At 39.4% G+C, this 72,089-nt stretch overlaps 1 pseudogene; it reads right to left on the bottom strand.

Moving 5' to 3' along the window:
* Window positions 1–14,346: 14,346 nt before the first annotated feature.
* On the bottom strand, window positions 14,347–26,273 carry LOC121781490 (annotated as a pseudogene).
* Between the last annotated feature and the right edge of the window lie 45,816 nt (window positions 26,274–72,089).

Here is a 72,089-nt window from a genome sequence, read left to right as displayed (position 1 = left end):
ATTGGAAGAGCCCATATCCAAAACCTTCCATAGATCCCTGACTGGGCCCAATATGTAACTATTATAAATAGGAGAATAAAGGAGACAGAAAACACAATTTTTTATGAAAATTTTCGCCCACTCTAATTATTAAGAGGGGGACGATTTTTCCATTGAATTTCTCCTTTGTGAGATCTTCAGCTCCTCCTCCGTGAGAAAGTTCTGTCTTCTTTATTCGAGTCCTAGTGTTTCGATAAGACCAGCCCACACTGATTTCGGAATACAGTTCGGGACACCAGTCAGAAGATCCATGGTCTAGTAATGAAGATCATTGTGGAGAAGGCGCGAGCAATCGACGATTCTTTGGAGAATCAAATCGGTAACTCTAAACCGTATAATTCATGTTTAGGATTTATATTCTATGAGCATGAATTATTTGCGTTCTAGCATGCAATTCTGTGTTAACATGTGAATTGATTAATCCCGTAATCGGTCAAATAGATCCTACGTCTGATTTATTTGTTTGTACAATTCTTCCTCTGTGCAAGGGGCTCCAAAACCCCAACAATTGGTATCAGAGCCAATTTTTGGCTCTGATTATGTGGATTAATTTCATGTTATGTGAATTGCTTGATTGCATATTGTTCTTCGTTACATGTTTTATTTAAATATTAGTGCGAATGAACGAATCCTTCACGACGAGGGAAAGGGCTGTGTGGAGAATTAATTCTCACCATGTACGTAATCAATTCCTGGCTACGTGAATGATGGAATACAATTTGTGTTTGCATTCATGATAATGGTAATGATTACATATAAGAAATCTTTCGTAAGAGAGTATGGAGTTGGTAGCGTGATTTGTGGAATTCGCGGCTTGGGGAAGCAGCGCCCTTGCGAACCTTCGCGAGCTGGGCAGGCTGCTGCAGCGGATTTCGGGCAGCATCAGATCAACCAACAGAGGCGATTCCCGTTCGCCTTCGGGCAAGATATCAAGCAGCCCAAGCTCTCGAGCTGGGCACCTTGCGTAACGCAGCACAGCAACCCCGACGCGGCAGTAACGCAGTGGCAGAAGCTCCGGAGGAGCGACGTTGACGTAGCAGCGTCGGAGACGTCAGGCTCGCCGAGCTCGCGAGACGAGTGGGGAACGTGCGAGCGGTCTTGCCCAGCTGCAGAGACGACGTTGCTGTCACAGAAACGACGCAGCAGCAGGAGCGGCGGACTGACAGCAAAGACGCAGAACAGCGGCGTCAACTCGAGTGGGAGCCCGTGGGGATTCCCGGACTCGTGACGCGGCAGCAGCGGCTGCGGTAAAGCAGCTGCAAGGGCACGCCGGCGGTTACACGGGCAGCGCAGCAGCGATGGTTTGGGACGAGCAGCAGCGGCTGCAGGCTCAGTGGGAGTGCAGCGGCGCTGAATTTGGGGTTTCCCTATGTGCGACGCTCGCGCGGGTGGGACCCGCGTGACGTCGCATCGCCTCGTTTCTTGATTTCGCTTTCCAAATTGATTAGTATTTCCAAATCCTTGGATTCAATTTTGGAAATAATTCAAGATAAATATGGAAATAAGATTTGAATATATCTTTTGAAGATTTTATATATTATATGAGATTTGATTATGAATCAAATCCTGGATTAATTAGATACTTTCCTTATTTAATGGATTTATATGAATTTTATTCCTAGATTAATTCTAGCTATATTTGGAAAATAATTATCTAATATTTATCTATATCTTATGGATTTATATGGATTTAATCCTAGATGAATCCTAGATGGATTTAGATAATGACAATATTATTTTATTTTTATCCTATGAATTTATATGAATTTATTCATTGATAAATTCTAGATGGATTTGGATAGTGATAATATAATATTTTATTCTTATCTTATAGACTTATATGGATTTGTTCCTAGATAAATCTTAGATAGATTTGAATAATTATAATATAATATTATCTAATTCTATGGATTTATATGGATTTACTCCAAGAATAAATTCTAGATGGATTATGATTAATATTAATATCAATTTATTTTATCCTATAGATTTGAATAGACAAATCTTAGATGGATTAAAATAAGCGTTAATCCAAGTTATCCTTATCTTTTGGATTTATATCCTAGATAGATTAGGATAAAGATAATATATAAGAAAATCCGTATTTAATTGGATTTAGATAAACTTATTTATCTAAGAAATCCTAAGTTATGTATGATATATTCTAGATATCTATTCTAAACAGAATTAAGATTTGTATAAATCTTGGTTGGTTGGATTTTATTTATCGTATGGATTATGATGGAATCGTTTCTATCTAGTAATATCCTAGAACGATTTAAATAATGGTAATCCTAGATCAACGCTATCTTGAATTGTAGGATTTGATTTTATCAAAATAAAATCTAGAATGATCCTAAATGGATTTAGATAGTTAACACTATCTTGATAAATCCTAAATGAATTAGGATAATTAATATCCAAGATAAACATTAAATAATTGTCATTAATTATCCAGCGTGTTTAAATGCCATGCATTAAATGGAATTATCTGTTTATTTGGTGTTTATCTATTTTAAGTGGATTATCTGTCTTATCTGCTTATGTGATAATTATGCAAAAACCATATAAAATATCTAAGCGATAATTACAACAAGTGCCTTGTATATGGTCTCCATCAATTGGTCTGCAATTTATGAAGCTTTTTTTCTAATATTATAGCCACCTGCTCTGTGGGGACAATAATCCTAAGAAATAGCGAGTTCATGAGGGCGGATTTCTCGAAGATAAATAGTATGAACTAGAATGTGGTTTCCAATATTATCGCCACCTGCTCTGTGGGGACAATAATCCTACGAAACTGCGAGATTCAGAAGTTCACACAGAATTTATGAGATAGTTTGATCTTGTTAGCAGCACATGAGCATTGTTATGGGAGTGTGTTGTAGAAATGAGACTCTGTAATGCTAAATTCGGTGGTCTTGCTTAGGCAACATTAGGAGGCCATGCCACTCTGTGGTCTCTGGACTATTCGTCGGTGTTGTGACCAGTAAAATTGTAAGATTTTAATGCGTATTGACTTCCTCTGGAGGGTACAAAATTTTAATTTTACAGTTGCAAGATACATAATTGTTTTGTGGTTATTTGCGATTATGTATTGAGCATAAGTATGTGATAATAAATTTATTTGCCAAATCTTCATTATGTCATTCATATTTTGTCTGCGATCTTAATGGAATAAACTCGAATGCCAAAATTATGTGGACTGAAAATGTAAATGGATAAGATTCTCATCGCTAAAACTGGGAGTTTATACTCAATAATTCATGTCCACCCTTTCCTCGACATAATTCTACGAAGATTGTTCGAGAATGCTTTTTGCATGTACTTGACAAGTTCTTTGAGGAATAAGGTCAGGCTATTTTCTTTTAAGTAGCACGACAAGTCTTGGTTAGTGACGATGAAAGTTGGATATCAATAGAATCTGTCAAGATGATTCTATTGGAATATCCTAGAGGGACATAATGTTTTGAGGAATCTTTTGATCACTCAAATAGTTTTCTGACTCAAGTCATCGCCTAAAGTAATAAGAAATGACTACAAGAAGGTTTAACTGAAAAGTAGAAAACCTTCAGAATATTAGTCGTTATATTACTGTTAGAGGAAAGTAACATGATAGATGACGAATTCATGAAGGCTGTTTTTTTTTCTAAGTCCTAGTTTATTTGAAAAAAAGACTAGATATGGAAATGGAAGAGCCTGAATTGTCATCAAAGTTTGTCTAAAGCGAGTGAAGATGCTTTGTAAGTTGGATTGACCTCTTTTATAGAAGGACAATGACTTACAAGACAATGCAACTTCTAAGTAAGAGATCTTGATCCAGTTAGGAATTTGTTGCAGTGGGAGCTTTTAATGCTCAACTATTGTTTTATGGTTGATGTTTAAGGCATCATAGTATTGAAACAATATAGATGCAACAAGATTGAGTAATAAACAACACATCGACTTCTTAAACAATGAATGATAAAGTGTTTATGGCTTTTAGTCTTAAGGCCAAGAAAATACTTAGTTATTGTTCAAACTGATCTAGACTATCAAGTTTTTAACAATTTGTTTGTTAAATAGCTTGAAAGTCAAGAATGTCTATCTGATGCACTATGAGTTAGAATTCTATGATTCAGAAAACTTATACAAGTGCGACATAGAAAGACTAGCAAGTCTTAATGGTTTACACCATAAGAAGACGAGCAATGGGTTATGATCAGTAGTGGGAGTCTAATCTCCATTAACGAATCCAAGCATTCTTTCAAAGAATGGGATAGTTATGTAAGAAGGAATCAAAGTCTTTCTAAGACAAGTTTGATCAAGTGATGAGTTGTACTCATGAAAATCTTATCATTAATGGGATAAACGTTAGATACAACGAGATACACCTTAAAGAAACTACCATCATCAGTACCTTCTACAAAACACGAGTTGTGGACTAGAGCGACTCTAGTCTAGCACATCTCAAGGTGTAATGTTGTTCCAACGCATGTTGGAGAGGTATCTAAGTAATTGGAGTTGAGTATTGATCAGGCATGTTTTAAGGTTGTCCCAAATGATGTAAGATTATAAGTTCTGTAATCTTCAAAGATAGAACTCTTGTATGAAGATCAAGAGAGGAACTAAAAGCCTAACAGCGTGATAACTCTCAGGACAAAGAGAGATATCGAATTTTCCACATTACCAAGGAGTCATACCATTGGAAACTTTTGCACTAATAAAATCGACTTCAACACCTAAGATTGTAAGAACCATGTCGTAGTGGGAGCGTTCCTAGGAACATAACAAGTTCATGGGTCGAAGAGTGTCGAAAGACTCGATCTTAGATTAACCTGAACATAATCCCTTTAACTACAATGTATAATTGGTTCATTTGGATATTCATCCTTGGAAAGGTGATAGATTCCAAACTACAATCTTAGATAGACAACATTACAAGACTTGCAATACTACCTACATGTTGTGTCAGTCAGTGGGAGCTAGTACATTTGCAAGTGTAAATGTGGATCTCAAATGGCTAGACAATGACAATGGGCTATGCCCAAAGAGAAATATCATCTTCTCGCTGTCATTGTGCCAAGATTTGTTCGATCCTATTGTCTATCAGCACTTACATAATTAGAATGTATGTATCATGATTGTTAAGACATCTTTCTATTAATAGAAGTCTTGAAGAAATCATCTACATTGAACATCCTAATAGGTATGTAATAGAGGGCAAGAAACACATGATTAGAAGCTTATGAAGACCTTTGTGGTCTTAGGCAAGCATCTAAATCAGAGATAAGTGTTTTGTCGAGATTGTCAAATGTTTGGAATTTGACATGTGCTCTTTAAGTGTGTAGTAAGCACAAGGAAGTTGAAAGTGCATTAAATATGGTATTATTGGTACTCTACGATGATGAAATCTACAAAAGTTGCAAACAACTAAGATTGACATCTAGCGTAGGAAACTGGTTGTCTACCCAGTTTAAGATAAAGGATTATAGAGAAACTAATTACATTCTAAGCATCTAAAGTCTTTAAGATTGCTAGAAAGAATATTGAGATTCTCTTAGGAATCCTATATCTACACATAGCTTGGAACATTTTAGCATTAGAATTTCCATGCAAAGGTTTCTACCTTTCAAGATGGAATTGTCTTGTCTCTAATCAAGTGTCGTTTGACGCTTAGTGAGAACAAGAATTATGAGACTAGTTTTGCAGATAGATGTCTCATGTATGCTATGATGTGAACTAAGTTTGATATTAGTTGTGCTTTTGCATAGCAAGTATATATCATATTAACCATGGCAAAGGACTTTGATTGAGGTAATGAATATATCATAGTACTTGAGAAAGACTAATCGCTATATTCTAGTTTACCAGTCATTCATGTAATGTCCTTAGGGTTACACTGACTAAGTCTTATGACTAATCAGTGATCGAGTAAGTCATCCTCAGTTTATGTGTTTACATTAGGAGTATACTCCTAGTAGCTTTGATCGTAAGTTTGAGTATACCTATGAGTATTTTTACTCTAGCAAAGACTAACTCAAGAGGAACACGAAATCATAAGCTAAACAATCACATAGAGAGATGAAATTAATTAAAGATCAAGTACGCAGCAAAGACATAGTGACACAAAAGATATTATCAGAGAACAACCAAGCAGATTTTTCACAGAAAAATGCCTTTGTGGCAACATGTTTCAAACATGATGTGAAATAAATGGTAGTTCGATATATCTAGCTCCAATACCTTCTGTGTGTATAAGTGGGAGTTTTTGGCAGTGGGTATACTCGAAAGCATGTTTTGAGTATAAGTGGGAGATTGTTAGGTTTAGTATACTGAAAAGCATGTTTCGAGCGAGAGTTCGCACGAATAGAACGTTGCATGTATACGTAAAAACTCTACAATCCACTTTTAACCCGATTCAGTATTATTCGAGCAGTTTGCACGAATAGAATCAGTATATTATTACATTGTGTTTACTTTTGCGTGTATAAGATGTTTTATAAACATTTAAATGCATAAGAAGTAAACAAAGCCTAAGTCTTTTGCTTAGTAGACTGGTTGTGGGCGTCGTCCACTTTAAAGTAACTACAGTCGGTTCTATGCAATGCTTTGCAAAAGAAAAAGAAGAATTTCACAACCTAGATAGGCTTTGGCTACCTATCGTGAAAGGTTGCAATGTCATTCCGATTATTTCCAAGCCTTATTGAAATAAGATGACGTTGGTGTGGTATAGCACTGAATGGATCTAACAGCAAGACGTGTCTTTATGCTATCTACTGAAAGACGGTGTCTTGATAAATATTTAGTTCTTAATCAATGTACGTTAGCATTGAGTATACGATATTGAGTATCTACTACTTTGACTTACCAAAGGTGCGGGTTTTTCGTCACCCAACGATCCAGGTATATGGGGTAATGGTGATCATTATCTAATGGTGCTAGGATTGCTATTATGTTGAATCGTGCACGAGGTGAGTCTCGTTTGATAATGTCCTCAAGAGGAGCTTGAACAAGGTTTTATTATTCGGAAACTGGCCATTTGGAGTTTTATTACTCTATGAATAATAAATAAGTGTTTTTGCTAAGTCTACTCTTGGAATTAATAAGATGTTAATTAATTAAGTCAATAGCAGACTTTAATTAATTAATGGACATTTATATCTTAAGCGTGAGAAATAAATAATAAATAAAATGGAAACCCGGATTACTTATAATTTCGGATTTGGATGGGGAGTTCAATATTACGTCTGTAGTGGCTGCTCGTAATATTCCAATATAAGCTTGTATTAAATTGTGGGTTCACTTTAATTAGTAAAAGGCTAATTGGGGGAGCCCATATCCAAAACCTTCCATATATCCCTGACTGGGCCCAATATGTAACTATTGTAAATAGGAGAATAAAGGAGACAAAAAACACAATTTTTTATGAAAATTTTCGCCCACTCTAATTATTAAGAGGGGGACGATTTTTCCATTGAATTTCTCCTCCGTGAGATCTTCAACTCTTCCTCCGTGAGAAAGTTCTATCTTATTTATTCGAGTCCTAGTGTTTCGATAAGATCAGCCCACACTGATTTCGGAATACAGTTCGGGACACCAGTCAGAAGATCCGTGGTCTAGTAATGAAGATCATCGTGGAGAAGGCGCGAGCAATCGACGATTCTTTGGAGAATCAAATCGGTAACTCTAAACCGTAGAATTCATGTTTAGGATTTATATTCTATGAGCATGAATTATTTGCGTTCTAGCATGCAATTCTGTGTTAACATGTGAATTGATTAATCCTGTAATCGGTCAAATAGATCCTACGTCTGATTTATTTGTTTGTACAAGTTTTCCGCTGTGCAAGGGGCTCCAAAACCCCAACACGATTACGATGAGACCTTCTCCCCGGTGGCCATGATCAAATTGATCCGGATACTTCTGTCTGTAGTAGCTTACATGGATTGGGATGTATGGCAGATAGACGTTTAGACTGCGTTCTTAAACAGTAGTCTTGAGGAGACCATCCACATGGAACAACCCGAAGGATACGCCGTGAAGGGCAAGGAGCACATGGTTTGGAAGCTTAAGAAGGCCATTTATGGTCTCAAGCAAGCATCTAGATCATGGAACCAGTGTTTCGATCAGACTGTCTATAAGTTTGGATTCGAAGAGTGCCCAAATGAAAGCTGCGTGTTTAAGAAGGTTGAAAAGAGAAATATTGTGTTCTTAGTTTTATATGTAGATTACATTCTTCTAATTGGAAATAATAAAAAGATGTTGTCATCAGTACGAACTTGGTTGTTAAACCAGTTCGAGATGAAGGATATGGGAGACGCGGGACACATTCTCGGCATCAAGGTTCTTCGAAATCGTGAAAAGAGAATGTTGTGCTTATCTCAAGAACCTTACATAGACACTGTACTTAGTCTCTTTAGCATGCAAGATGCCAAGAAATGTTTCTTACCTTTTAGACATGGCATCCATCTATCTCAAGAGATGTGTCCTAAGACGCCGTCTGAGATAGAAGAGATGAGAAGGATACCATATGCTTCGGCAGTTGGTAGTCTCATGTATGCTATGCTTTGTACAAGGCATGATATTTGCTTTGCTGTTGGCATGGTGGCAAGATATCAGTCGAATCCGGGCCAAGGACATTGGACTGCCGTAAAGAACATACTCAAGTACCTTAAACGGACTAAGGACTATGCTCTAGTTTACAATGCAGCCGAGCTATATCCTTTGGGATATACTGACTCAGATTTTCAAGCAGATCAGGACTCGAGAAAATCTACTTGTGCATATTTGTTCACCTTAGGAGATGGAGCCGTAATTTGGAAGAGTGTGAAGCAGAAATGCATCGCAGACTCTACCATGGAAACAGGATATGTGGCCGCTTCGGAGGCTGCAGAGGAGGCAGTATGGCTAAAGAACTTCCTTATGGACTTAGGTGTGGTTACGAATATGCCCAAGAATATCACCATTTATTGTGACAATTCTGGTGCTGTGGAAAACTAGAAAGAACCACGGGCTCACAAAGCGAGCAAACACATAGAGATGAAGTATCATATCATTAGAGATATAGTGCAGAGAGGAGATATACAAGTGGTCAAGATTGCGTCAGAGAACAACCTGGCAAATCCTTTTACAAAGGCATTGGCGGTGAAACCGTTTGAGCGCCATGTTGAAGGGATGTGAGTTCGACTCGTTCAAGACCTCAACTAGCTTTCAGTATAAGTGGGAGAATTAGACGTAGTGCACATTTATTGTGTATACTCGAAAGCCGTTTTGAGTATAAGTGAGAGATTATTAGAGTTTGTATACTAGAAATCATCTTTCGAGTGATTGAATACTGTAAAACTCTTTATTTTATTTCCCAATGGATGAAACAGATTATTTTTGTTATAATGTTGTTATGTTTTATATTTAATGGGTGTTTATTGCATGTTTAAATGTATAAGTAACTTAACAAAGTCTAAGTCTTTGTTTTAGTAGACCGGTTGTGGGCGTCGTCCACTTTAAGGTAACACGGTCAGTTCTGAACAAAGAAAAAATAAGAATTTCACAACCTATATAGGCATAGACTACCTATCGTGAAAGGTTGCAATGTCAGTCCGCATATTTCTAAGCCTTACTGAAATAAGATGACATTGGTGTGGTAGAGCACTGAATTGGATCTAATAGCGAGACAAGTCTTTATGCTATCTACTGAAAGACGAGGTCTTGATAAATTATTTATTTCTTAATCAATGTACGTTAGCATTGAGCATACGATATTGATTATGCACTACTTTGACTTACCAAATGGTGCGGGTTTTTCGCAACCCAATAATCCTGCTATATTGGGTAGTGGTGATTAATATCTAGCGGTGCTACGATTGCTATTATATTGAATCGTGCGCGAGGTGAGTCTCGTTTGATAACGTCCTCAAGAGGAGCTCGAAACAAGGCTTTATTAATCGGAACCTAGCTAGTTGGAGTTTGATTACTCTATAAATAATAAATAAGCATTTCTTGCTAAGTCCACTCTTGGAATTAATAAGATGTTAGTTAATTAAGTTCATAGCAGACACTAATTAATTAAATGACGTTTCTATCTTAAGCGCGGGAAATGAATGACAAACAAATGGAAATCCGGATTACTTATAATTTTGGATTTGGATGGGCAGTGCAATATTACTTTGTAGTGGCTGCTCGTTATATTCCAATATAAGCTTGTATTAAATTGTGGGTTCAATTTAATTAGTACAAAACTAATTGAGGGAGGTCATATCCAAAACTTTCCATAGATCCCTGAATGGGCCAAATATGTGACTTAATATAAATAGGAGAATAAATGAGACAGAAAATACCCTTAATTTTATTATTAAAATTTCATCCCCCTCCCCACATAGAAGAGGATGAAAATTTCTCCTCAGCTCTCCTCCGTGAGATAGAATATCAATCTTCTTTATTTAAGTACTAGTATTCTGGTGAGATCAGCCCACAATGATATCAGCGTACAGTCCGGGAACTAGTCAGAAGATCCGTGGTTTAGTACTCAAGATCTTCACGTGGAGAAGGCGCTAGCTATCTTCGATTCTTTGGATAATCCTCAAGGCAAATTGGCTAATCCGTAGAAAGCATGTTTTAGGTTTCAATTACGCTAAATCATGATTTAATTCAAGTTATGAGTATGATACATGAGATAATTGCGCGAATAAAATTTGTCTAAATAATCTGGTAAATAGATCAGAATTATTATGTAATTGATTTATGTACGCTTCCGCTGTCAACCCCTTCATAAGGTTGTTGTTTGTGAAAGTAGTGATTGGTTTTATTTTTTAAGCTTTAATCTAAATCAAAACACTTATTAGCTTCTTCTTTTTTTCCATCTTTTATTGTCATATTTCTTGCTTGGGTTATTGGGTAGTTTTGCAAGAACAAATCCAGACAACATATGTTTTCTTGACTCAACAAAATTCATATTATAAACATTATACTAAAAATATATTTATCAAATAAAAAATAATATTACTCATTTTTCTACTTAATACTCCCTCTGTCCCAGAAAGAACTTTAAAGATAACAAGTTTTAATGCCAAATGAGTAAAATAAGATCATGGTTTCACGTTAAAATTTAGAGTGATCATTGTAAACATTATACTAAAATTATACTTAGCAATATTACTCATTTTTCTACTTATTACTCCCCCATTCCATAGAAATATGAACGAAAAGAATTTTAATGTCAAACTGGTAAAGTAAGAAAGAAATAGAAAATAAAAGTGATTGGGATATTGTTAATAGAAAATGGAGCCAACCGAGAAAACTTACTAAAAATGGAAGAAGACTATTTTTATGTGATGAACCAAAATGAAATAAGAAGATTATATTTATAAAAAAAATTTAATAATTATTTAAATTTGTTATATTATATAGAAAATTTAAAGTTTATGGAAAAAAATATTTTTCAATTTTATGATGTCAGGCACCAATATCTCTTTGAATTTTAAAAAACAATACTAAAAATCTCAATTATTGAATAACCAACGCCAAAAACAATTCTAACAATCTCAATTATTAAATAACCAACGCCTGAATGTAATTGGATACTACGCCTATATATTTAGCATATTTAAAATGTTTTTTAGATTTCTATCATAGGGACGCAATTTTACCCATAGTTAAGATATTTATGATGCTTCTTTCTTACTCCATTTATCATTATCGGTGATTATGTAATTGTAAATGTCTACTTGTGTAAGCATGTATTATTAGAGCATCTCCAAGGGAGAGGGTAAATGGAGAGGTAAAGAGAAATAACTACCATATTTACCTCTTCTTCATAAAATTTCATGCTCCAAAGGAAAGGGTATTTGAGGAGGTATTATACCTTCTTTCATTTTGAGAAGGTATCTTTACCTCTTCTTGATAGAAAAGGTAAAAAGTTAGTTATTTTGTTTGCCTTTTTAATTTACCTTCTATCCTTGGAGTCCATTACTTTTTAAGAATGTATTATAATATTTTTTTAGAAGGTAAATGAGAAATATACCTACTCGGTATACCTTTCTCCCTTGGAGATGCTCTTATGTACATCTAGCCAAGGACGGAACCAGAAATTCGAATAAGCCGGTGCTGAAATTTTAATAATATTAAAATATTTAATTTTATATATAATATAATTTTTTTTATGAAATCTTATAGTATGATCATTGTAATGAAAAAAAAATCAATAAATCTATATTCTCAACTTCAGACAAATCATAAATCATAAATTATATTTCAAATCTGGCTATAATTAATTCCCAAATAAATAAAAACAAATTACTCCGTCTAATTCATATATCAATATCATAATTTCTAAAATTGTAATTTTGAATCAAATAAATTACTAATAAAGTACAAAGCCTCAATTTATTATAAGTAAACAATTTCTCTAATTATTTTAAAAATTTGCAGATAGTCTAATTAAATTTTACTAAAATGTTAGTGGGTTGGTAAATAAAAGCAATTATTTCATTAAATAGAAAGAAGGAAGTAGGAAATACTCCTACTAAGCAATTATTTCATTTAAATAAAAAGGAGTAATTAGTAGGAGTACTCATTATTACACAGAAGGCAATAAACTGTAGCAATTTAATTTGAGTAAAAATAAATAGAAAATCTTGTTGATTTGTTAAAAGGGATAAAGTCGGTTAGTAGCCTATAGATCTGCCTTTAAAGAGTAAAATTTTCTATCTCTTCTTCCTTCTTATATTCTCATCTCATTCATACACTCACACATTTACAGTCAAACTTTCTTGCTTCGGGCGACGGGTAACCATGGCTGGGGTGTTTCCGGCGCTGGCCAAGCCCCGCTGGAGCGGCGGCTTGGCCTGCGCTAGGTCCGTCCCTGCATCTAGCATTATATATACATATTATATTACATTTATTCTTTTTACGTGAGCATTATTCTTGTTTTGTCTAAATTGTTAGTATTTATAAATTTATTTTATTTTAATATATAAAAAATTATTATCTTCGTTATTTATTATATAAATGAATTAAAAATTAATTCTAAATTTGTTTATATTAATAATTTTAAATAAATGAAATTGAGCTTTGAGTTTTATATAATTTGTAAAATCAATACATATGCCTTATTTAAGCCTGTTATTTGAGACGTATTTATTAGTTTTACTTTACATGCGTTGAAATATGTTCATCTTCATTTATATATATTGATACTCTTATCCCCACACTTTTTGTATAAAATCAAAATGTACAGTACTATGAAATTGTAACTGGAGAGGTCACAAAACAAATCATTTAATTACAAGGTCCATAAGTCAAAATAATACAGCACCAAATTTAATAAAGTAATCACTCTTGCAACCGCACTTTGCCCTTTTTTTATTTTTCTTTTTTTTTCTTCTACGTTTAGAGCATCTCCAATAACCGGCGTCACCACCGCGACGCCGATTTTTCGCCGACGCCGGTTTGACGCCGAACCATTGGAACCGGCGTCGGCGAAATCGGCGTCAAAATCGGCGTCGCCATGCCGATTCCCGCGCTGACGCCGGTTCCGACGCCGATCCTCACGGGCGCCATTGTGGGTCCCGGATCGGCGCCAAACCGGCGTCGGATTTAAAATATTTTTTTTTTGTTTTTCGAAAACACTATATATACGCGCGTTGAACCTCATTTTCATTCGCACCACTTGTTTTAACGAGTATTCTCTCTACCTTTAAATTTATGTAATTTTTTAAATGTAATTTTTTTAATGTAATTTTTTATGCAAATTTATGTAATTTTTATGCAAATTTATGTAATTTTTTAAACCGGAGGATTGCAAGGCGTTAGTTTTTATGCAAATTTATGTAATTTTTTAAATGTAATTTTTTTAATTATTGTACTTTTTTTTAAAATTAATGTACTTTTTAAATTTTAATATTATTATTCGAATTTTCCGTATTTGTCTCGTAAATTAAATTCCGTATGTTGATACGAGTGAAAATTAAATTATATAATTATTATTAGTGATGTGGATAGGTAGTGTGAAGGCTATGTGAGGGCTATTTGATGTCCAGTTGATGTGGCAAGCTGATGTGGCAGGAGAATTGTAGTGCTGATGATGTGGCAGTGTGAAGGCTATTTGAGGGCTATTTGACGTCCTAACCTATTGGAGATGCTCTTACATCGATATTAATTTCAATATTACAACATGAAAAAGAAAAAAAAAATTGTAGCGGGAGAATATGACAGGAGACCTACTTCGGCCCCTAATTTCAAATCCTAATTCATTATAATTATAGCTGTATACATGTATGCTTGCCCCAGAAATTGGTTATTAAATTTATATTTGTAAAACAGGAAAATTAATTAATTTTGAGAAATGTGGGGGTATAGTCGAATAGGAAGTCCTTTAGCCGGAATTGGCATTGGATCAATGATACGATCCTAACTCTCTTCTATTATAATTATTTTGTTTAGATATCATAGGGATTTAGCATATCTTCTTTTATTATTTTGTTTAGATATTATAGGGATTTAGCATATCTTTTTTGTATCCACACATATTATAAATATGTGTGGAGTCTTCCATAATATTCATTCAATGAAATACAATATTATTTTGGCCAAGTCCACGTGTGATTCTTTGAATCCCTAATTCCTTACGCTACCTGCTGCCCGACGGAAGGTCTCCGCGCACAGCCGGAACGTATATCTGATCTGTAGCCGTTGCCCGACGGGTTGGAACCCGCGCACAGCCGCCCAGATCTTTATCTCCGCCGACCCTCACGGGCGCCGGATTATCTTTATCTCGTTATTATCCGTTTTATCGGATCGTTAGGGATTTAGGTCCTTAACAACTGGTGCTTTCATCGTGATCTCACCCTCCCACCATCTCGAACCGAAGCTACACCGCTGCCCGACGGAAAACATTCCGCGCACAGCAACTACTTTGGTTGCCGAGTCCCGCCTGTCCGCCGAGCTCTAGCCTCCGAACAACTCTACCTCTGCAACGCCCGACGGGAAAGATTCTCGCGTGCCGCGTCAAAGTCAGACGCTCATCATCCACCACAGCCACGCTTCAGTCCGTCGACATGTCATACGACTACGTCGGCTATCGCCGTCGTCAATACGACGTCTCTCAGGCCACACAGCCATTCCGTCCCTACCAGCTGGCCCAACCTCGCAGTGTAACCTGTTGGGACCCTCCGAGCAGCAAGGTGGAAGTACTCCGTTCACCGTCGTGTCCTGATCCAGAATCACCCTACGTCTCACACCACTTGGATCCACCTGATCGTCGCCCACGACCGAGATACCAACTCCAGGATTTCGATCCCTATGACCCTCCACCGACGCGGCATCCCTCTTGTTGGGAACCACCGCCTCACCGGGCATCGCAGGGATACTCGGATTATGATCAGCCACCGCCGCGTCCACCGAGTTGCTGGAATCCGCTCAGACATCGAACCAATCGCCGCTGTCCACCGGCGCAACAGCAGGACCGCGGCTACCTGCCTTTTGACCGGCACCGACGCTCGGAGACGTGTAGGGATCGACCTCACCCTCAGGAGGAGGTGAGAGCGCTGCGAGTCCAGCCCCCCTCCCACCGGCCCCCGCTACTCCACCGAACAGCCACCGCGGGACCTATACAGTCAGCCCACGCTGGTGACCAGTCAAACTTCTGACCAACCTACGCACTCGCCTACCTGTTGGGATTCACCGGAAGAGTTGCACACACAGCCTATGTACCAGCCACCACCGCGCGACGATCGTTGGGTCACCGCACAACGACGTTGCCTGTTGTTGCCCCCAGTCTCAAGGTTCGTTCGCCTTGCCCGGCCCAACTAGTTGCCGTAGTGATTTCAACGAGAAGTTACGTAGTTGTAGATTGGAGCAAGCCGCCCTTCTCGCCTGCGTGAATGCATTGTTTGAGGAGAATATTGATGACGATAATCTAGCTGAGGATGTTCCCGACAACGTTGCTCACAATGGGAGTGCTAATCTTGTTGTACCAAATGACGAGTCCCTGGAAGAGATCATCAAGACCAACAATACGCCGCTGCAAGTGCTTGTCGGGGCATATGACGAGAAGATTGATGATATTAGTGTTCCAACACATAAGGAATTGGAGATGAAAGATGATGTAGCGACTTTGTTGGAGAAAGGAAATAAAACCGAAGCCCTTCGATCTAGTTTAGAGCAGAAAGAAAAAGATTTCAGTGTATTGAGTAAGAAGCCGAACAAGAGAGCATGGAGAATCAGAGCCTTGTTGATGGCATCGAGGCTGGATTGGATATGAAAAAACAGGACAGTCAAGAGGAAATGGAAGAGAAGCGAAGGTTGTTTGAGGATGAGCTTAAATTAAAAGCAGAAGAATTGGGTAAGACAGGTGATGCTCACTCCAGTTCGCAAGCACTTGTTTGTGTCTATGTGGATTTAAATGTTAGTAATGTTACAAGTATGAATCCTCGATTACCGTCGCTCGCCGCCGATGTAAGGTTGATTCCTCCAGGAAATGACACGCCGTGTTTGAGCATTCATGGAGGTGTGGCAAAACTTTTCATTTTTACGTTGAATTGTCACGACAACAATATGGCGGGGGTGTCCACCATATCTTATACCCAACACGGTTCTCTATTGGTGATTTTGGGTGGAAATGATGAAGGGAGACGCATAACTAGTCGGTGGGCGTTTGATCCAGGAGGAGATACCTCGCCAGAGCTTCTACTTTCAACTCTCTTCGTGGTTTTATGGTTCCTACCTTGAGGACAAGGTGGATTTCAACCGTGGGGGAGTTGATACGATCCTAACTCTCTTCTATTATAATTATTTTGTTTAGATATCATAGGGATTTAGCATATCTTCTTTATTATTTTGTTTAGATATTATAGGGATTTAGCATATCTTTTTTGTATCCACACATATTATAAATATGTGTGGAGTCTTCCATAATATTCATTCAATGAAATACAATATTATTTTGGCCAAGTCCACGTGTGATTCTTTGAATCCCTAATTCCTTACGCTACCTGCTGCCCGACGGAAGGTCTCCGCGCACAGCCGGAACGTATATCTGATCTGTAGCCGTTGCCCGACGGGTTGGAACCCGCGCACAGCCGCCCAGATCTTTATCTCCGCCGACCCTCACGGGCGCCGGATTATCTTTATCTCGTTATTATCCGTTTTATCGGATCGTTAGGGATTTAGGTCCTTAACAATCAACCACAATTTCTCATCAGGATTATCTTCTCCCATTTAAACTTGGTGACAAGGTGGTGCATGAACACTAAGATCTCCAATCGGGCATACTCCTTCCCGGGGCACATCCTGGGCCCACCCCCGAATGGAACAAATGTGTACGGGGCAGGCCCCGATCCCTCAACCTCGAAGGGTCGAACTTCTCTGGCTCCGGGAAGAAGTCTGAGTTCTTGTGAGTCGAATTTGCACTCCAATATAACTGCACCACGTATATACAAATTAAACAAATGCAAGACAAGTTATTAAGGAAATAAATAGTTAACCATGTTTTATGCCCTTAATACTTTTAGAAAACCCCTCAATCCGAGAAGAGTTAATTTAGAGAAAAGCGTGATTTATGTCATGTTTGACATAACCGGCGTTTGACCAATAAGTCACACTTGGTTAGTGCCTTTTACTTGTGAAATTTGGTTACACGAAACATAGAAAAAAATTAGACAAATGTAGATGGGAGGAGAAATGACCTTCCAGCCCTTGGGGATGGAGAAAACCATTGTAGGAGAAATCGGCAAGCGCTTCCCTGAAGAGGCGGCGCCAGCCTCCACACCTCACACGCAACGTTCCATGAGTACTTCATTTTCTACAAGTCCTCCCAGTTTAGCAGCTCTCCTTCCCCCTTGCTCTTCCCGATCTCCATTTGCTCTGCACAAGTAATTACCCTTATTGATGTATCATTTCATTTTTACTACTTTTAATGAGTGGACCCTATATTCCACTAACTCTTCTCACTCTCATTTTATTATAAAACTAAGTATGTACAATCCATTAACTTTTTTCATTCACTTTCTTTCTTCATAAAGTCAAACAATTTCTTAAATCCTGTACCGGTCAGATATGAGACATTTAATTGGGACCACATGAAGTATATAACCACAACCCCTACTCTATTAGGCTGAGGCCTTTAGGAGAGAAACCTTAGCATATAGCAAACAATATCATACTAATATTTACCTCTGTAGACGCTCTGATAGACGTCCGGTAGCTCGGCGAGGTACTTGACGACGAAGGTACACGCCGAGCTAGCGGTATCATGGCCGCCGATGAGCAATCCAAGAATATTATTAGCAATATCCGACTCTTTCATGAACTTCCCATCTTCATTGCTAGTAAGAAGCATGTGCGACAAGATATCCTGCGTCGGCGAAGCCCTCCCCTCGGCGAGGTCCACCTTCCGCCGCTTGATAATCCCCACCAGCTCCCTCCTTATGTACGCCGAGGCCTTGATCCCCTTGCTGAACGGCGTCCCGGGCAGATCAATCGGGATTGAAATCAGCCCCGACGCCAGCAGATTAACGGCGCCGCGAACCTCTCTACCTGCGCCGGATCCTCGACGGAGAGGAAGAGGCGGCAGGCGAGCCAGAACGTGTAGTTTTTCGCCAGGGGAAAACGACGACGTTTTGCTTGTTCTCCCATCCGTCGGCGAGGGTGGCGGCGGGCGATTTCGTCCATGATGGCGACGTAGCGGTGGAGGGGCTTCAGGCTTGAAGAAGGTGGGGAGTGATGGTTTGGCGAATTTTTGATGGTGATGAATGCTGGAAAATACAGATCACGACACAGAGATTTACGTGGTTCGATTTACTGAAGTAAATCTACGTCCACGGGAAGAAGGGAGGGCAAGATTGTATTGCTTGATCTGGGATTACAGCTTACAACACAGACTTGCTATATGATATTTTATCTCTAGAGAGCTTAACCCTTTTCTATCTGATCTAAGTTCTATTTATACATTGAACTAAGATCGTGGCTTGCATCACCACTAATGATGGTTGTGGATGTCGTGGAGGTCATGGAGATCCTGCATGGGTCCACTACCTCTTTGTTTGGTCTGCTTATCCCGCATGAGATCCTGCATGATTTGACATCACTAAATAGATCGTGTAGTGGTCATGAGATCCTGCATGGGTCCACTATCTCCCAGTTCGGTCGAATACTGAGACCGAACTGCTGAACTATTGCCGAGCAGCTTTTGCCGATCTGAGAGTAGAACTGATTGGTCGGCTTTTACCGAGCTGTAGGCTGGGGCCGAACTCTTTGGTAATGCCGAACTGATACTCTTCCTTGGGCTTTGGGCTGATGGGCCGTCACTGCTATTGGGCTTGTTTAGTCCGTACTCCATCACTACCCCCCCCGAAAAGCGAAGTGAATCACTTCGGCGAAGCGAGTCACTTCGGCATTCTGGATAAAGGTACGGGGGAGGCTGACGTCAGGGGACGTGCCTTGCGCGTTCATCCTTTGAATACTTTTTGCTGTTGCTTCTTCTGCACTCTGTCTCTTTTGCGTAAAAAATTTCCTTCCGCTTTCAAGAATTTCTTCAGAATTTCTTCAGATTTTGCAAAGAGTAAGAACCATGTCTTCTTCTTCTTCTTCTGAGTTAGGTAGCGGTAGGAAAGGGGGCAAGGGGTCTTCTAGCCGGAAAGAGTCCGGGGAGAAGACTGTAGAATACTTTCACAGCGTCTTGAGTAAGGACACCGTGATATCTCTACACGAAAAATATCTTCTTCCCGGGGGGAAGGCGGTGGTTCCCGACGATGATCATAGGGCTAACGACCCGCCGGAGGGTTATGCCACCGTTTACGAAGCCTGCTTAGAATGCGGGCTTCGTTTCCCTCTTCCCCCACCTTTTGTAGAGCTTCTTGATTTTTTTCAACTCCCTTTAGGTCAGGTGACTCCGAATTCGTGGAGGCACTTGTCGGCTTTTGCTGCCGAACTCCGTAGGCTAGATAAGGATCTGTCTCTGCGGGCAATCCTTAATTTTTTCCAGTTTAAAAGGAAGGGATCTTGGTTTTACTTGATCCCCTTACAGCCTTTTAGGGCATTCTGCAAAACCAAGTGGCCGAAATGGCAAAACCGCTTCTTTTTTTATAATAGGACAGCGGCTCCGAGCTTTCCTTGGAGAGGGCCGAAGTCCGTGATTCCCCATCCTCGGTTAGAACCGTTGGCCGAGCTCGAGGGCGAGCTCAATAAGATTCCTATGATTAGGAAACAGTACTCGGAAACTGAGCTCGTCAAGGGCGACCTCGTGTTCAATATCTCGTCTTCGGACGAAGAAACTGAGGGTGAGGATTTCTTTTTTATGCTTTTACTGCTTTAGCGGCGAAAACTAACCTTGCTTTCTTGCTTTTTGGCAGTGTACATGCTGAATAAGATGAGCCGCAAATCTTCGGAGTCCAAGGAGCCGGAGAGGCCGAAAATCACCAGCTCGGCGTCTGATGCCGAGAGGACTCCGAAGAGGCAAAAAACCTCTTCGGATCCGAAGAAGCCGGAGTCGACTTCGGCAAAGGGGAAGGGGAAGGCCCAGAAGCCCCCGAGAGCGCCAGAGAAAGACGTGGTCTTGGCGCCTCCTTCGGAACATATCTGTGAGCCGTTTTTATGGCCCACGGACTTCGCCGAGGTGAATTCTCTTCTTGATTTTCTGGCCTTGCTTTTTTCCTGTATTTTTTTGTGGCCCCTTTGTTGACTTTTTTCTTTATCCATTTTCAGAGGAACGATATGCTCTCCAAGCTCGTCGCCGTCGAACTTTCCAAAGCGTCCAATGACTATGCTGAGATGCAGAGGAAGTTGGCGGCTGCTTGTCATCGGGCCGAACAGGCTGAGGCTAACCTTTGAGAAGGCCAGAGCTGCTAGGATTTCGGCCCAGGATGAAGCTCAGTTTGCCCAAAAACCAGCTCGTCATCCAGCGAGAGCAGACGAAACGGAGGGATGCTGCTGCCGTGGTTGCCCAAGGGGGAGGTTCTCCGTGCTTTCGCGGAGAAACTCTTTCTGAGCAACCAATTTCAGCCTTTGTCGGTGATCTGCTGAAACTGATGACCGATAAAGCCGAGCAGGGTCCCGAAGTCATCCTGCCGCTGTACGGCCGAGAGATAGCAGCTCGGCTTCAGAGTCTGCCGGTGCTTGAGGAGCTTGCTTCGTCCTCGGTCCTGCTTTCTGCAGACCAAGTTCGTAGTTGCCGAGCTGACCGCGATGAGACATGGAGGCTATCTTTGCCTCCATAGGGTCAGTTTCACCCGCTCCAATTTTCCATGCAGAGGGTGATACCGAGCAGCATGAGCGGCAGACCGGCGATGAGCAGGCCGAGCAGGAGGCGCAGCAGATCGGCTACGGTGGCGCCGAGCAGGCTGGGGAGAGCAGGGAGGCCGAGGCTGAAGCTGAAGCAGACAAGGAGAAGGAAGCTGAACCTCACCGAGAAGGCGGAGACGAAGCTAGCGGAGTATGATTTCGTCTTCCTTCTCTTAGTTTAGTTTCTTCCTTCTTGTAAAACGGCCTTGAAGCCCTTGTGTAGAAAAAATTTTTTTCTTATGAATGAAAAAATTCTTCTTTCTGCTCTTGTGTCTTCGTATAGCCTTTCGTACTCTCTTACTCCTGTTGTGGTTTACTACCTGCTCGGTAAGCTGAAATGCCGAACTGACGTAGCTGCTTTGTATTCTTAACTCTCAAGGAGCTGGAGGTACTTCACTGGAAGCGGCTGTACTCTTCGGCTTTAGACGAAGCTGAGAAAAGAGCTATAGCTGACCAGATGAAGAATGACGAACTCTTGGCTCGTTCAATGAAGCTGGAGGCCGATAATAAGGACTTAGAGTCCGAAAAGAAGGATCTGGAGGCCGAGCTGAACACTGCCGTCGCTGAGAGGACTGCGTATGAGGATTTCATCTGCAGGCGTGGGGGAATGACCATCTCTGAAGTTGAAGAACGAGTTGACGAACTGTGGGAGGAATATCATGTACTCCGGAGGAACAATGCGCTGGAGAGCTCGGCTTGCCAACAAGTCGTGAAATCATTGCGGCGCTGGGCTTCTCGGTACGACATAGTTCTTTCCCGGCGTCCCTCAATTGAGAGATTCCTCAGGCATTTCCCGCCAACAGATGCTAGTACTCCAGCTCAAACCTCTGATTCACTCGCTCAAAACCGTACTCCAAGTCAGCAACGAACTCAGGGACAACCAGAGACGTCAAGTCGAGGACGGACTGAAGTTCGCAGAGGAGCTGTGGTTATGAGTGAGCAAGATCGGCAAATGCTTCGTGAAGAGACTCTTCGCCGCCGAGGTGCTAGGGCTTCTCGGGCTCAGGGAAGAGGCGGTAGGTCGATTAGAGCATCTCGTCGACCTGCTTATTCTTCAGCTGCCGAGAACGCCCGAACTCGGCTTCACGAGGATTTTGTGAATAGATGGCTCAACTTTAGCAACCCTGGACAGTAGGATAGTCCTTTGTAATAGCGTAACGCCATCTCGTAGGGTAGCGGAGTTGTGTGCCGAACAAGATTTGAAAAATGAAATTTTGTTTTCGCTTCTAACACTGTGTATTTACAGCTTAGCGAAAAAATTTCATCGTACTTGTCCTCGGTCTTATGAAGTAAACTTCTTTGACCGGACTCGTCTTTGGTCTGATGAAATAAACATCTTTGACCGGACTCGTCTTTGGTCTGATGAAATAAACATCTTTGACCGGACTCGTCTTTGGTCTGATGAAATAAACATCTTTGACCGGACTCGTCTTTGGTCTGATGAAATAAACATCTTTGACCGGACTCGTCTTTGGTCTGATGAAATAAACATCTTTGACCGGACTCGTCTTTGGTCTGATGAAATAAACATCTTTGACCGGACTCGTCTTTGGTCTGATGAAATAACATCTTTGACCGGACTCGTCTTTGGTCTGATGAAATAAACATCTTTGACCGGACTCGTCTTTGGTCTGATGAAATAAACATCTTTGACCGGACTCGTCTTTGGTCTGATGAAATAAACATCTTTGACCGGACTAAGCTTGTGTCCTAATTTGGCGAGTTTTATCGCTCGGATCGGACTTTCCGTTGTCCTAATTTGGGGATCGGACTTTCCCTTGTCCTAATTCGGCGAGTTTTATCGCGTGGATCGGACTTTCCCTTGTCCTAATTCAGGCAAGTTTTATCGCGTGAATCGGACTTTTGTTGCAGTTCGTTTCAGACGAAGTGCTTGATTCTTAAGCTGAATTGTGGTCTTGTATCCTCTTTAGAAGCTTGGACTTCACAATCGTTGGCTTATTGCAGTTCGTTTCAGATGAACTGCTTGTTTAAGCTGAATTGTGGTCTTGTATCCTCTTTAGAAGCTTGGACTCACAATCGTAGGCTTATATATGTTCTAAAAAGGGGATCAGCCTTCGAAGAACAAGATACCTCAGTAACATTTGTAAGAGACGACACGCACAGAGACAGACAAAACACACAGACAAAACGCACAGAGACAAACAAAGACCAAGCAAACCAAAGAAAGCACATTGACCGAACAGGACTCAAGATTGACTGACCGGACTGTCTCTTACAAATGGAACTTCTTGAGGTTGGAAATGTGCCATGTTCGGGGTACCTGTTCTCCTGACATGTGAGCCAATTTGTAAGACCCTTTGCCGAGGACTTCTGACACCCGATATGGACCTTCCCATGTGGGTTCGAGTTCGCCCAGCTTTTCTGCTCGGCTTACTTCGTTGTTTCTCGAGACGAGATCTCCCACTTGAAATTGCAGCTTTTTCACCCTTTGGTTATAATACCGGGCTACTTGCTCCTTGTACTTGGCTGCTTTTATGCAGGCCAATTCTCTTCTTTCTTCGGCCAGATCTAGTTCGGCTCTCAGTCCGTCGTCATTCATTTCTGAGGAGAAATTTAGAGTTCGGGGACTGGGTATGCCGATCTCAACCGGAATCACGGCTTCAGTGCCGTACACCATCGAGTTCGGCTCTGGTGTGACTTCGGTCATTTCGCCTGCCTCTGACTCCGGCTGCTGTGATTGCTATGCTTGATGGTGCCGAACTGATTGCTCGGCACTTTTAAGCGCAATCTGCGAACACACTTGCTCTTTTTCGATCACCTCGGATGACCGCTATCCCTCCTTTGGTGGGGAAGGTGTTCGGCGAGGAAGCCTCTGATCGCTATGATCGGGCTTCTTTTTGTCTTCTCTAGATGAGCTGTCTAAAGACCGTTTTCGACGGTCTGCCTCATCGGCACGAGAAAACTTGTCCGCAATGTCCCACATCTCTTGAGCTGTTTGCGGACTGCATTCCACGAGCTTTCTGTAGAGAGCTCCGGGCAAGATTCCATTTTGGAATGCCGAAATGACAAGTAGATCATTGAGATTATCTACTTGTAGGCATTCCTTGTGGAATCTCGTCATGAAGTCGTTGATCTTTTCGTCGCGACCTTGACGTATAGAAAGCAGCTGAGCCGAAGTGATCCGGGCTTCCGCTTTCTGAAAGAACCTCCTGTGGAAAGCCTCCATTAGATCTCGGTAAGATCTAATGCTGCCTTGGGGGAGGCTATCGAACCACCTTCTTGCGTTCCCGATAAGCAGCTCGGGGAACAGCTTGCACATATGGACCTCATTGAGACCTTGGTTCGCCATATTATACTGATAGCGTCCCAGGAAGTCATGAGGATCCACCAACCCGTCATAAGTCATCGACGGAGTTCGGTAGTTCTGTGGAAGGGGAGTTCGGGTGATATCGTCCGAGAACGGAGTCTTCAATGCTCCGTACATGGCGAACCCGACATCTCTTCGGTATGGAGGAGATGGAGATCTCCTGTGATTCCGGTACCGAGGAGGAACAGGAACATGTCGGGGTTGAGGATTCTTCTTCCTGGAAGACACGGCACTACTGCGGTAGTGACTTTCATGTCTGGATGAGGAAGGAGAACCCACCGTTTTCGTCTTCGGCTGTTGGCTCTTTTGCAGGAAGGCTAAGAACTCATCCTGCTTCTCAGCCAAGAACAGCTTGACAGCCTCATTCAAATCAGGCTGCTGGGAAGACTCGGTGTGTGGACCTTTTGAGCGGCTTGTTCCTTCATCGTGAAAACTGGAAGTAGATGTCTCCCGAGGCTGTTTTCCGGACCTGCGGGCTGGACTAGCTTCCTCATGGTTTTCACGAACGGTATTACGGGTAAGTGTGTGATCTGGTATGCATTTTTTTGGGGTGGAAAAAGGGTCAAAAATTCGCTTTATCACAAATTTGGTTCTCTGTTTCCCACAGACGGCGCCAGTGATGGTTTGGCGAATTTTTGATGGTGATGAATGCTGGAAAATACAGATCACGACACAGAGATTTACGTGGTTCGATTTACTGAAGTAAATCTACGTCCACGGGAAGAAGGGAGGGCAAGATTGTATTGCTTGATCTGGGATTACAGCTTACAACACAGACTTGCTATATGATATTTTATCTCTAGAGAGCTTAACCCTTTTCTATCTGATCTAAGTTCTATTTATACATTGAACTAAGATCGTGGCTTGCATCACCACTAATGATGGTTGTGGATGTCGTGGAGGTCATGGAGATCCTGCATGGGTCCACTACCTCTTTGTTTGGTCCGCTTATCCCGCATGAGATCCTGCATGATTTGACATCACTAAATAGATCGTGTAGTGGTCATGAGATCCTGCATGGGTCCACTATCTCCCAGTTCGGTCGAATACTGAGACCGAACTGCTGAACTATTGCCGAGCAGCTTTTGCCGATCTGAGAGTAGAACTGATTGGTCGGCTTTTACCGAGCTGTAGGCTGGGGCCGAACTCTTTGGTAATGCCGAACTGATACTCTTCCTTGGGCTTTGGGCTGATGGGCCGTCACTGCTATTGGGCTTGTTTAGTCCGTACTCCATCAGGGAGCATGTGGCGCATTTTGATGGATTCTTCTTTCGAGGAGGTTTGGGTTGAGGTGTTGTTGGGGAAGATCTTGTCGACGGAGGAGGGCCACCAGGCCTGGACGAGCTTGTTCTCGTTGGAGAAGAGGAACTTGTTGGTGGCGGGGCCGCAGAGGACGGCCGCGGGGGCGCCGAGGAGGTGGGTGCGGAAGACGAGGGAGGAGTAGCGGGCCATCCGGTCGAAGATGAACTTCTCCGGGTGGCCCTTCCACCCTGTCGAGAGGAACTCGAGGCTCTTGCCGAGGACGGGCCAGCCGGTCCCTGCCCGGGGGGAGGGGGGCGGAGGAGGCGGGCCGCGTCTTGTAGAAGAGGAGGTGGAGGGAGAGGGAGATGACAGAGACGAAGAAGCAGAGGAGGGAGGCGTAGAACAGCTCCATGGCTTCTGCTTTATTTTCTGTGGTTTCATATGCTTGGGTTTGGATGTGTATTTAGACCATCCACAATAGGCGCCCAGCGACCGCCCAGCCGAGCGCCGGCGCTGGGCGGTTCGCTGGGCGGTCTATTGTAGTCGCCCAGCGGACGATTGGAGAGAGAAACCGCGCAGCGCTGGGCGGTTTCGTGGCGCTGGGCGGTGCGCTGGGCGATCCGCTCGGCGCTATTGCAGCGCCCGGATCGCCCAACGCGATTTTTTTTAAAATTTGAATTTTTGAAATTCGAATTTTTTAAAAAAATCAAATATAAAAAAATATTATTTATTTATAAAAATTGTTTTCTATATATAAAAATCAATTTTATAAATAAATTTATACTAGAAATTCGTAATAGCCCATATATATTTAATGGGCTTGCGAATTTATGAAACTCATTCTTGGTTGTCTCTCTTTTATAGAGACATCCTTGAATGTTTTATGTTCCACTTTCGATGTGGGACAAACTCATTCTTGGTTGCCTCTATTTTATAGAGACATCCTTGAATGTTTTATGTTCCACTTTCGGTGTGGGACAAACTCATTCAAGGATGTTTCTCTTTTATAGAGAGATATCCATGAATGTTTTATGTTCCACTTTCGATGTGGGACAAACTCATTCAAGGATGTTTCTCTTTTATAGAGAGATATCCTTGAATGTTTTATGTTCCACTTTCGATGTGGGACAATCTCATTCAAGGATGTTTCTCTTTTATAGAGAGATATCCTTGAATGTTTTATGTTCCACTTTCGATGTGGGACAATCTCATTCAAGGATGTTTCTCTTTTATAGAGAGATATCCTTGAATGTTTTATGTTCCACTTTCGATGTGGGACAATCTCATTCAAGGATTTTCTATAAAATTGTATTTTAAATTATGTCATTTTTATTTTTTTAAGATTTTAATTATGTCTTTTTTTTTATTTTTTAACTTTAAGTTGTAATGTTATTTTAAATTTTCGTTTGTAAATTTAATTAATGTAATTTTTTTAATTATGTAATTTTTTTTAATTATGTACTTTTTAAATTTTATTAATATTAGTGAATTTTTCCGTATATGTCTCGTAAATTAAATTTCGTATATTGCGTTATTGTTAATTATTGCATTTTGTATATATTTGTTAATAGTGATGTGGATATTATGTGGCTAGGCTATGGCTGGGCTATTGCTGGGCTATTTGCTTGTTTTGATGATGTGGCAGGAGGATTTTTAGTGCTGATGATGTGGCAGTGGCTAGGCTATGGCTGGGCTATTGCTGGGCTATTTCTATTGTGGATGGCCTTATAGAGAGGGAACCGCGTCTGCTTACTCACCATTGGTTCTGTGGTATTCTAACTTAATAGTCAAAATATAACCGCAACGAATTATTGCCTCCGACAACCGGATATTTACTTTACATTTTATACATTATTGTAAAATCATTATTAAAAATAAATCTATATTTTATTAATTTTTAACATTTAAAGTAAATATCTATATGTTCTATTCAAAGTAAAATTATTATTCGACTTACCGTACACTCAATCAAATTATTATTTTAAAATTACAACAAACGAGAGAGCATCCGCAGCGATGTTCTTCACAGCAGGCCGACAAGTCTCAGTGGGACGGATCGTTGACGGGATGTGTTTTGAGAACAACGCACGAGTGGGCGTCGTTTCGACCATGGGGGATTTTTATTTTTTTCAATTTTTTTTAAATTCAAACAAAATATAAACAATAAAATTTTTCCACTTTCCCAAATATTACCGTTTTATTACTATTTTTAATTTTTTTACATTTTTTAAACCTCCAATTTATCCACCCGAGATTGGGCAACGAGTAGCCAATTCTAGGAAAATTATGTATTTTATCGCTTTTATTAAATTGAAATTTTAGCATTTCAATTGACAGATTTCGATTGTCATTTTAATTTCATGTTTAATAAAATGTCATTTTTAATATAAATATCTTTTTTATATTTTTAATTAAAATTAAATTAGTTGGGGAAAAGTAAAGTAAAGAAGAAATGGAATAGTGAGACCTATTAATAGGTAAGAGATGTGATGTATTGTTGCAGGTGTTGTTCCTTGGATAAGAGATTGAAAAATATGGTTAAAAGTGGTGTGAGGCTCCGAATAGTTAAGGGCCAGTTCGTCGTGGATAACATGGTTATGGATGCTCTGAGACCTACTATATAAATTAAAACATACTAAATCAATTTCTATTAGTAAAATCGAGTGTAGTAAAAAATGATACTCCCTTCGTCCCAAGATAGTTAGGTGGGCATGAGATTTAAAAAATTGATGTATTAAAGGTTAAGGTAGACATAGTAAAGTAAGGATATGAATAAATTAAGAGAGAGTAAAGTATGAGACATGAAAAAGTTTTTGCTAAAAGAGAAAATGACGGAACTACCTTAGAGCATCCACAACTCCGTCCCAGATCCAGGCCACATGTAACGCCCCACTTTTTGAACCCTAAATTTTAAACCCTAAGACGATTGCATTTATTTCTTTTAATGCCGTGAATTAAACGACGAGTGGAATTGTTATGTGATTCCTTTGGTGACCTAATTTTGGTTCGTAGTTATGCTTTTGGGTTGACTGACTCAACTTCATCGAATATGTGACGTGACTGTTTTGAATAATTGATGCGGGGTGAAATTTATTGTGGTGAATTATTTTTAAGGGTGAGTGAGATTGAATAGGTTCATCGATAATTATTTTACCCATATTTTTGGTATTTTCGACCATGACTTTATATTGGAGAGGAATCCTATTTTCTTGGATTTAATTAATTGCTAGGGATATTTATCCAAATTAAATCTAAAACCCAATTATTCTTTATTTTCTTCATGAGAAAATCGACCCCCATGCTTGTTCATAGGGAGATTTCGAAAATCTCCTATTTATGGGGAGAAGGAATTATTTATTATATTATTTGATCCCTTATTTATTCCCTCCCATGAATAAATTCAAATATCCTAGCAAATCTTGCCCTATCTTATTCAAATTAAAGATTTGAAATTGATTCCTTGTGGAAGAAGCATAATTCACGTCACTTTCCTATTTTTATTGAGGAAATTATTATTTTATTCTGCTCCGTGATATCTTATTTCACTCCGTGAGAATTATTTCATATGCTAATTAATTAGCATAGAATTTGAAACCTCCTTAATCCTCCCCAAAAATCACGCCAACCTCCCTCCCCCATATCTTCCCAAATCTTTATTTATTTAATTGTGGGATTATATTCTTGAACTCTATGAATAAGAGAGAAAAACCCCAACCCTAGCCAAACTACACGCCTCCCTCACTCCCACACGCCACTTTTCTCTCTTCCACTCTTCTTCAACTTTTTTTCTATTTTGTTCAAAATATCTTCATTCTTTGCAAAGAATTGAAGTTGAAACTCAAGAATTGTTGAAGAATCAAGGCTATTACTTTGTTCTACCATTCGTTCTATCAAGAAAAGGTATTTTAGATCTATCTTTTCTCATCTAACCGATCAATCGATGTTCTTGAACCCTCATGCATATAGATCGAGTGAAAGGGGGGAAAACAATTGATGAATGGGATGCATGTGTGTGTGGATCGACGTATGGGTGTGTGTCGGCGTGCATGTTTGTGTGTGTGCGCGTGTGATGTGTTGTCACGACCGACCATACTAGGGATAATAAAACGAGGAGGTCGTGACCACGGGAAAGCAATAAAGTATAACATTTAAACGACGACAGTTCATATGAATGACCCAATAAACTTAAGAAGGGGAATATTTTAGTTCATTGAAAAGTTAAGCAACGGATTTTAGTTCAAAATACTTAATGTCGTAATTACCATATCAAATAGTGTGGAGATTTCTAGCAAACAATTTTTCAAAGAAAACAGTGGAAAAATAAATATAAAAAATCCAATTAACTCCCAAAAGAACATTTGTTTTAGTTTACAAAACCATTTTAGAGTAACGAAGTAAGCAGCGGGTTAAAATCTCAAAGTATTTGACAAGACAAAAATCGTACGAAATAGAATAAATTCTTGCGACGCAGTTTCAATAATAGCAGCGGAAATAGGTTATCAAGAGAGTCATAGGATGACGCCTATGTATGAGGACACAGCACATCCAAAATTCCTAGGCCGACTCAACATCCATCGCAACATTCCTCTCAACCTGCACATAGGGGAAAACATATGCAGGGCTGAGTACTTGTTGTACTCAATGGGCTCATGCCGAAAACATTTTATAACAGTTATGTCATCCATACCAGTGATCTCGAGTTTTACATATAGTTAAGAAATATCATCGAGAACACAAAAACGTTTCATAGACTGGCCAGTCAAACAATCTCCCCATTTTCTCAACAATCCATCAATCACAATCATCAATCCACAGTGCGACGAAAATGTGGCCACACTATTCGCCCACGAGACCGGCCGACTAGCAAGGACGACTCACGATCCCACCAGTATACATAGCCTGATAGGGTTTGCGGCCCTACTCAGACCCGAATTCGTTTCACAACACAGCTATATAGCCTAACGGAGCAAGCTCAGACGAACTAGGCATCAGGAAACAATCTCATAAACAAAACAACATGGCATGACATAACAAGTTAAACCACCCTTATAACACCACATCATATTTTCGAAAGGTAAAGAGATTTGTAAATGAAAACCCACCTCGTTTGCTTAAACAATTCAATATCCAACTTAAGGCAACCCTCGTTCCTTGTGCTCACGTACACACAATCCCCTTGCCAACACCACAACACAATCAGCCTTCCATCAATACAAATTATCATGCATGTCCTATAGTTCCTTTCATCGTTCTCTTAAATTACCCATCCCAACATTCATCAACATAAGGAAGAACATGACATAATATTTCTCAACGTATCACAAATAATCACGTCATAAGATACATCCCTTGAGCATACATGCATCATATAATTCACCCAAACTTGGCAACAAGTATTATTTTGACATAACAGAAATCTGACAGAACTGCGCAGTTGTTTTGTAAAAATCACCAAAACTCCATCCGACCTTATATGAAGCTAAATTTTGGTCACTACATAGTAGACACATTCAAGTTCGTCCAGTTAAAATTTCACACCGAAATCATATCATTTGGTCAGCCAAAACAACAATGCAACCCTCTGGTCGGAACATAAAAATTCTGGCAGTACTGCGCGGTTTGATTGAAAAATTTACCAAATATTCATCTGATGTCCAATGAGGCTGAAATTTTCCCAAACCACAGAAGACACTTCAAATTATATTCAGTCAAAAATTCACATCAAAATAAGGCCATTTGGTTGGTCAAATCAAAAATGAAACTCTCTAGGCGAGAATATAAGTTTCTAGCAGAATTGCGCAGTCGACTTCTAACATTTATTAAAATTTCATCTTTCGTCAAAAGGGGCTGAAATTTACACACAACACAGAAAACACCTTGAAGTTTACTTAGTTAAATAATTGCACCAAAATAAGATTGTTTGGTCAGTCAAACACACGTCGGAATCCACTGTCCGAACACCACAGTTTTCAGGTTTCACAATTTCAAAATTAGGGTTTCTTCTTCATTCATCCAAACACAATTTTTCATGCTTCCCACACACAAACATGCTTCAAAAGGTTCTCACAATCATGTTCTCATATAATCACACATCATTCACCAATGATTCATTCAAACTTCACACATATTCATTCAAAATCGCATATTCACAATTCTCTCATACAAAACACAAATTCCCACCGATTAATTATGCGATCTATGATTCCTACACTCACTATATGCATGAGAGGATCAAGAACAAGGTTTCAATGGAGAAGATGAGGAAAAGATTTTAGTTATACCTTCTTGAATAAAAAATCAAACGGTAGAAGCAAAGATTGATGTGATTCGTCGGGAACTCTTGAAAATTCCAACTCCAATGGATGCAAGAACAAGTACGGAAGAAATTTTGGAGAGGATGAAGAGAGTGAAAGGAGAGTGGCGTGTGAAGAGAGGGAGATGATGAAGGTGGACGAAAATTTGAGGGAGAATGGGGGCTAGGGTTTAGTTTAGGTGATTATATAGTCTTAGGTTTAATCCCAAAAATTAATTAATTGTGGAGGAATAAAATTGAGGCCAATAAATAAAATCCCACGATTAAAAAGAAGGAAATTTCGAAAATTGGGTTGAAAATTTTTTATAAGAAATTTATTTGGTATTTACTTGGAGAGAAATAGATTCACAATTTAGGAAATAAAACAATGACTATTCCATAAACAAGGGAACAAAATAAATTAAATCTCCAAGTAAAAAAAAAGAGAGGGGGCCGAAAATTCCATAGGGAATGCACAAGGAAATTATTTAAATCCTCAATTAAATAGAATAGGGTTTAAATTTGGTAACAATTAAATAAATTTCCACAAGGAAATTAAACAAAAGGGGCGTGCGACACAAGGAAATATTCACATCCCCAATTAATTTGACTTATGTATTAATTTGGTATTTCATTGAATAAAAGGGGTTCCACAAAATAGGAAACAAATATATTCTCCTCTACAAAATAGGAGGGGGGGGGAGCGAAAATTGGCTTAATTAGCCACAAAGAAATAATTCAACTCTTAATTTAAATTAGGGTGAGGAAATAAAACGTGGCAAGATTTAATTGAATTTAAAATAGATCAAGGGAACCAACAAGGTACTAATTAAATCAAAGAAACTAATTCATCCTCTTAATTAAAAATAGCGAATATTCGAAACTCTAAAAAATAATAGGCTAGAGTTCGAATTTCATGTAGCACAATTTAGGGATAATTTGATTTGAATTTAATTTAGATGAATATCCCAAAATAATTAATTAAATCTAAGAAAAGAATATAATTTCCAATAATTGGAGGGGCCGACAATAGCCACTTTATTTGGCTAGAACAAAATGCATGATCTTATTTAAATTGATCCCCCCCACATTTAAAATATAAATAATTCTTCATTCCAAACACCCATAACCATTTATTCCACATAATCAAACTCAATCACATAGTAACAATTTAAATTTCATAAATAAAATTCCCAATCGACATATTAAAATAAGAGTCGCAAAAATTTTGGGATGTTACATCCTTCCCCTCTTAACAGAAATTTTGTCCCGAAATTTGACCGTCTCACATAAACAACTCGGGGTACTTTTCTTTCATTCTATCTTCTAACTCCCACGTGGCTTCCTCGGGACCATGGTGTTTCCACAACACCTTCACGGATGCTATCGACTTGTTTCGCAACTCTTGCACCTTCCGATCAAGGATTGCCTCGGGCCTTTCCTCGTAGCTCATGTCGGGGTTAGGATCACTTCCTCTTGATGAACTACATGCTTCGGGTCGAACACGTACTTGCGCAACTGCGACACATGGAACACGTTGTGCACGTTCCCAAAGCTGGGAGGTAACGCCAAACGGTACGCTACAGGACCTACTTCATCGATAATCTCGTACGGCCCTACAAAACGCGGTTTCAGCTTGCCTTTCACTCCAACCCTCACAACTCCTTTCGTCGGGGATACTTTCAGGAATACTTTGTCACCAACATCGAATTTGATCTCCGTTCGGCGCACGTCAGTATACGACTTCTGCCTATCTTGAGCTTCTTTGATCCTTGCACGGATTTGATGCACAATTTCGGTCATTTCCTTTATAGCGTCGGGTCCTAACATCTTCCTCACGCCAACTTCATCCCAATAGAGTGGGGATTGACACTTCCTACCATACAAGGCTTCATACGGAGCCATATCGATCATCGCTTGATAGCTATTGTTGTAGGCGAATTCAACCAACGGTAGAACAGTTTCCCAACTTTCCCCTCGATCTAGGACAACGGCTCGCAGCATATCCTCAAGTGTTTGGATCGTCCTCTTTGACTGCCTCTCCGATTGCGGGTGATAAGCAGTGCTGAAGTTCTATTGTGTGCCCAATTCCCGTTGCAAACTCATCCAAAACTTTGATGTGAACTTCGTTTCGCGGTCAGACACAATGGCCTTTGGCACCCCATGTAAACGTACAATCTCACTCACGTAGAGTTTGGCTAACTTGTCCGCTCCATAAGTGATTCTAATTGGTAAAAAGTGTGCGCTTTTAGTCAGTCGATCGATGATCACCCAAATCACAGTGTTGCCCTTTTGTGACTTTGGCAAACCCGTCACGAAATCCATGGCTAGATGATCCCACTTCCATTCGGGAATTTCAAGCGGTTGCAATTTCCCATATGGCCGTGGTGTAAGGCCTTCACTTGTTGACATGCTAGACATCGCTCCACATACGATGCTACGTCCCCTTTCATTCCATTCCACCAAAAACACTGTTGCAAGTCTCGATACATCTCTGTGTTTCCGTGGTGAGCAGTGTAAGGCGTGTCGTGTGCTTCACTCAAAATCTCATCTTTTAGCGCCTCATCGCTCGGCACACACAATCGTCCATCGAATGTCAAAGCATTGTCTGCCTCCTCACGATAATGATCAAGTTTCTCTCGGCTCTTACCTTCACACGTAGTTCTTCCAACTTCTCATCACGTCGTTGGGCTTCTATGAGCTTGGTTCTCAAATCTGGCTCAATCACTAGCGTCGCTATTTTTCCTCCTACTGTCTCGGGCGCTTTTATTATTTCCAATTTCATTCGGTCGAATTCGAGAATCAACGCTTCCTCTTGCGTTAGGAAATAAACCAATTGCGGTTAGTTCTTCATACTCAAAGCATCGGCTACTACGTTCGCCTTGCCCGGATGATAGTGAATACCACAGTCATAATCTTTCACGATCTCTAACCAACGTCGCTGTCGCATGTTTAGCTCCTTCTGCTCGAAGAAATACTTGAGACTCTTGTGATCCGTATATATCTCGTATCTCACTCCATAGAGATGGTGTCTCCAAATTTTCAGTGCGTGCACTACTGCTGCTAGTTCCAAATCATGGGTCGAAAAGTTCAGCTCATTCGGTCTCAACTGTCGGGAAGCATATGCTATCTCTTTCCCATCTTGCATTAACACGCATCCAAGTCCTACTTTTGATGCATCAGTATAGACGGCGAAGTCCTTGTCGTCTGCCGGCACCGCTTGAACAGGTGTTGTGGTCAACTTTTATTTCAACAGTTGGAAACTCGCCCCGCATTCCGGCGTCCAAACCACTTTGATTCCTTTCTTCAACAATTGTGTCATTGGTCTTGCGATTTTAGAAAATCCCTCGATGAAGCGTCGGTAGTATCCCGCCAATCCCAAGAAACTGCGGATTTCACTCGGCGTTTTCGGCGATTTCCAATTTTGCACAGTCTCGACCTTTGCGGGGTTACTTGAATCTCATTTGCCGTCACGATATGACCAAGAAAGTTCACTCGAGTCAACCAAAACTCACACTTACTAAACTTGGCATAAAGTCTCATTTCGTAACGTTTCCAACACAGTTTGCAGATGCCCTCCATGTTCCTCCTCGTTCTTCGAGTATACTAAAACATCGTCGATGAAGACTAACACAAACTTGTCGAGATACTCATGGAAAACTCGGTTCATCAAGTCCATGAAGACAGCCGGGGCATTGGTCAGCCCAAATGGCATCACGACGAATTCATAATGGCCATAACGAGTGCGAAAGGCAGTCTTAGGCACATCCTCTCGTCGGACCTTTAGTTGATGATATCCCGACCTCAAGTCCATTTTCAAAAATACGCCCGCTCCTCGAAGTTGGTCAAACAAATCATCAATCCTCAGCAGTGGGTATTTATTCTTCAAAGTCATCTTGTTGAGCTCACGATAGTCAATGCACATCCTCATCGTTCCGTCCTTTTTCTTCACGAACAACACAGGCGCTCCCCACGGTGATACACTAGGCCGAATAAATCCCAAGTCTAGCAGTTCTTGCAACTGAATCTTCAATTCAGCCAACTCTTTAGGGGCCATTCGGTACGGTGCTTTCGATACTGGCGCAGATCCAGGTTCTAAGTCAAAGGTAAACTCCACTTTTCTGTCGGGCGGCGGTCCAGACAAAGTCTCAGGGAACACGTCGGGAAAGTCTCGTACTACTGCCACGTCTTCCACCTTCAAGTCTTTCTTTTCCTTTCCATTCAAGTACACAAGATATGTCGGACGCCCTTTTCTGATCATCGTGGTTGCTTGTAAGGTAGAGATTATGGAGGTTCGTCGGTTCATGGAAATTCTATACAAGATAGTCGGCTCGTCGCCAGGGGCTCTAAAAGAAAGTTGCCTCTCCTTGCAAATGTTGCATAAAGAACTCGGAATATGTATCAAGAACTCAAAGTTTAATCAAACAGTCTTAACTTGGATATGAACCGATGTCGAATTGTAACAATTGGTTATGATCATCCCCACGGAGCTTGAAAGAACATAAGATAGGTCATGAATATGGGATGGAATCGAATCAAAGTCAATTCTCATAGTAGGCTACCATACAAGATAATTCAGTTGTTCGACCAAATTTGAAAGGTCCACATATCAATGGATAATGACTTATAGGGTTGAGAAAAAAAAATGATCAGTTGTATGAGGATTGAGAAATGTAGGCAGTTGTCACAAAGCGGTACTGATCATGGTTCAACGAAAATCATAATGTGGAATAATTGAATCACATCAATGGGTTCATATGTTTGTGAAATGCAACCAAAGTCAAAGGGGCTTTTGAAAAAAAATCAAGTGGATTAAGTTTGTTAAGGCAAGGTATAAAATGTATGCCTTAACTTTGTTTTGTAAAAAGAATGGTTCTATTATGGAAATAATACATATAGTGGAACTGAACCAAAAGAATTTCACTCTATGAGAAAGAACTTGACACAGACATGGTTATAAAATAAAAAGCTGAACAAAAGTTCAAAGAAGAATATCCCATAGAAAACATGTCTGTGAAATGTGCCTATATTGAAAGACATGACTGCAAGCAGCCTTAGGAATGAAGTTCAATAGCAAAGGCTCACAAAGTCAAAATATTGTTCGTATAAATAATAAGTCAAAGAAGACTACAATTAATCCAATTGTCCAAAGTTATGAAGGCAACACCACTTTCCAAGATTTGAAAGTGAGTTATGACTCAATGGAGGAAAAGAAATAATATGCATCACTTGCAAGGGGTGAATGAAACAAGCTGTTAAATAGACAAGGGCTCACGGTTATTTGAAAGGTCCTGAATAATAACTTCTTAGAATCCAAGTAAGAACTGTTAATTAAATTAGTTTGTTATAGCTATTAAATTCGCACCACCTTGTTCATCTTTCGCAAGCCGAGACTGGTATCATCGCTCTAAGAACTGTGGATTCCACGTTGGGATTCTTCGTGTCAATGCCACTAATATTGATAGTCGGAGTCCATATCTTCATAAAGTTCTCTGCATGTCATAAAGATTATCCTCGTAGGATATTGTTGTCATCCTCGTGCTCCTTAGCAGGGTATGAAGATCATCTCCATCGTGTTGCCACTTACGCAAGATTACACTATACTAATTTATATCGCGAGTATGACCGCTCGTCGTTGCATGAAAATATCACTCAGCTTCAGCTCTTCTTGTCTCGCACGTTGACTTAAGGGTTTGCCTCAACTTTCATGTTCTCGTACGATTCATTGCTCAGAGAAGCAATAGTTAAGTTTTCAACTTAGAACTATGATTCGCGCGGTCAACTAGGCTTATATTTCAGGTACTCTAAGTTCACAACACAATTCGCCATCTCATAGATCATCATCTACCACAATTTACGTCATTCAAACCTCAAGATAAACATACAACATTTTCACATTCCATAGCGAAACACTTTCGAACTTCACAATTATATTCAAAACTTTTGAAACAAAATTTCTTTACACTTTCACACCTTCCAAAAAAAATTTCTCACATCTCAATTTTAAAGTAAAAGTTTTGACTCAAACTAAAACATACTTTCGCATCAACTTTCATCACTCGTATAAAGCACTCCATAGAATAACGCATCATACTTCGCACCTCATAACATACATAACATCACACTTCCATGGCTCAATTTTCCAAACAAAAAGGTAATTAATTTTTTTTAACAATTCATAAACACAACATTTTCCATTGATCAATAAATTTTTCCAAAAGAAAGAACTAACATGTTTTCGTTTAAACTTCAAAGATATTTTTTTTTCTTTTAAAAAAATTTCAACAACTTTCTACAACATAAACATTTTTTTTTCTCAATCAAACTCCACTAGAACAACTAGTCATTAATATTACAAAACATCAACCACAAAATCCTTTTTCCATTTTTTTTACATATCAAACCATGCAAATCTTTCAAAACTCATAACACATTTGTATTCCGAACAAAACACTCATGCACTTCACATATATGTTTATAACAACATTTTTAAATTACTCTTTTTTTTCTCAAAAATTTCAACATACTCAAAACAACTCATCAACCTTCATCCTTCATGTAAAACACTCCATCATCCTATGTTCACATGCTCACATCGTAGAACTTTCACACATAACACATATTTAGTCATCATACTAATCTTGCTCATGCTCCATATAATCACACCATAAAAAATACATAATCAACATACAACACTTGCTTAGATCATCTTGTCAATCATGCTCATACTTCACATAATCATACTATCACAACATCGTATTCTCATATATTGAAGGGGTTGGCAGTGGAAGCGTGCATAAATTACCGATCACATAAATTTGATCTATTTAGCAGATTATTTAGACAAATTCTATTCGCGTAATTATGACATGTATCATGCTCATAACTTGAATTAAAATCATGCTTTAGAATATAAAATCCCTAAAACATGCATACTACGGAGTTAGCCAAATTACCTCGTTGATTCGATCATGAATCGAAGATAGCTTGCGTCTTCTCCATGTGAAGATCTTCAGTACTCGACCTCGGACCTTCTGATTGGTGTCCCGGACTATACGCTGATATTTGTGTGGGCAAATCTCACCAACGTACTAGGACTTGAATAACGAAGACAGAAACTGCTCACGGAGGAAGCAAAAATTTCGAACTCTCTCTCTAGAGGGGGACAAAAATTTTGATAAAAAAAATTGTGTTTTCTATCTCCTTTATTCTCCTATTTATATAAGTCACATATTGGGCCCAGTCAGGGATCTGAGGAAGAATTTGGATCAGGCCTCACTCAATTAGCTTTTTACTAATTAAATTGAACCCACAATTTAATATAAGCTTATATTAGAATATTACAAGCAGCCACTACAGAAGTAATATTGCACTGCCTTCCAAATACGAAATTACAAGTATTCCGGGTTTTCTTTAATTGCATTTAATTTATTTCCCTTGCTTAAGATAGAAACATCAATTAATTAATTATTGTCTACTATGGACTTAATTAATTAACATATTTTAAACTCTTATTTATTATTCATAGAGTAATTAAACTCTAACTAGCTAGGTTCCGAATAATAAAACCTTGTTTCGAGCTCCTCTTGTGGATGTTATCAAACGAGACTCTCCTCGCGCACGATTCAACGTAATAGCAATCCTAGCACCGCTAGATAATGATCACCACTACCCAATATACCTGGATCATTGGGTGACGAAAAACCCGCACCTTTGGTAAGTCAAAGTAGTAGATACTCATTATCGTATGCTCAATGCTAACGTAGATTGATTAAGAAATTAATTATCAAGACCTCGTCTTTCAGTAGATAGCATAAAGACTCGTCTTGCTGTTAGATCCATTTAGTGCTATACCACACCAAGGTCATCTTATTTCAATAAGGCTTAGGAATAATCGGACTGACATTGCAACCTTTCGCGATAGGTAGTCTAGGGCTATCTAGGTTGTGAAATTCTTATTTTTGTTTGTTTAGAACTGACCGTGTTACCTTAAATTGGACGACGCCCACAACCGGTATACTAAAACAAAGACTTATACTTTGTTACGTTTGCTTATACATTTAAATATGCAATAAACAACCATTAAATCTAAAACATAACAACATTATGACAAAAAAATAATCTATTGCATTTATTGGAAAATAACAATTAGAGTTTTACAGTATCCAATCACTCGAAAGGTGATTTCTAGTATACAAAACCCTAACAATCTCCCACTTATACTCAAAACAGCTTTCGAGTATACAAAATGGTAGTGCACACGTCTAAATTTCTCCCACTTATACTAAAAGCGAGTTGAGGTCTTAAATGAGTCGAACTCCCATCCCTTCAACGTGGCACTCGAACGGTTTTCACCGCCAAAGCCTTTGTAAAAGGATCTGCCAGGTTGTTCTCTGACGCAATCTTAACCACTTGTATGTCTCCTCTCTGCACTATATCCCTGATGATATGATACTTCCGCTCTATGTGTTTGCTCGCTTTGTGAGCTCTTGGTTCTTTCAAGTTTGCCACAGCACCAGAATTGTCACAATAAATGGTGATGCTCTTGGGCAGATTCGAAACCACACCTAAATCCATAAGGAAGTTCTTGAACCATACAGCCTCTTTTGCAGCCTCTGAAGCGGCCACATACTCGGCTTCCATGGTCGAGTCTGCGATGCATTTCTGCTTCACACTCTTCCAAATTACGGCTCCACCTCCTAAGGTGAACACATTTCCTGAAGTAGATTTTCTCGAGTCCTGATCAGCTTGAAAGTCTGAGTCAGTATATCCCAAAGGAAAGAGCTCGGCTGCATTGTAAACTAGAGCATAGTCCTTAGTCTGTTTAAGGTACTTGAGTATGTTCTTTACGGGAGTCCAATGTCCTTGGCCCGGATTCGACTGATATCTTGTCACCATGCCAACAGCAAAGCAAATATCAGGTCTAGTACAAAGCATAGCATACATGAGACTTCCAACTGCCAAAGCATATGGAATCCTTCTCATTGCTTGTATCTCAGACGGCGTTATAGGGCACATCTCTTGAGATAAATGGATGCCAAGAAACCTTTCTTAGCGTCCTGCATGCTAAAACGACTAAGTACTGTGTTGATGTAAGGTTCTTGAGATAAGCACAACATCTTCTTTTCTCGATTCCGAAGAACCTTGATTCCGAGGATGTGTCCCGCGTCTCCCATATCCTTAATCTCGAACTGGTTCGACAACCATGTTCGTACTGATGACAACATCTTTTTATTGTTTCCAATTAGAAGAATATCATCTACATATAAAACTAAAACACTACATTCCCCTTATCAACTTTCTTATACACGCAGCTTTCACTTTAGCACTTTTACAAATCCAAACTTGCGAACAGTTTGATCGAAACATTGGTTCCACGATCTAGATGCTTGCTTGAGGCCATAAATGGCCTTCTTAAGCTTCCAAACCATGTGTACTTTGCCCTTTATAGCATATCCTTCGGGTTGTTCCATGTAGATGGTCTCCTCAAGACCGCCGTTTAGAAACGCAGTCTTAACGTCCATCTGCCATACATCCCAATCCATATAAGCTGCTATAGACAATAGTATCCGGATCGATTTGAGCATGGCCACTGGGGAGAAAGTCTCGTCGTAATCGATACCTTTCTTTTGGGTATACCCCTTAGCCACTAGCCTTGCCTTAAAGACTTTAACTCGTCCATCGGGTCCACGTTTACATTTATATATCCACTTACTCCCAATGGCAGTACAGCCATCAGGTAGGACGGACAAATCGTAGACGTCTTTTTCTATCATAGATTGTAGTTCTGAATCCATTGCTTTCACCCATTCGCAATGATCGACATCTGACAGCGCATCCGCAAAGTTCCAGGGATCTAATACTTTGCTGTCTGAGGAGTGATCCATGGATTCCCCCAAACCAATGTATCTTTCGGGCTCATGCGAGACCCTCCCACTGCGGTGCGACACTACAATGCTTGGAGTAAAAGTTGAAGTTTTGGGAATTGTTTGTACACTTGGTACATGTTCTTGGTTAATGAAACATGTGACAGAAGTTAGCTCTTCAAGAGTCACTTCACTGCTGGGTTTATGATTCATTACATAGTCTTCCTCTAAGAATGTGGTGTGAGTGCTCACAATAACTTTCTTATCTCGGAGACTAAAGAATTTATAAGCTTTTGTCCCTCTGGGGTACCCTATAAACAAACATACCTCCGTCCTTGATCCTAGCTTAGTTGGATCCTTTTCCAATACATGAGCCGGGCAACCCCAAATCTTGAGATGTGCTAGATTGGGCTTGCGCCCAGTCCACAACTCATAAGGAGTAGTAGATACGGATTTTGATGGTAAATTGTCTAAAATATGGTTTGCAGATGTGCATAACTCATCATTGATCGAACCATATTTATCAAGGTCCTGTTCCTTCTTTCAGCCACGCCATTCTGCTGGGGCGTGCCCGGCGCAGTCAGTTGGGATTCAATTCCCGACTCCGATAAGTAGTCCAAAAATTCGGCACTGAGGTATTCGCCTCCACGATCAGATCGTAGGCTTTTGATATTCTTTCCATGATACTTCTCCACAAAAGTCTTAAAGTCTTTAAACTTGTCAAAAGACTCTGACTTGTGACGCATCAAATAGACATATCCAATTTTTGAGAAGTCATCAATAAATGTGATGAAGTATCGAAAACCACCTCTTGCCTCCGTAGACATTGGTCCACATACATCGGAAAGAACGAGCTCAAGTACTTCCTTGGCCCTATTGCCCTTAGCCTTAAAAGGCCTCTTGGTCATCTTGCCTTCTAAGCATGACTCACACTCATGAAAAGGTTTCTCCTCTAGACCTTTGATAAGATCTTGTTGAACAAGAGAATGGACTATCCTTTCATTTGCATCACCAAGTCTAAGGTGCCAAAAGTACGTTTCGTTCATTGAACTTGAAGGTTCCTTTCGTTTCTTTGAAATTTTCGATGTTGTATTGAGTTCTGATTTGCGACTATTAAATTGTGTAGAAGTGATTGTATACAGATTGTTTTCCATAATACCACGACAGATATAAGAACCATCTTTCTTAATAACGCAATTGTCATTAAAAGAAATCGAATATCCATCAAAAACTAATTTAGAAACTGAAATTAAATTTCTTCTAAAAGAAGGTATCAAAAAACATTCTTCAAAATAAAAAATCTATCACTACTAAAACGCAAATAAATGTCTCCCACTGCAACGGCCGCCACTTTGGTAGCGTCGCCCAGCTGGACTTCGATCTCACGATCATGTAGCCGTCTTGTCACCTGCATTAAGTCAGGATCAAAACAAATATGATCAGTAGCTCCTGTGTCAATAACCCAAGTGCAAGTAGATGTCGAAGCCAAACATGACTCGACTACTAGAGCTTGGTGCATACCTGTAGCCTTGGCCCTTTTAGGACAGTCTGGCTTCCAATGCCCCTTCTCACCACACTTGAAACACTTCCCCGAGGGCTTCTTATTTGCCCTTTTCTTCTTCTTTCCCTTAGCCACTTTGCCCGATTCTGAGTTCGGTGCTTTCCTTTTCCTTTGCTAGGCTTGAAGCCAGAGGAAAGAGGTGCCGAAGTCATCTTGGAAGCCTTAGCCTGGACCATAAGGTCCTCTGCTGACTGAAGTTCAATCAATAGTTCTGTCAAGGTGTAATTCTTTTTGTTCATCTCAAAGTTGAGCTTGAACTGATGGAAGCTAGGGGGAAGACTTTGAAGGTTGATTGTTACCTGGGACTCGGGATCGATCGTCCCTCCCAACACCTCAATCTGGTTAGGGTGGCCCATCATCTCGAGGACATGGTCCCTCACAGACGAGCCTTCCTTCATTGTCTTCGACATGATACTCCGAAAGGCTTGAGACTTAGCCGTTCGATTCTGAGTACCAAAAAGATTCTTGAGATTCTGCATAATCTCGGCGGTAGTTTCCATGGCAGAATGTTGATGCTTGAGTACTGATGACATAGATGCCAACATGTAGCACTTAGACATCTCATTCGCTTTATGCCACCATCTGTGTGCATCTCTGAGTCCTACCGCAGCGTTAGCCGCTGGCACTAGAGGTCGCGGGGTTGTGAGCACAAAGTTGTACTCTTCAGCTGTAAGAACGATGTCCAAATTTTGTTTCCATTCTATGTAATTTTGGCCCTCGAGTTTGTTTTCTTTGAGAATTGCAGAAGGAGGATTGAACTTCATATTGACGATTTGGTTTGCACTGCAAAGCAGAATATTTACCATAAACTTATGTAAGAAGTTTGATTAGATTAACCATAAAACTTTTCAAAATCTTACAACTGTAAAATTAAAATTTTGTACCCTCCAGAGGAAGTCAATACGCATTAAAATCTTTTAATTTTACTGGTCACAACACCGACGAATAGTCCAGAGACCACAGAGTGGCATGGCCGCCTAATGTTGCCTAAGCACAACCATCTCTTTAGCATTACAGAGTCTCATTTCTACAACACACTCCCATAACAATGCTTATGTGTTGCTAACAAGATCAAGCTATCTCATAAATTCTGTGTGAACTTCTGAATCTCGTAGTTTCTTAGGATTATTGTCCCCATAGAGCATGTGGCGATAATATTGGAAACCACATTCTAGTTCATAGTATTTATATTTGAGAAGTCCGCCCTCATGAACTTGCTATTTTCTTAGGATTATGTCCCCACAGAGCAGGTGGCGATAATATTAGAAAAAGGCTTCATAAATTGCAGACCAATTGATGGAGACCATATACAAACGTTGAGTTCGTAATTATAGCTTAGATATTTTGGGTTATGGTTTTTCTTTATTTATCCTTAGCCTTAGGGCAGAGAAAGGCTTGATTAAATTTTGTTGGTATTTAATTTGCTGGATAATTAAATCTTTAGTTTAATGTTGTTATCTTCCTTTAGGAAACTGTTATTCTAGAATTTAATTCTTATTCATGTCTACTATAAGTTATATCTAAAATAAACAAATTATTTAATCCTGAATAACACATGAAAATAAATTCAAATTATTTCCTTGTTCAAGATTAGGAAGAGATATTTTATTATTTAATATATTCATACATATCTATCTTTTTTAGGATCTTAGATATATAAATATTAGGAAACTATTAAATTATTCTTATCCATATCATCTAGGAATCAAAATAATATTATTTATTTCCATAGATATAGAAAATAATAAAAATATTCCTTAAATCTAGATAAATATTAGGAAACTATTAAATTATTCTCATCCATATCATCTAGAATCAAAATAATATTATTGTATTTCCATAGATATAGAAAATAATAAAAATATTCCTAAAATCTAGGAAAATCTTCCACAAAGATTTTATTTCCATTAAATAATAATATTTCAATGATATCTTTAAATAAAATAATTAATATTTATTAAATAATCCTTATCATTATCTCATCGTATGAGGTTCGCACGAACGATGAACGATGAAAATCCGACGAGTTCGTCGTCGGATCACGACGCATGAAGCTTCTCGGACGTCTGCGCACATTCGAAGTAACACCTGGACGCGGTCATCTCGGCCAGCAGCTCGCGTCGTCGGTCGCTGCTCTAGGCACTACGTCGCGCCACTACTGCTCGTCTGGTGCCGCAATCCTCGGTCCAACCATCTCGACGGGTGGCGCGAGCTCTCGGCCAGCAACGCGCATGGTGGTGCGTTTGCTCTCGGCCAGCTCGGACCATCCATCTATCGGCCGTTTCGCCCCAACGTCTCCCACTGCCCGAGCAGTGGCAAGCACACAGGCGCGACACTCTCGGCCAGGCATCTCGTCGGGTTGCGCTGGACCTTCCGCCTAGGGTTTGGTCTGGGCGGCTCGGCGCCTCGGCACGTTCTCAGTCAAACTGCCGCGCCATGCCTTCCCACCGTGTCGACCTTGACTCGGGTGCGTCTGGGTCATGCGGTCTCAGCCTGCGGCGTGCACGAGCCATAGCTCGCCTGCGCGTCGCCCCGTGATCACGAGCCCATGGCTCCCACTGTCTCGACATCCCTACCGCGATCGCACGTGGTCGTTCGAGTCAATTCAAGTTCTTTGATTCTATAGTTCTTGAGTTCAACATGCAAAAAATTAAACAAAACACAAGAACATTCTTCGCAATCAAATTGGACATGCATACATGAATTTCGCGAAATTTAAATCCAAATAATCAGAGCCAAAGACTGGCTCTGATACCAATTGAAGGGGTTGGCAGCGGAAGCGTGCATAAATTACCGATCACATAAATTTGATCTATTTAGCAGATTATTTAGACAAATTCTATTCGCGTAATTATCACATGTATCATGCTCATAACTTGAATTAAAATCATGCTTTAGAATATAAAATCCCTAAAACACGCATACTACGAAGTTAGCCAAATTACCTCGTTGATTCGATCAAGAATCGAAGATAGCTTGCGTCTTCTAAACGTGAAGATCTTCAGTACTCAACCTCGGACCTTCTGACTGGTGTCCCGGACTATACGCTGATATTTGTGTAGGGAAATCTCACCAACGTACTAGGACTTGAATAACGAAGACAGAAACTGCTCAAAGAGGAAGCACAAATTTCGAACTCTCTCTCTCTATAGGGGGACAAAAATTTTGATAGAAAAAATTATGTTTTCTGTCTCCTTTATTCTCCTATTTATATAAGCCACATATTGGGCCCAGTCAGATCTAAGTAAGAATTTGGATCAGGCCTCACCCAATTAGTTTTTTACTAATTAAATTGAACCCACAGTTTAATATAAGCTTATATTGGAATATTACAAGCAGCCACTACAGAAGTAATATTGCACTGCCTTCCAAATCCGAAATTACAAGTATTCCGGGTTTCCTTTAATTGCATTTAATTTATTTCCCTTGCTTAAGATAGAACATCCATTAATTAATTATTGTCTGCTATGGACTTAATTAATTAACATATTTTAATTTCCAAGAGTGGACTTAGCAAGAAACTCTTTTTTATTATTCATAGAGTAATTAAACTCTAACTAGCTAGGTTCCGAATAATAAAACCTTGTTTCGAGCTCCTCTTGAGGATGTTATCAAACGAGACTCTCCTCGCGCACGATTCAACGTAATAGCAATCCTAGCACCGCTAGATAATGATCACCACTACCCAATATACCTGGATCGTTGGGTGACGAAAAACCCGCACCTTTGGTAACTGAAAGTAGTCGATAATCAATATCGTATGCTCAATGCTAACGTACATTGATTAAGAAATTAATTATTAAGATCTCGTCTTTCAGTAGATAGCATAAAGACTCGTCTTGCTGTTAGATCCATTCAGTGCTATACCACACCAACGTCATTTATTTCAATAAGGCTTAGAAATAATCGGACTGACATTGCAACCTTTCGCGATAGGTAGTCTAGGGCTATCTAGGTTGTGAAATTCTTATTTTTCTTTGTTTAGAACTGCACGTGGTTTACCTTAAATTGGGACGACGCCCATAACCAGTCTACTAAACAAATACTTAGACTTGTGTTTCGTTTGCTTAGACAATTTAAATATGTAATACCACCTTACTGTAACATAAAAACATTATGACCAAAATAATACTCTGTTGGCATTATTGGAAGATAACAATTAGTGTTTTACAGTATCCAATCACTCGAAAGGTGATTTCTAGTATACAACCCCTAACAGGTTTTACATATAGTTAGAAATATCATCGAGAACACAAAAAAACGTTTCATAGACTGGCCAGTCAAACAATCTCCCCATTTTCTCAACAATCCATCAATCACAATCATCATTCCACAGTGCGACGAAAATGTGGCCACACTATTCGCCCACGAGACCGGCCGACTAGCAAGGACGACTCACGATCCCACCAGTATACATAGCCTGATAGGGTTTGCGGCCCTACTCAGACCCGAATTCGTTTCACAACACAGCTATATAGCCTAACGGAGCAAGCTCAGACGAACTAGGCATCAGGAAACAATCTCATAAACAAAACAACATGGCATGACATAATAAAGTTAAACCACCCTTATAACACCACATCATATTTTCGAAAGGTAAAGAGATTTGTAAATGAAAACCCACCTCGTTTGCTTAAACAATTCAATATCCAACTTAAGGCAACCCTCGTTCCTTGTGCTCACGTACACACAATCCCCTTGCCAACACCACAACACAAATCAGCCTTCCATCAATACAAATTATCATGCATGTCCTATAGTTCCTTTCATCGTTCTCTTAAATTACCCATCCCAACATTCATCAACATAAGGAAGAACATGACATAATATTTCTCAACGTATCACAAATAATCACGTCATAAGATACATCCCTTGAGCATACATGCATCATATAATTCACCCAAACTTGGCAACAAGTATTATTTGACATAAAGAAATCTGACAGAACTGCGCAGTTGTTTTGTAAAAATCACCAAAACTCCATCCGACCTTATATGAAGCTAAATTTTGGTCACTACATAGTAGACACATTCAAGTTCGTCCAGTTAAAATTTCACACCGAAATCATATCATTTGGTCAGCCAAAACAACAATGCAACCCTCTGGTCGGAACATAAAATTCTGGCAGTACTGCGCGGTTCGATTGAAAAATTTACCAAATATTCATCTGATGTCCAATGAGGCTGAAATTTTCCCAAACCACAGAAGACACTTCAAATTATATTCAGTCAAAAATTCACATCAAAATAAGGCCATTTGGTTGGTCAAATCAAAAATGAAACTCTCTAGGCGAGAATATAAGTTTCTAGCAGAATTGCGCAGTCGACTTCTAACATTTATTAAAATTTCATCTTTCGTCAAAAGGGGCTGAAATTTACACACAACACAGAAAACACCTTGAAGTTTACTCAGTTAAATAATTGCACCAAAATAAGATTGTTTGGTCAGTCAAACACACGTCGGAATCCACTGTCCGAACACCACAGTTTTCAGGTTTCACAATTTCAAAATTAGGGTTTCTTCCTCATTCATCCAAACACAATTTTTCATGCTTCCCACACACAAACATGCTTCAAAAGGTTCTCACAATCATGTTCTCATATAATCACACATCATTCACCAATGATTCATTCAAACTTCACACATATTCATTCAAAATCGCATATTCACAATTCTCTCATACAAAACACAAATTCCCACCGATTAATTATGCGATCTATGATTCCTACACTCACTATATGCATGAGAGAATCAAGAACAAGGTTTCAATGGAGAAGATGAGGAAAAGATTTTAGTTATACCTTCTTGAATAAAAAATCAAACGGTAGAAGCAAAGATTGATGTGATTCGTCGGGAACTCTTGAAATTCCAACTCCAATGGATGCAAGAACAAGTACGGAAGAAATTTTGGAGAGGATGAAGAGAGTGAAAGGAGAGTGGCGTGTGAAGAGAGGGAGATGATGAAGGTGGACGAAAATTTGAGGGAGAATGGGGCTAGGGTTTAGTTTAGGTGATTATATAGTCTTAGGTTTAATCCCAAAAATTAATTAATTGTGGAGGAATAAAATTGAGGCCAATAAATAAAATCCCACGATTAAAAAGAAGGAATTTCGAAAATTGGGTTGAAAATTTTTTTATAAGAATTTATTTGGTATTTACTTGGAGAGAAATAGATTCACAATTTAGGAAATAAAACAATGACTATTCCATAAACAAGGGAACAAAATAAATTAAATCTCCAAGTAAAAAAAAAAGAGAGGGGGCCGAAAATTCCATAGGGAATGCACAAGGAAATTATTTAAATCCTCAATTAAATAGAATAGGGTTTAAATTTGGTAACAATTAAATAAATTTCCACAAGGAAATTAAACAAAAGGGGCGTGCGACACAAGGAAATATTCACATCCCCAATTAATTTGACTTATGTATTAATTTGGTATTTCATTGAATAAAGGGGTTCCACAAAATAGGAAACAAATATATTCTCCTCTACAAAATAGGAGGGGGGGGAGCGAAAATTGGCTTAATTAGCCACAAAGAAATAATTCAACTCTTAATTAAATTAGGGTGAGGAAATAAAACGTGGCAAGATTTAATTGAATTTAAAATAGATCAAGGGAACTAACAAGGTACTAATTAAATCAAAGAAACTAATTCATCCTCTTAATTAAAAATAGCGAATATTCGAAACTCTAAAAAATAATAGGCTAGAGTTCGAATTTCATGTAGCACAATTTAGGGATAATTTGATTTGAATTTAATTTAGATGAATATCCCAAAATAATTAATTAAATCTAAGAAAAGAATATAATTTCCAATAATTGGAGGGGCCGACAATAGCCACTTTATTTGGCTAGAACAAAATGCATGATCTTATTTAAATTGATCCCCCCACATTTAAAATATAAATAATTCTTCATTCCAAACACCCATAACCATTTATTCCACATAATCAAACTCAATCACATAGTAACAATTTAAATTCATAAATAAAATTCCCAATCGACATATTAAAATAAGAGTCGCAAAAATTTTGGGATGTTACATCCTTCCCCTCTTAACAGAAATTTTGTCCCGAAATTTGACCGTCTCACATAAACAAACTCGGGGTACTTTCTTCATTCTATCTTCTAACTCCCACGTGGCTTCCTCGGACCATGGTGTTTCCACAACACCTCACGGATGCTATCGACTGTTTCGCAACTCTTGCACCTTCGATCAAGGATTGCCTCGGGCCTTTCCTCGTAGCTCATGTCGGGGTTAGGATCACTTCCTCTTGATGAACTACATGCTTCGGGTCGAACACGTACTTGCGCAACTGCGACACATGGAACAACGTTGTGCACGTTCCCAAAGCTGGGAGGTAACGCCAAACGGTACGCTACAGGACTACTTCATCGATAATCTCGTACGGCCCTACAAAAACGCGGTTTCAGCTTGCCTTTCACTCCAACCCTCACAACTCCTTTCGTCGGGGATACTTTCAGGAATACTTTGTCACCAACATCGAATTTGATCTCCGTTCGGCGCACGTCAGTATACGACTTCTGCCTATCTTGAGCTTCTTTGATCCTTGCACGGATTTGATGCACAATTTCGGTCATTTCCTTTATAGCGTCGGGTCCTAACATCTTCCTCACGCCAACTTCATCCCAATAGAGTGGGGATGACACTTCCTACCATACAAGGCTTCATACGGAGCCATATCGATCATCGCTTGATAGCTATTGTTGTAGGCGAATTCAACCAACGGTAGAACAGTTTCCCAACTTTCCCCTCGATCTAGGACAAACGACTCGCAGCATATCCTCAAGTGTTTGGATCGTCCTCTTTGACTGCCTCTCCGATTGCGGGTGATAAGCAGTGCTGAAGTTCTATTGTGTGCCCAATTCCCGTTGCAAACTCATCCAAAACTTTGATGTGAACTTCGTATCGCGGTCGGACACAATGGCCTTTGGCACCCCATGTAAACGTACAATCTCACTCACGTAGAGTTTGGCTAACTTGTCCGCTCCATAAGTGATTCTAATTGGTAAAAAGTGTGCGCTTTAGTCAGTCGATCGATGATCACCCAAATCACAGTGTTGCCCTTTTGTGACTTTGGCAAACCCGTCACGAAATCCATGGCTAGATGATCCCACTTCCATTCGGGAATTTCAAGCGGTTGCAACTTCCCATATGGCCGTGGTGTAAGGCCTTCACTTGTTGACATGCTAGACATCGCTCCACATACGATGCTACGTCCCCTTTCATTCCATTCCACCAAAACACTGTTTCAAGTCTCGATACATCTCTGTGCTTCCGTGGTGAGCAGTGTAAGGCGTGTCGTGTGCTTCACTCAAAATCTCATCTTTTAGCGCCTCATCGCTCGGCACACACAATCGTCCATCGAATGTCAAAGCATTGTCTGCCTCCTCACGATAATGATCAAGTTTCTCGGCTCTTACCTTCACACGTAGTTCTTCCAACTTCTCATCACGTCGTTGGGCTTCTATGAGCTTGGTTCTCAAATCTGGCTCAATCACTAGCGTCGCTATTTTTCCTCCTACTGTCTCGGGCGCTTTTATTATTTCCAATTTCATTCGGTCGAATTCGAGAATCAACGCTTCCTCTTGCGTTAGGAAATAAACCAATTGCGGTTAGTTCTTCATACTCAAAGCATCGGCTACTACGTTCGCCTTGCCCGGATGATAGTGAATACCACAGTCATAATCTTTCACGATCTCTAACCAACGTCGCTGTCGCATGTTTAGCTCCTTCTGCTCGAAGAAATACTTGAGACTCTTGTGATCCGTATATATCTCGTATCTCACTCCATAGAGATGGTGTCTCCAAATTTTCAGTGCGTGCACTACTGCTGCTAGTTCCAAATCATGGGTCGAAAAGTTCAGCTCATTCGGTCTCAACTGTCGGGAAGCATATGCTATCTCTTTCCCATCTTGCATTAACACGCATCCAAGTCCTACTTTTGATGCATCAGTATAGACGGCGAAGTCCTTGTCGTCTGCCGGCACCGCTTGAACAGGTGTTGTGGTCAACTTTTATTTCAACAGTTGGAAACTCGCCCCGCATTCCGGCGTCCAAACCACTTTGATTCCTTTCTTCAACAATTGTGTCATTGGTCTTGCGATTTTAGAAAATCCCTCGATGAAGCGTCGGTAGTATCCCGCCAATCCCAAGAAACTGCGGATTTCACTCGGCGTTTTCGGCGATTTCCAATTTTGCACAGTCTCGACCTTTGCGGGGTTACTTGAATCTCATTTGCCGTCACGATATGACCAAGAAAGTTCACTCGAGTCAACCAAAACTCACACTTACTAAACTTGGCATAAAGTCTCATTTCGTAACGTTTCCAACACAGTTTGCAGATGCCCTCCATGTTCCTCCTCGTTCTTCGAGTATACTAAAACATCGTCGATGAAGACTAACACAAACTTGTCGAGATACTCATGGAAAACTCGGTTCATCAAGTCCATGAAGACAGCCGGGGCATTGGTCAGCCCAAATGGCATCACGACGAATTCATAATGGCCATAACGAGTGCGAAAGGCAGTCTTAGGCACATCCTCTCGTCGGACCTTTAGTTGATGATATCCCGACCTCAAGTCCATTTCAAAAATACGCCCGCTCCTCGAAGTTGGTCAAACAAATCATCAATCCTCAGCAGTGGGTATTTATTCTTCAAAGTCATCTTGTTGAGCTCACGATAGTCGATGCACATCCTCATCGTGCCATCCTTTTTCTTCACGAACAACACTGGCGCTCCCCACGGTGATACACTAGGTCGAATAAATCCCAAGTCTAGCAGTTCTTGCAACTGAATCTTCAATTCAGCCAACTCTTTAGGGGCCATTCGGTACGGTGCTTTCGATACTGGCGCTGATCCAGGTTCTAAGTCAAAGGTAAACTCCACTTTTCTGTCGGGCGGCGGTCCAGACAAAGTCTCAGGGAACACGTCGGGAAAGTCTCGTACTACTGCCACGTCTTCCACCTTCAAGTCTTTCTTTCCTTTCCATTCAAGTACACAAGATACGCCGGACGCCCTTTTCTGATCATCGTGGTTGATTGTAAAGTAGAGATTATGGAGGTTCGTCGGTTCATGGAAATTCTATACAAGATAGTCGGCTCGTCGCCAGGGGCTCTAAAAGAAAGTTGCCTCTCCTTGCAAATGTTGCATAAAGAACTCGGAATATGTATCAAGAACTCAAAGTTTAATCAAACAGTCTTAACTTGGATATGAACCGATGTCGAATTGTAACAATTGGTTATGATCATCCCCACGGAGCTTGAAAGAACATAAGATAGGTCATGAATATGGGATGGAATCGAATCAAAGTCAATTCTCATAGTAGGCTACCATACAAGATAATTCAGTTGTTCGACCAAATTTGAAAGGTCCACATATCAATGGATAATGACTTATAGGGTTGAGAAAAAAAAATGATCAGTTGTATGAGGATTGAGAAATGTAGGCAGTTGTCACAAAGCGGTACTGATCATGGTTCAACGAAAATCATAATGTGGAATAATTGAATCACATCAATGGGTTCATATGTTTGTGAAATGCAACCAAAGTCAAAGGGGCTTTTGAAAAAAAATCAAGTGGATTAAGTTTGTTAAGGCAAGGTATAAAATGTATGCCTTAACTTTGTTTTGTAAAAAGAATGGTTCTATTATGGAAATAATACATATAGTGGAACTGAACCAAAAGAATTTCACTCTATGAGAAAGAACTTGACACAGACATGGTTATAAAATAAAAAGCTGAACAAAAGTTCAAAGAAGAATATCCCATAGAAAACATGTCTGTGAAATGTGCCTATATTGAAAGACACGACTGCAAGCAGCCTTAGGAATGAAGTTCAATAGCAAAGGCTCACAAAGTCAAAATATTGTTCGTATAAATAATAAGTCAAAGAAGACTACAATCAATCCAATTGTCCAAAGTTATGAAGGCAACACCACTTTCCAAGATTTGAAAGTGAGTTATGACTCAATGGAGGAAAAGAAATAATATGCATCACTTGCAAGGGGTGAATGAAACAAGCTGTTAAATAGACAAGGGCTCACGGTATTTGAAAGGTCCTGAATAATAACTTCTTAGAATCCAAGTAAGAACTGTTAATTAAATAGTTTGTTATAGCTATTAAATTCGCACCACCTTGTTCATCTTTCGCAAGCCGAGACTGGTATCATCGCTCTAAGAACTGTGGATTCCACGTTGGGATTCTTCGTGTCAATGCCACTAATATTGATAGTCGGAGTCCATATCTTCATAAAGTTCTCTGCATGTCATAAAGATTATCCTCGTAGGATATTGTTGTCATCCTCGTGCTCCTTAGCAGGGTATGAAGATCATCTCCATCGTGTTGCCACTTACGCAAGATTACACTATACTAATTTATATCGCGAGTATGACCGCTCGTCGTTGCATGAAAATATCACTCAGCTTCAGCTCTTCTTGTCTCGCACGTTGACTTAAGGGTTTGCCTCAACTTTCATGTTCTCGTACGATTCATTGCTCAGAGAAGCAATAGTTAAGTTTTCAACTTAGAACTATGATTCGCGCGGTCAACTAGGCTTATATTTCAGGTACTCTAAGTTCACAACACAATTCGCCATCTCATAGATCATCATCTACCACAATTTACGTCATTCAAACCTCAAGATAAACATACAACATTTTCACATTCCATAGCGAAACACTTTCGAACTTCACAATTATATTCAAAAACTTTTGAAACAAATTTCTTTACACTTTCACACCTTCCAAAAAAAATTTCTCACATCTCAATTTTAAAGTAAAAGTTTTGACTCAAACTAAAACATACTTTCGCATCAACTTTCATCACTCGTATAAAGCACTCCATAGAATAACGCATCATACTTCGCACCTCATAACATACATAACATCACACTTCCATGGCTCAATTTTCCAAACAAAAGGTAATTAATTTTTTTTAACAATTCATAAACACAACATTTTCCATTGATCAAATAAATTTTTCCAAAAGAAAGAACTAACATGTTTTCGTTTAAACTTCAAAGATATTTTTTTTTCTTTTAAAAAAATTTCAACAACTTTCTACACATAAACATTTTTTTTTCTCAATCAAACTCCACTAGAACAACTAGTCATTAATATTACAAAACATCAACCACAAAATCCTTTTTCTTTTTTTTTTTCTACATATCAAACCAGGCAAAACTTTCAAAACTCACAACACATTTGTATTCCAAACAAAACACTCATGCACTTCACATATATGTTTAAAACAACATTTTTAAATTACTCTTTTTTTCTCAAAAAAAAAAATTCAACATACTCAAAACAACTCATCAACCTTCATCCTTCATGTAAAACACTCCATCATCCTATGTTCACATGCTCACGTCGTAGTACTTTCACACATATAACACATACTTAGTCATCATACTAATCTTGCTCATGCTCCATATAATCACACCATAAAAAATACATAATCAACATACAACACTTGCTTAGATCATCTTGTCAATCATGCTCATACTTCACATAATCATACTATCACAACATCGTATTCTCATATATTGAAGGGGTTGGCAGTGGAAGCGTGCATAAATTACCGATCACATAAATTTGATCTATTTAGCAGATTATTTAGACAAATTCTATTCGCGTAATTATGACATGTATCATGCTCATAACTTGAATTAAAATCATGCTTTAGAATATAAATCCCTAAAACATGCATACTACGGAGTTAGCCAAATTACCTCGTTGATTCGATCATGAATCGAAGATAGCTTGCGTCTTCTCCATGTGAAGATCTTCAGTACTCGACCTCGGACCTTCTGATTGGTGTCCCGGACTATACGCTGATATTTGTGTGGGCAAATCTCACCAACGTACTAGGACTTGAATAACGAAGACAGAAACTGCTCACGGAGGAAGCAAAAATTTCGAACTCTCTCTCTAGAGGGGGACAAAAATTTTGATAAAAAAATTGTGTTTTCTATCTCCTTTATTCTCCTATTTATATAAGTCACATATTGGGCCCAGTCAGGGATCTAAGGAAGAATTTGGATCAGGCCTCACTCAATTAGCTTTTTACTAATTAAATTGAACCCACAATTTAATATAAGCTTATATTGGAATATTACAAGCAGCCACTACAGAAGTAATATTGCACTGCCTTCCAAATACGAAATTACAAGTATTCCGGGTTTTCTTTAATTGCATTTAATTTATTTCCCTTGCTTAAGATAGAAACATCAATTAATTAATTATTGTCTACTATGGACTTAATTAATTAACATATTTTAAACTCTTATTTATTATTCATAGAGTAATTAAACTCTAACTAGCTAGGTTCCGAATAATAAAACCTTGTTTCGAGCTCCTCTTGTGGATGTTATCAAACAAGACTCTCCTCCCGCACGATTCAACGTAATAGCAATCCTAGCACCGCTAGATAATGATCACCACTACCCAATATACCTGGATCATTGGGTGACGAAAAACCCGCACCTTTGGTAAGTCAAAGTAGTAGATACTCATTATCGTATGCTCAATGCTAACGTAGATTGATTAAGAAATTAATTATCAAGACCTCGTCTTTCAGTAGATAGCATAAAGACTCGTCTTGCTGTTAGATCCATTTAGTGCTATACCACACCAAGGTCATCTTATTTCAATAAGGCTTAGGAATAATCGGACTGACATTGCAACCTTTCGCGATAGGTAGTCTAGGGCTATCTAGGTTGTGAAATTCTTATTTTTGTTTGTTTAGAACTGACCGTGTTACCTTAAATTGGACGACGCCCACAACCGGTATACTAAAACAAAGACTTATACTTTGTTACGTTTGCTTATACATTTAAATATGCAATAAACAACCATTAAATCTAAAACATAACAACATTATGACAAAAAAATAATCTATTGCATTTATTGGAAAATAACAATTAGAGTTTTACAGTATCCAATCACTCGAAAGGTGATTTCTAGTATACAAAACCCTAACAATCTCCCACTTATACTCAAAACAGCTTTCGAGTATACAAAATGGTAGTGCACACGTCTAAATTTCTCCCACTTATACTAAAAGCGAGTTGAGGTCTTAAATGAGTCGAACTCCCATCCCTTCAACGTGGCACTCGAACGGTTTCACCGCCAAAGCCTTTGTAAAAGGATCTGCCAGGTTGTTCTCTGACGCAATCTTAACCACTTGTATGTCTCCTCTCTGCACTATATCCCTGATGATATGATACTTCCGCTCTATGTGTTTGCTCGCTTTGTGAGCTCTTGGTTCTTTCGAGTTTGCCACAGCACCAGAATTGTCACAATAAATGGTGATGCTCTTGGGCAGATTCGAAACCACACCTAAATCCATAAGGAAGTTCTTGAACCATACAGCCTCTTTTGCAGCCTCTGAAGCGGCCACATACTCGGCTTCCATGGTCGAGTCCGCGATGCATTTCTGCTTCACACTCTTCCAAATTACGGCTCCACCTCCTAAGGTGAACACATTTCCTGAAGTAGATTTTCTCGAGTCCTGATCAGCTTGAAAGTCTGAGTCAGTATATCCCAAAGGAAAGAGCTCGGCTGCATTGTAAACTAGAGCATAGTCCTTAGTCTGTTTAAGGTACTTGAGTATGTTCTTTACGGGAGTCCAATGTCCTTGGCCCGGATTCGACTGATATCTTGTCACCATGCCAACAGCAAAGCAAATATCAGGTCTAGTACAAAGCATAGCATACATGAGACTTCCAACTGCCAAAGCATATGGAATCCTTCTCATTGCTTGTATCTCAGACGGCGTTATAGGGCACATCTCTTGAGATAAATGGATGCCATGTCTCGAAGGTAAGAAACCTTTCTTAGCGTCCTGCATGCTAAAACGACTAAGTACTGTGTTGATGTAAGGTTCTTGAGATAAGCACAACATCTTCTTTTCTCGATTCCGAAGAACCTTGATTCCGAGGATGTGTCCCGCGTCTCCCATATCCTTAATCTCGAACTGGTTCGACAACCATGTTCGTACTGATGACAACATCTTTTTATTGTTTCCAATTAGAAGAATATCATCTACATATAATACTAAGAACACTACATTCCCCTTATCAACTTTCTTATACACGCAGCTTTCACTTTAGCACTTTTACAAATCCAAACTTGCGAACAGTTTGATCGAAACATTGGTTCCACGATCTAGATGCTTGCTTGAGGCCATAAATGGCCTTCTTAAGCTTCCAAACCATGTGTACTTGCCCTTTATGGCATATCCTTCGGGTTGTTCCATGTAGATGGTCTCCTCAAGATCGCCGTTTAGAAACGCAGTCTTAACGTCCATCTGCCATACATCCCAATCCATATAAGCTGCAATAGACAATAGTATCCGGATCGATTTGAGCATGGCCACTGGGGTGAAGGTCTCGTCATAATCGACGCCTTCCTTTTGGGTATACCCCTTGGCCACTAGTCTTGCCTTAAAGACTTTAACTCGTCCATCGGGTCCACGTTTACGTTTATATATCTACTTGCTCCCAATGGCAGTACAACCTTCGGGTAGGACGGACAAATCGTAGACGTCTTTTTCTATCATAGATTGTAGTTCCGAATCCATTGCTTTCACCCATTCGCAATGATCGACATCTTCCAGCGCCTCCGCAAAGTTCCAGGGATCTAATACATTACTGTCCGAGGAGTGATCCATAGATTCTCCCAAACCAATGTATCTGTCGGGCTCATGCGAGACCCTCCCACTGCGGCGCGGCACTACAATATTTTGAGTAGAAGTTGAAGTTTCGGGAATTATTTGTACACTTGGTACTTGTTCTTGGTTAATGGAACTTGTGACAGAAGTTAACTCATCAAGAGCCACTTCACTGCTGGGTTTATGATTCATTACATAGTCTTCCTCTAAGAATGTCGCGTGAGTACTCACAATGACTTTCTTGCCTTGGAGACTAAAGAATTCATAACCTTTCGTCCCTTTGGGGTATCCTATAAACAAACATACCTCCGTCCTTGATCCTAGCTTAGTTGGATCCTTTTCCAATACATGAGCCGGGCAACCCCAAATCTTGAGATGTGCTAGATTGGGCTTGCGCCCAGTCCACAACTCATAAGGAGTAGTAGATACGGATTTTGATGGTAAATTGTCTAAAATATGGTTTGCAGATGTGCATAACTCATCATTGATCGAACCATATTTATCAAGGTCCTGTTCCTTCTTTCAGCCACGCCATTCTGCTGGGGCGTGCCCGGCGCAGTCAGTTGGGATTCAATTCCCGACTCCGATAAGTAGTCCAAAAATTCGGCACTGAGGTATTCGCCTCCACGATCAGATCGTAGGCTTTTGATATTCTTTCCATGATACTTCTCCACAAAAGTCTTAAAGTCTTTAAACTTGTCAAAAGACTCTGACTTGTGACGCATCAAATAGACATATCCAATTTTTGAGAAGTCATCAATAAATGTGATGAAGTATCGAAAACCACCTCTTGCCTCCGTAGACATTGGTCCACATACATCGGAAAGAACGAGCTCAAGTACTTCCTTGGCCCTATTGCCCTTAGCCTTAAAAGGCCTCTTGGTCATCTTGCCTTCTAAGCATGACTCACACTCATGAAAAGGTTTCTCCTCTAGACCTTTGATAAGATCTTGTTGAACAAGAGAATGGACTATCCTTTCATTTGCATCACCAAGTCTAAGGTGCCATAAGTACGTTTCGTTCATTGAACTTGAAGGTTCCTTTCGTTTCTTTGAAATTTTCGATGTTGTATTGAGTTCTGATTTGCGACTATTAAATTGTGTAGAAGTGATTGTATACAGATTGTTTTCCATAATACCACTGACAGATATAAGAACCATCTTTCTTAATAACGCAATTGTCATTAAAAGAAATCGAATATCCATCAAAAACTAATTTAGAAACTGAAATTAAATTTCTTCTAAAAGAAGGTATCAAAAAACATTCTTCAAAATAAAAAATCTATCACTACTAAAACGCAAATAAATGTCTCCCACTGCAACGGCCGCCACTTTGGTAGCGTCGCCCAGCTGGACTTCGATCTCACGATCATGTAGCCGTCTTGTTACCTGCATTAAGTCAGGATCAAAACAAATATGATCAGTAGCTCCTGTGTCAATAACCCAAGTGCAAGTAGATGTCGAAGCCAAACATGACTCGACTACTAGAGCTTGGTGCATACCTGTAGCCTTGGCCCTTTTAGGACAGTCTGGCTTCCAATGCCCCTTCTCACCACACTTGAAACACTTCCCCGAGGGCTTCTTATTTGCCCTTTTCTTCTTCTTTCCCTTAGCCACTTTGCCCGATTCTGAGTTCGGTGCTTTCCTTTTTCCTTTGCTAGGCTTGAAGCCAGAGGAAAGAGGTGCCGAAGTCATCTTGGAAGCCTTAGCCTGGACCATAAGGTCCTCTGCTGACTGAAGTTCAATCAATAGTTCTGTCAAGGTGTAATTCTTTTTGTTCATCTCAAAGTTGAGCTTGAACTGATGGAAGCTAGGGGGAAGACTTTGAAGGTTGATTGTTACCTGGGACTCGGGATCGATCGTCCCTCCCAACACCTCAATCTGGTTAGGGTGGCCCATCATCTCGAGGACATGGTCCCTCACAGACGAGCCTTCCTTCATTGTCTTCGACATGATACTCCGAAAGGCTTGAGACTTAGCCGTTCGATTCTGAGTACCAAAAAGATTCTTGAGATTCTGCATAATCTCGGCGGTAGTTTCCATGGCAGAATGTTGATGCTTGAGTACTGATGACATAGATGCCAACATGTAGCACTTAGACATCTCATTCGCTTTATGCCACCATCTGTGTGCATCTCTGAGTCCTACCGCAGCGTTAGCCGCTGGCACTAGAGGTCGCGGGGTTGTGAGCACAAAGTTGTACTCTTCAGCTGTAAGAACGATGTCCAAATTTTGTTTCCATTCTATGTAATTTTGGCCCTCGAGTTTGTTTTCTTTGAGAATTGCAGAAAGAGGATTGAACTTCATATTGACGATTTGGTTTGCACTGCAAAGCAGAATATTTACCATAAACTTATGTAAGAAGTTTGATTAGATTAACCATAAAACTTTTCAAAATCTTACAACTGTAAAATTAAAATTTTGTACCCTCCAGAGGAAGTCAATACGCATTAAAATCTTTTAATTTTACTGGTCACAACACCGACGAATAGTCCAGAGACCACAGAGTGGCATGGCCGCCTAATGTTGCCTAAGCACAACCATCTCTTTAGCATTACAGAGTCTCATTTCTACAACACACTCCCATAACAATGCTCATGTGTTGCTAACAAGATCAAGCTATCTCATAAATTCTGTGTGAACTTCTGAATCTCGTAGTTTCTTAGGATTATTGTCCCCATAGAGCATGTGGCGATAATATTGGAAACTACATTCTAGTTCATAGTATTTATATTTGAGAAGTCCGCCCTCATGAACTTGCTATTTTCTTAGGATTATTGTACCCACAGAGCAGGTGGCGATAATATTAGAAAAAGGCTTCATAAATTGCAGACCAATTGATGGAGACCATATACAAACGTTGAGTTCGTAATTATAGCTTAGATATTTGGGTTATGGTTTTTCTTTATTTATCCTTAGCCTTAGGGCAGAGAAAGGCTTGATTAAATTTTGTTGGTATTTAATTTGCTGGATAATTAAATCTTTAGTTTAATGTTGTTATCTTCCTTTAGGAAACTGTTATTCTAGAATTTAATTCTTATTCATGTCTACTATAAGTTATATCTAAAATAAACAAATTATTTAATCCTGAATAACACATGAAAAATAAATTCAAATTATTTCCTTGTTCAAGATTAGGAAGAGATATTTTATTATTTAATATATTCATACATATCTATATTTTTTAGGATCTTAGATATATAAATATTAGGAAACTATTAAATTATTCTTATCCATATCATCTAGGAATCAAAATAATATTATTTATTTCCATAGATATAGAAAATAATAAAAATATTCCTTAAATCTAGATAAATATTAGGAAACTATTAAATTATTCTCATCCATATCATCTAGGAATCAAAATAATATTATTTATTTCCATAGATATAGAAAATAATAAAAATATTCCTAAAATCTAGGAAAATCTTCCACAAAGATTTTATTTCCATTAAATAATAATATTTCAATGATATCTTTAATAAAATAATTAAATATTTATTAAAATAATCCTTCATCATTATCTCATCGTATGAGGTTCGCACGAACGATGAACGATGAAAATCTGACGAGTTCGTCGTCGGATCACTACGCATGAAGCGTCTCGGACGTCTGCGCACATTCGAAGTAGCACCTGGACGCGTCATCTCGGCCAGCAGCTCGCGTCGTCGGTCGCTGCTCTAGGCACTACGTCGCGCCACTACTGCTCGTCTGGTGCCGCAATCCTCGGCCAACCATCTCGACGGGTGGCGCGAGCTCTCGGCCAGCAACGCGCATGGTGGTGCGTTTGCTCTCGGCCAGCTCGGACCATCCATCTCGGCCGTTTCGCCCCAACGTCTCCCACTGCCCGAGCCAGTGGCAAGCACACAGGCGCGACACTCTCGGCCAGGCATCTCGTCGGGTTGCGCTGGACCTTCCGCCTAGGGTTTGGTCTGGCGGCTCGGCGCCTCGGCACGTTCTCAGTCAAACTGCCGCGCCATGCCTTCCACCGTGTCGACCTTGACTCGGGTGCGTCTGGGTCATGCGGTCTCAGCCTGCGGCGTGCACGAGCCATAGCTCGCCTGCGCGTCGCCCCGTGATCACGAGCCCATGGCTCCCACTGTCTCGACATCCCTACCTCGATCGCACGTGGTACGTTCGAGCAATTCAAGTTCTTTGATTCTATAGTTCTTGAGTTCAACATGCATAAAAATTAAACAAAACACAAGAACATTCTTCGCAATCAAATTGGACATGCATACATGAATTTCGCGAAATTTAAATCCAAATAATCAGAGCCAAAGACTGGCTCTGATACCAATTGAAGGGGTTGGCAGCGGAAGCGTGCATAAATTACCGATCACATAAATTTGATCTATTTAGCAGATTATTTAGACAAATTCTATTCGCGTAATTATCACATGTATCATGCTCATAACTTGAATTAAAATCATGCTTTAGAATATAAAATCCCTAAAACACGCATACTACGAAGTTAGCCAAATTACCTCGTTGATTCGATCAAGAATCGAAGATAGCTTGCGTCTTCTAAACGTGAAGATCTTCAGTACTCAACCTCGGACCTTCTGACTGGTGTCCCGGACTATACGCTGATATTTGTGTAGGGAAATCTCACCAACGTACTAGGACTTGAATAACGAAGACAGAAACTGCTCAAAGAGGAAGCACAAATTTCGAACTCTCTCTCTCTATAGGGGGACAAAAATTTTGATAGAAAAAATTATGTTTTCTGTCTCCTTTATTCTCCTATTTATATAAGCCACATATTGGGCCCAGTCAGAGATCTAAGTAAGAATTTGGATCAGGCCTCACCCAATTAGTTTTTTACTAATTAAATTGAACCCACAGTTTAATATAAGCTTATATTGGAATATTACAAGCAGCCACTACAGAAGTAATATTGCACTGCCTTCCAAATCCGAAATTACAAGTATTCCGGGTTTCCTTTAATTGCATTTAATTTATTTCCCTTGCTTAAGATAGAAACATCCATTAATTAATTATTGTCTGCTATGGACTTAATTAATTAACATATTTTAATTTCCAAGAGTGGACTTAGCAAGAAACTCTTTTTTATTATTCATAGAGTAATTAAACTCTAACTAGCTAGGTTCCGAATAATAAAACCTTGTTTCGAGCTCCTCTTGAGGATGTTATCAAACGAGACTCTCCTCGCGCACGATTCAACGTAATAGCAATCCTAGCACCGCTAGATAATGATCACCACTACCCAATATACCTGGATCGTTGGGTGACGAAAAACCCGCACCTTTGGTAACTGAAAGTAGTCGATAATCAATATCGTATGCTCAATGCTAACGTACATTGATTAAGAAATTAATTATTAAGATCTCGTCTTTCAGTAGATAGCATAAAGACTCGTCTTGCTGTTAGATCCATTCAGTGCTATACCACACCAACGTCATCTTATTTCAATAAGGCTTAGAAATAATCGGACTGACATTGGAACCTTTCGCGATAGGTAGTCTAGGGCTATCTAGGTTGTGAAATTCTTATTTTTCTTTGTTTAGAACTGACCGTGTTACCTTAAATTGGACGACGCCCATAACCAGTCTACTAAAACAAAGACTTAGACTTTGTTACGTTTGCTTATACATTTAAATATGTAATAAACAACCATTAAATGTAAAACATAACAACATTATGACAAAATAATAATCTGTTGCATTTATTGGAAAATAACAATTAGTGTTTTACAGTATCCAATCACTCGAAAGGTGATTTCTAGTATACAAAACCCTAACATATATAACACGTGCTTAAATTATCATGTCAATCATACTCATATTCCACATAATCATATCATCACAATTCATCTTCGCGTATAACATTCATTCGTATGCATACACTTGCCAAAACATCATCATCATATCATCGTCAATTTCATGCATCGATCTCACATGCTTGCAACAACTTAAAACATACCTCACTTTCTTTGGTTGAGCGCGATGCTTTGGATGTTGAGCCTTCGTGACTCTCGGACCAGAGCGAAAGAACGAGGCTTTGATACCACTCTGTCACGACCGCCCATACTAAGGATAATAAAACGAGGAGGTCGTGACCACGGGAAAGCAATAAAGGACAACATTTAAAGGACGGCAGTTCATATGAATGACCATTAACTTAAGAAGGGGAATATTTTAGTTCATTGAAAAGTTAAGCAACGGATTTTAGTTCAAAATACTTAATGTCGTAATTACAATATCAAATAGTGCGGAGATTTCTAGCAAACAATTTTTCAAAGAAAACAGTGGAAAAATAAATATAAAAAATCCAATTAACTCCCAAAAGAACATTTGTTTTAGTTTACGAAAACCATTTTAGAGTAACGAAGTAAGCAGCGGGTTAAAGTCTCAAAGTATATGACAAGACAAAAATCGTACGAAATAGAATAAATTCTTGCGACACAGTTTCAATAATAGCAGCGGAAATAGGTTATCAAGAGAGTCATAGGATGACGCCTATATATGAGGACACAACGCATCCAAAATTCCTAGGCCGACTCAACATCCATCGCAACATCCCGCTCAACCTGCACATAGGGAAAACATATGCAGGGCTGAGTACTTGTTGTACTCAATGGGCTCATGCCGAAAACATTTTATAACAGTTATGTCATCCATACCAGTGATCTCGAGTTTTACATGTTTTTAAAAAATATCATCGAGAACACAAAAACGTTTCATAGACTGGCCAGTCAAACAATCTCCCCATTTTCTCAACAATCCATCAATAACAATCATCATTCCACAGTGCGACGAAAGTGTGGCCACACTATTCGCCCACGAGAGCGGCCGACTAGCAAGGACGGCTCATGATCCCACCAGTGTACACAGCCTGATAGGGTTTGCGACCCTACTCAGATCCGAATTCATTTCACAACACAGCCATATAGCCTAACGGAACAAGCTCAGACGAACTAGGCATCTGGCAACAATCTCATAAACAAAAAACAACATGGCATGACATAACAAGTTAAACCACCCTTATAACACCACATAATATGTTCGAAAGGTAAAGAGATTTGTAAAAGAAAGCCCACCTCGTTTGCTTAAATAATTCAATATCCAACTTAAGGAAACCATCGTTCCTTGTGCTCACATACACACAATCCCCTTGCCAACACCACAACACAATCAGCCTTCCATCAATACAAATTATCATGCATGTCCTATCGTTCCTTTCATCGTTCTCTTAAATTACCCATCCCAACATTCATCAACATAAGGAAGAACATGACATAATATTTCTCAACGTATCACACATAATCACGTCATAAGATACATCCCTTGAGCATACATGCATCATATAATTCACCCAAACTTGGCAACAAGTATTATTTTGACATAACAGAAATCTGACAGAACTGCGCAATCGTTTTGTAAAAATCACCAAACATCCATCCGACCTTATATGAAGCAAAATTTTGGTCACTACACAGTAGACACATTCAATTTCGTCCAGTTATAATTTCACACCGAAATCAAATCATTTGGTCAGCCAAAACAACAATGCAACCCTCTGGTCAGAACATAAAAATTCTGGCAGTACTGCGCGGTTAGATTGAAAAATTTACCAAATATTCATCCGATGTCCAATGAGACTGAAATTTTCCCAAACCACAGAAGACACTTCAAATTTCTTCCAGTAAAACATTCACATCAAAATAAGGCCATTTGGTTGGTCAAATAAAAAACGAAACTCTCTGGGAGAGAATACAAGTTTCTGGCAGAATTGCGCAGTCGACTTCAAAAATTTAGTAAAATTTCATCTTTCTTCAAAAGGGGCTGAAATGTACACACAACACAGAAAATACCTTGAAGTTTACTCAGTTAAAAATTTGCACCAAAATAAGATTGATGTGATTCGTCGGGAATTCTTGACAAATTCCAACTCCAATGGATGTAAGAACAAGTATGGAAGAAATTTTGGAGAGGATGAAGAGAGTGAGAGGAGAGTGGCGTGTGAAGAGAGGGAGATGATGAAGGTGGACGAAAATTTGAGGGAGAATGGGGGCTAGGGTTTAGTTTAGGTGATTATATAGTCCTAGGTTTAATCCCATAAATTAATTAATTGTGGAGGAAAAAAATAGAGGCCAATAAATAAAATCCCACAATTAAAAAGAAGGAAATTTCGAAAATTGGGTTGAAAAAATTTTTATAAGGAATTTATTTGGTATTTACTTGGAGAGAAATAGATTCACAATTTAGGAAATAAAACAATGACTATTCCATAAACAAGGGAACAAAATAAATTAAATCTCCAAGTAGAAAAAAAAGAGAGGGGGCAGAAAATTCCATAGGGAATGCACAAGGAAATAATTTAAATCCTCAATTAAATAGAATAGGGTTTAAATTTGGTAACAATTAAATAAATTTCCACAAGGAAATTAAACAAAAGGGACGTGCGACACAAAGAAATATTCACATCCCCAATTAATTTGACTTAGGTATTAATTTGGTATTTCATTGAATAAAAGGGGCTCCACAAAATAGGAAACAAATATATTCTCCTCTACAAAATAGAGGGGGGGGGCGAAAATTGGCTTAATTAGCCACAATGAAATAATTCAACTCTTAATTTAAATTAGGGTGAGGAAATCAAATGTGGCAAGATTTAATTAGATTTAAAATAGATCAAGGGAACCAACAAGGTACCAATTAAATCAAAGAAACTAATTCATCCTCCTAATTAAAAATAGCGAATGTTCGAAACTCTCAAAAATAATAGGCTAGAGTTCGAATTTCATGTAGCACAATTTAGGGATAATTTGATTTGAATTTAATTTGGATGAATATCCCAAAACAATTAATTAAATTCAAGAAAAGAATATAATTTCCAATAATTGGAGGGGCCGACAATAGCCACTTTATTTGGCTAGAACAAAATGCATGATCTTATTTAAATTGATCCCCCCCACATTTAAAATATAAATAGTTCTTCATTCCAAACACCCATAACCATTTATTCCACATAATCAAACTCAATCACATAGCAACAATTTAAATTTAATAAATAAAATTCTCAATCGACATATTAAAATAAGAGTCGCAAAAATTTTGGGATGTTACATGTGTGTTGAAGAACACTCATGCGTGACCATGATTTGATGATAGATCTGGAGTTGTGTGTCAATAGATGGATATGAAGAGCATGTCTTGATTGTGAATGTTAATATAAAACGAGGCATGATTTTGAGTCAATGATTGAGACTGATTTGTGTTACACATAATTTAAAGGTGATAACTCGCGCTCTCAGCGTGATAGCAAGGGGAAGAAAGTACTTGAGAACTAAGCAGACGAGGTGGGCTTTCTTTTAAATAAGGACGATGTCCTAAATGTTTTATCGATGGGAATGAAATTGTGTTTATCATGCCTTGTTTGATTTTAACTTGCCTATCTGATATGGCTTGAAGCCATTATTATTTAAATTGAATTCGGGTCCTCGTAGGGCCGCAAACCCTACTAGGACTAGTGTACACCTATGGTAGACTGTGTGCTAGCGTATGGGCTGGCCGGTCTAGTGACTTGGTTTGTGGCCATATTCCGTGTCATGTATTGGCAGATATGGTTAACGTCTATGGGAAAATGATTGATCAATCGACTTTTACAATGGGAAATGATTTTGAGTGCCTCGGGTCTTTCTAAAGCTAAATCCCGATGGTTACTTATGTATAGCATGATAAATAATACTTTTATTGAAAATGTTTTCGGCATGAGCCCACTGAGTATTATTATAGTACTCAGCTCTGCATGTGTTTTCCTTATGTGAAGGTTGAGCGGCGACGAGAGGTTGGCGGTGTTGAGCAAGTCATGTGTTTTCACACATGACTTCACTTTTCTCTTGGATGCTTCCGCTAAAACATGATTACTCCTATCTTTGGGTTGATACTGAAACTATCGGATTCTTGTTAGGGATATTGAGACATGTTACGTTTTGGATTATTTTGAACCTTGCCATTTTGACCTAAATTATGATAGTCATTCTTCATTGGATTTCATTACTAAAGCGTGACCTTCTTTTCTTATACTTAATTGTTCATTAAATACTTTGGTCAAACCTCTTTGATGAAACTCTAGCCTATTTTCCTTGTTACATTTAAGTCTGTTTAACACCACAACTCGTCACGCCCAACCACGAAAGAAGAGGTGAGAATATTTTGGCGACTTTTGAAATGAATTACTGAAATTTTTAAAATTCGATGGAAAAATGGTTCCTTGTGAAAATGGCAATATTGGGCCTATTGGAAATTTAAAGTAAATGCTATAGCTTTTGGAAAATGTTGTGGTCATAGGAGACGTGAGACACTATGGGAGTATGTGATTTAAGGTGTTGAATGCGATGGATATTGAAGTGTGAATATGAATTGCATGCTTGAGGCGGGGACTTGTTATTACATGTTTGGACTGCGAATTTAACTTGAAGGACATACATGTTGATTACTTGAGCGGCAATTTTTTTTTCATGCCTATGTGGTCGAAATTGCATGATTACGAAACTGTGAATGCAAAGCATGATGAGTGCATAGTTGCAATTTTGTGATTATGATACAAATGTCCATGAACTGTATGACTTATGAAATGTGATTCCATGGATGATGGATTGACTGAGTTACTATTTTAAAAATTAATATACGCTGGATGAAATGATATGGAATGCCAAATGGTTTATATGGATAAACATGTTTGACTGCGCAATATATGAATGACGTTTTATGTGATGATAATTCATGATTGATGAAGTACGAGGTATCGTATAGAATCATTATGAAAGTGAAATGTGGAATTTTGAACTTTATTGCAAACGTAGAATCCATATGAAGCTTGAATTAAGCAACGATCGAATATATGTCGAAGTATGAGACTATGAACTATGTCTGAAAAACATAGAGTGGCTAAGAAGTATGCTAGGCTGAACGTGCTCGAACATAGTTGTAAATTGATAACTGCAATATCACTTTCCTGAGTGATGGGACAAAAGGAAACATATACTTCGAACTAGACGCATTGTTATAATTGTCTATTGTTTTCCATGGATGAGAAGAACAAAATAAAAGGAAGTTTCTAACGAGATCAAGACGAGAAGAAATGTTAGGTGATGTATCCTTACAATGAAGAGAAATTGTGCCTGCAATCAAATAAATTGAATGCAATCGTGCATAACATGTTAATGTGACGACGCGTTACAAATATGACAACACTTATGACACGTTAAGGCCATGAGGGTTATTACCATGTTTTAATGAGAATGACCGCTATGGCGTGCCAAAAACAATATGAAGATGTGACCTTCAAGGACAGTTAATTGCTGCAACGACAACAAGAACCTTGACTTAGAATCTAGAGTTTTCGAGAACGCTTCTATTATCTTCGAGAAACGGCGGAGTGCCACCTTTGTAGCTAGAATGGATGAATTTAATTGACAGTACTTACTTGGATTCTCAGAAATTTCTTTCTATGAAGCCCCTTGACAATGCTATTCTTCGTGCATTTAAAACTTTTGATTGACCCACAATTTGCAAGTGATGCATCACTGTTTCCTTTTAATGAAAGTAGAGACTCATTCTTGTTCCTCTTGAGTCATTTTCGGAGCCATTCTTAAGGGCATTTTCAATAGTGCTCCTCATGTTGAAACTCGTTCTGATCCAAGTAAGGCTATTAAATAGATTTCTAAATTCTTGATACAAGACTCTCAAGAAAGACAATGTCTTGATCTCTGCAAACACATATGAGGAATAAGTTTCAAGAGACACATACAAAAAAATGATACACCAACAACACGAGGAGTCAAATATTTATTGCATCGACGCTTAGTTGTAGCAAGCGGCCAAAGAATCAAACGTTATGCCATACCTAGATATTAGGTCTTTAGAAATAGAAAGCTGAGAGAAGCCGTGTACACCAAATGATCACGTTTTGCGGCTCAGGATTTATGTAAGTGGTTTGATCAAGGGATATACGGATAACAACAGAAAGTTGTGAGTCGGAGTATTTAAGATCGTCGCATAAGATCATCACTGTATGATAGTATCGGAATGAAAATACGGGCACCCTGATAGATTAAGATATACAAACAAAGGTCGTCGACGAGAGAAAATCGTCCAGCAAGTGGCGAAATTGAATCAATTAAAATGGGAAACAATCGAAAGAAGAAACGCTTGCAAGCACCACCACCATCACCTAAGCCAGGATGGCATAGTGAATAGGTTTTGCTAAAGCAAAATCCTCATATCTTCGATGGGACAGGAGAGCCGGCAAAGGCCGAGACTTAGATACGCGCATTGGAGAGCATCTTCGAATTCTTCAAGTGCACTGAGGAAGCGTTTGGTTTGTGTAACCTACCAACTCACGGATTCGGCCGACTGTTGGTGGGACAAGTAAAGGACCATGACCACTGAGCAAGTGGATACAATGACATAGGAGGACATTAAGGCGGAGATATACAACAGTTATATCCCAAAGAGTTAACGAAAGGCGAAGACGGATGAGTTTTACAATCTCAAACAAGGGCGCATGTCAGTGACAAAATATGGCCGCACACTTGCGACATGGCTCGGCATGCACCCGAACAAGGGATACCAATAAGAAGATGGCTAAGAAGTTCCGTTCGGGCTTAAGGCATGAGATAAGGATAGCATTGGCAAACCTTGGGAGACTTACATACGCTGGATCGTTGACCCGCGTACTAGACATGGAGGAAGCTAATACCAAGGAGAGGGCGATGTGAAACACTACACAGGCACTACCTCCACCACATTATTCTCAAGAGAAGAGAAAGTGGGACGAGACTA

Source organism: Salvia splendens, chromosome 20, assembly GCF_004379255.2.
Source record: "Salvia splendens isolate huo1 chromosome 20, SspV2, whole genome shotgun sequence".
Lineage (NCBI taxonomy): Eukaryota > Viridiplantae > Streptophyta > Magnoliopsida > Lamiales > Lamiaceae > Salvia > Salvia splendens.
This window is presented reverse-complemented; position numbering and strand designations above follow the sequence as displayed.